At 35.5% G+C, this 72,089-nt stretch overlaps 1 protein-coding gene across 3 annotated transcripts; it reads right to left on the bottom strand.

Moving 5' to 3' along the window:
* Positions 1-13,821: 13,821 nt before the first annotated feature.
* Positions 13,822-60,057, bottom strand: CRISPLD1 (cysteine rich secretory protein LCCL domain containing 1). 3 transcript variants are annotated; one of them, XM_023184059.3, is made up of 15 exons: positions 59,649-60,057; positions 58,321-58,640; positions 35,488-35,606; positions 35,029-35,161; positions 33,918-34,033; positions 33,101-33,201; positions 31,279-31,419; positions 31,046-31,106; positions 30,871-30,937; positions 30,547-30,677; positions 28,106-28,149; positions 27,940-28,012; positions 22,742-22,817; positions 18,861-18,991; positions 13,822-16,181 (listed from the first exon to the last, which is right to left on the bottom strand). In XM_023184059.3, the coding sequence occupies exons 2-15, from the start codon at positions 58,576-58,578 to the stop codon at positions 16,130-16,132; spliced, it is 1,503 nt and encodes a 500-aa protein (XP_023039827.3). In that variant the 5' UTR covers positions 58,579-58,640; positions 59,649-60,057; the 3' UTR covers positions 13,822-16,129. The 3 variants fall into 3 exon arrangements, with proteins under 3 accessions (XP_023039827.3, XP_023039829.1, XP_023039828.1); XM_023184061.1 differs by lacking the exons at positions 58,321-58,640; positions 59,649-60,057 and adding an exon at positions 45,420-45,671; XM_023184060.1 differs by lacking the exons at positions 33,918-34,033; positions 58,321-58,640; positions 59,649-60,057 and adding an exon at positions 45,420-45,671.
* Between the last annotated feature and the right edge of the window lie 12,032 nt (positions 60,058-72,089).

Here is a 72,089-nt window from a genome sequence, read left to right as displayed (position 1 = left end):
CAAATACAAACTACTTAGTAAGAAATAGCGTCTGAAAAAATTAAAATGACAAAGCAGAGATGGCAGTAGCCACATGGTTGTTGGAAGAGAGCTGGAGTTCAGCCCCAGCCACATGGGTGGCTTTGCTAAGTACCTAAGACTTTCACGCCCACAAGGCTATGCTCTAATAATAAGGCTAAACCCTGGGAATAAGAACAAAAGTAAAATATCTAGCCCAAACAAAGCCTGAAAGCCTTAATAGCACCAAAGTCATACACTGGTTTGACTTTGAAAAGTCAATCTGCTTTCCACAAGAAAATTTAGCCCACCCAGAGGAAGATGACATCATTTAGAATTTCTGTGATTTTTCATCCAATCCAGACACATGAGGCATACAAAAAGAAAGGAAAAAATTGTGACCAAAACTCAAGAGATAAAATAAACAATATAGAGAAATCTATACATTAATTTAATATTTTAAGTACCAGTTAGTTATCAGTCAGGTTGGCAAAAACTAAAGATAAAGAGAAAATTGTAAGAGCAGCCAAAGACAATGATAGTTTGTGTCCAAATAGACAATTTTTCCATGGACAGGGGACTGTTGGGGGAAGATGGTTTTGGGGTGAAATTTCCACCTCAGATCATCAGGCATTAGATTCTCACAAGGAGCTGCGTGAGCAGCTGGGTCCCTCGCATGAGTAGTTCACAACAGGGTTCATGCTCCTATGAGAACTAACGCCACTGCTTATCTCATAAAAAGCGGAGCTCAGGAGGTAATGCTCGCTGGCCCACTGCTCACCTCCTGCAGTGCAGCCCTTTATCTAACAGGCCACAGACGAGTACTGGTCTCATACTTTATACTTATTCTAAAAAGCTTATTGTCGTAGAGAGTTGATGCACCTTAGATTAGGTTGTCTATATATCTAATGAAAAAGATGCTGTCTGTGGGACAGGAAATAATTAAATAAGAAAACGGAGTCTAAAGTGATATTTCAAGAGTTCAAATCCTGACTCCAATATTTATTTTCTGGGTGGATTTGAGGAAGTTACTTAACTCCTCTTACCATCTATAAAATGAACATGATAGTAACAATAGTCTTCGCATTGAGTTGTAGTGTGGATTGTGTGAATTTATGTATGAACTGCCTAGGACGGTGTCTGGCACACATTAAGAACAATATGAAAACAGCTCTAATTAGTATTACTTATAATCACATTTGATACACTTCAGAGTATTTCACACAGACACAGTTGTCTGGCAGCCTTTTAGTATCTTAGTGACAATATATATGTTAGTTAAGATGATTTTTACTTATTAAAAAATAACTTCTGATGAAACAAGCAAATGTTTCTAAATTGATACATTAAGCTATCTGATTAAGTATTTCTTATTAATGAGGTGCACACCATTATATTTAGAGTGCTTATACTCTAATCACTGATTTTTGATACTTTTTGAAGTTTGTGAAGATGTATTAAAATCATTGAGGTATCAGGACTCTAACATTTGATTTTAGGTCTTATTCTTGGCTTTTTCTCAAGAACATATAAAAATATGATTGGAAGTCTAAATACATTACTTTTATTAGTCACAGCTCCAGGTAATTTTGGCAAAAACAGGGCATCTTCAACTTTTTTGATTCTGCAAACCAGAATCAAATATAGATTAGAATGAATGAAAGATAGATTAGATGAACACTAAAAGATTTTTTAAACACTTTCAATCTGTGAAAAATGTAAATTTATACACTTATTGAAACTCACACACAACATATACAGAGATTGTCCAGCTATAGTTCTCAAAATATCTGAACATTTTAGTTTTGTATTGTCAATTAAAACCATATCAAAGTTATGAGATGATTTCTAGCACATCTGTTATGGATAATACTATCATAATTTTTCCTTCTGTCAAACATTATTTCCACAGTGCCAGAGCAATAAGCCAACTAGGAGCAAAAATCCTATTATTAAGCAGCTACAACAGCCTTTAATTCTTTTCTTCCTCTGATATATGATAATTGAAGTCAGTTATTTTAAGACTTCTGGTAGGTGTCTTTAAGTTTAAAACAAAACTTGTTTGTTTTTAATAGCTATAAATAAACACCTCTTAGTTAAGTGCAAATTCATGATTTTGCTTACTTTGATTATTGCATGTATACTTGCAATAGTTTCCATATCCATTAACTAGTGAAAAACTACCTTTACACCAGTACAGTTCATTCAATTCTACATAATAACTTTTCAGGCAATTCTTCAGTTTCCAAAACTGTTAAATGTGTATGTATATATATTTTATATGCTGTTAAAATGGGGATGTTATGAGAGCTTCCAAATTGGGTGTTTATCAGATGCTTTATATGCAGAATTTACAAAACATGTGTCTGTGAACAATTTCCACTACACTTATAATGTAGATAAAGATATAAGATCAAGTCAGAGTAAGGAAGAGTCAGAAGATTTAGTGAAGGGATGCCATTAGAGAGAGTGTGGTCATACTGGGAGTTTCCGCCACTTTGCAGCTGTAAGTGAAGAGATAAAGCCCCAAATTCCCAGAATGTGTCAGTGTAAGGGATGTGTGGCCTTGCAGGAAATATCTAAATTCTTTCCCCCTTAGATATAAAATTATCTCAAGGGCTGGGAGAGTACTTGTAGAAAGATTCCTGATTCTGAGATGAAAAACGAGTCCTCATCTTATTCTAATATGTACATATTTATACGCATTTATAAAATAGACCCCAAGGAAAGAAAAAGTATAGAATACACAAAAAAGAATGACCCCAATGGGGTTGGAAACAACTGCTCGAAAGTAGGATAAGAAGTAAGTTGAAAGACCAGAAGATGACCATGGTTGTAAAGTTGGGTAGCCACCAATTATTGGTGTTTGCACATGAGAGAGAAAGGAAAAGTCTTACCTTTGGATGAACATTGACTAACATTTAGGTAATTTCTAAACACCTTCTATTGTTTTAAAATTAAGTCCTTGTTTACAACTTAAAATAATCATTGACTATTTATTTCTGAAGACTGAGCAGAAAAATCATGAACTCTTCCCAAGTGTCTATCCACAGGCAGGGGAAATTACCCCACTGAACACATTTTAAAGAAATGGTCATAGAACAAAAGTTATGTTTCAGTTATATAGCATCTTGTTCTGGTTTAACATGGTTAGAGATTTTCTTTTTTTTTTTTTTTTTTTTTTTTTTTTTTTTTTTTTTTTGAGACGGAGTCTTGCTCTGTCACCCAGGCTGGAGTGCAGTGGTATGATCTCTGTTCATTGCAAGCTCCACCTCCCTAGTTCACGCCATTCTCCTGCCTCAGCCTCCTGAGTAGCTGGGACTACAGGCGCCCACCACCACACTCAGTTAATTTTTTTTTGGTTTCACTGTGTTAGCCAGGATGGTCTCGATCTCCTGACCACGTGATCTGCCTACCTCAGCCTCCCAAAGTGCTGGGATTACAGGTGTGAGTCACTGTGCCTGGCCCTGTTTCTTTTCATAGCTTGGCATTTATTTATTTTTTGTTAAGTGCTGGGTATTTTGCATTAAAATGATAAAAGTTGTTGATGTTGTTACTTCCTTTCAGAAATGATTCACCATATCCTCTGGCAATGAGCGGAAAGGCAGATCATTTCAAACCAGTCAGGGACTGTCTCCATCAGCCTCATACCACCTCTGGTTTATCTCCACTCCTAAGATGGAGCATTTTTAGCATCTCAAATTTTCCTAGGGCCCTCATTATTGGCAAGTCTTGACTCCCGTTATCTATCCCTGTGATATTGCCAAAAGTTTTTTTTTCTAGTTATTCCATGTTTGATTTTTTAGCATCTTGTCTTTCAGAGAATAATCAGCAAATTCCCTGACCTCAAGGGGAACATTATTCAGGGCTTACTACTACTTTGTGCCTTTCTTCTTTGCCAGACATGACACCTTAGATTTTGGCTGCTTTTGTATCCATAAACCCGAAATTTTCTCTTCAATAAGTAAAAAAATGCATTGTTAGTTTATGTCTCTCAACAGTCGCTCTCTGCCCAGCTGTCCAGCTTTGTATTCAACACGAAAGTTGGGACTTGTCCTGTGGGAAAGAGGAATATGTGTAAAGTTGGTCTTACTTGAGTAATCTTTCTTTTCCCATGAAGTCTGGTCTTTTGTATCTTAGCTGTCTTAGCAGTTCTAATCTGTCTTCAAACGGATTGGTTGTGAAAAATGTTATCTGACTATTCTAATTCTTGGTAAGCATTATTTCACTATTATAGTCAGAAGAGAAAGTTCTACACTGAGTCTTGAAGGACAAATTGGGGTTGGCAAGTTGTAAAAAGCATATAGTATTGCAGGCAATAAACTACTATTATAAAAGCATGAAGTGAATAGCAACTATGCTGTGTCTTCTGGACATAGAATTCTAACAACAGATATAGCACAAGATGGAAGATGGATGAATTTAGAGAGATATTCTGGGTCCAGGTAAGCAAAGACTTTATCTTTCCAAGTAACTTAGATTTTTATCCTACAGATATTGGGGTGCCATTAATGAATTTTGACATATAAATTATATAAGATATATATTGTAAAAAATAACTCCTATGATATTGGAAAGAATGAATTTGAAAGTGGCAAGACTAGCAAGAAGATCACTTAGGTTGGTGTTGCTATAATTCAAACAAGAAAGCCTGAGGATTTAAAGTAAGATAGCAGCAGTGATAGCAGAGAGGAGCATAACATAGAGTCAGTGTAATTTTCTGTGGATGAAACATAATAAAGGAAAAGACTGATTCAGAAATAGCTGAAGTTTTTGGCTGAAGGAAAGTATTACCATTCAGCTGTATATGGAATACAAACAACACAGATTTGTTACGGAAGAATGTATTTGATTTGTTGACTTTAAGATGCCTCAACTATGTGAAGATATACAGTAGTTGCTTATACTTATGTGCCTGAATATTATTGCAGAGACCTTGGCCAGAAACAGATTAGGATGTCATTGTGGGTTAGGTAGTAGTCATGAGAGTGGATAGGATCTCCTAGGAAACACTTGGTCCTTGTTTTTCACTGGCAATCTTGCTTAGTTACAGCTTATCAGTCCTTCCCAATGAAATCAAGATAAAACCCAGGAAGAGTGCTTCTGGAAGTCTTCTAGAAGTTGTTATAAATTTGTTTGGACTGCAACACATTTTAAGGTTTGCCAAAGTTATTTGCTGAGACCAGCTCAGTCGGGGAGACCCTAACCCAGCAGTGCTAGAGGAAATAAAGACATACACACGGAAATATAGTGTGTGGAGTGTGAAATCAGGGGACTCACAGCCTTCAGAGCTGAGAGCCCTGAACAGAGATTTACTCACATATTTATTGACAGCAAGCCAGTGATAAACATTGTTTCTATAGATTGTAGATTAACTAAAAGTATTCCTTACAGGAAACAAAGGGATGGGCCAAAGCAAAGGGATGGGCTCTGGCTAGTTATCTGCAGCAGGAACATGTCCTTAAGGTTCAGATTGCTCATCCTATTGTTTGTGGTTTAGGAACGCCTTCGTTCCAGTAAACCCACAACCTTCAGCATGGGCATCATGGCCATCATGAACATGTCACAGGGCTGCAGAGATTTTGTTTATGGCCAGTTTTGGGGCCAGTTTATGGGCAGATTTGGGGACCTATCTCCAGTATGTCCCCCTTCTTGTTTTTGCAGGGCAATAAAAGCAAAGGCAGGTTTATCACAGTGAGCTACTTCTCACAGGAGTTGGGATCTGCATCTGCAGACTCTACAGAGACAAACAACATGGATTAATAACACAATCATCATTGAAATCACAGAGCCTCCAAGTGTTTTTATCTATGTTAATGGGTTACTAGCTGCTAATCCATCTGAAGCTCCTTCAAGCACTCCAGTTCCTGGCATTAAGGTCAGGTGTGTCTGGGATGCTTTAAATATTTGTTCTCTTAATTTTTCAACATCCAAAGACAAGTTTGTAGAGTGTCCTTCTAGATGCTTATGTATTCTTTCCCAAATTTTGATCTTCTTAAGAGCCATTAATAGTTTCCACAAATTCTTATGTTTAGTTCCTAGAGCAGGCCATATGATTTGAGGTTGAGGTGTCACTATACGCCATGTTTCCAGATAATAAGAACTCTTGCCATATTTCTTACTATTTCTACCATCTGACCATTTTGTTTAGACCAGCTGAACATAGTGTGGCCATGGCATGCCGATTGAGAGTTGCAATTCAAGCTAAACAATAATGATTCCATAGGAATTGTTCCACAGCACCTCTGCCTGTTCTGCAGTGTAATCTTCCCAAATAAATACATTCATTATTTCTGGCCAGGTCCAATTCTGTTTCCAAATAGATTTTTCAGGAAGGTATGCCTCAATTAAGGGAGCAGATTTATGATGGTAAATACTGAGATCAGAAAGCATGTGTAACTGTGTCATACAGTGATTACACCCAGGAATTATTGCCAGCCAAGATTGATAAATATGCCCAACAAATATAATTGTTCTCTGTGTCAGCCCTTGTTGAAAGAATACTCATGACAATGGTGATCACTGCTATCATAGGTATCACTAAATTACTCATTATGACTCATTGTCCTGCTTTCCTCAGGTTTTCTTCTTCCATCTGTGACAGCTTCTTAATCTGTCCCCAGGTAGGTGGCTATGGTCGATGGGTGTTGCCCTTGACAGTTGGGGTTCTCCTCAGCATCAGTCTCGACATGGCTGCAACCGGGGGTCCTTGGGATCCTCCTGGAATCTCTTCCTCAGCATCGGGCTCATGACAAGGTTTCAGGTGTCTTGATGGTATCCAAATCGGCTGATGATTCTGGCCTGGAGAAACACAAGCATAACTTCACCCCAAGTTATTATTTTACCTATTTCCCAACTATTTGTTATTGGATCTCTACAGCAAACCAGTTGTTCTGCTTCTGTCTTTGCAGCTGGTTTCTGTAGATGCTGTTCAGCTGCTGATAGCATCTGACCTTTAGGCAGGCTCAAAAAATTTAAAGTGGATAATGCTAGATTCAATTGCATATGGGGTGTTCTGTAGTCCCTGTTTCCCCCTTTCTGCTTTTGCAATTGTCATTTTAGAGAGAGATTCATTCATTCTACAATGGCTTGTCTTTGAGAATTATATGGGATGTCAGTAATGTGTTTAATATTCCATACAGAGAAAAATGTGGCTAGAGTTTGGCTACTATAGCCTGGGGCATTGTCAGTTTTAATAGAAGCTGGAATGCCCATCACCACAAAACACTGCAAAAGGTGACATTTAACACAGGCAGAAGACTCTCCTGATTGGCATGTAGCCCAGAAAAAGTGAGAAAAGGTGTCCACACATACATGTACATAAGCTGGTCTCCCAAATGAGGAAACATACGTGGCATCTATTTGCCAAAGAGAATTAGGTTCCAATCCTCGAGGATTAACTCCTCCTGTAAAAGATGAGGAATGTACCATTTGGCAAGTTGGTCATCACTGGATAACAGCTTTAGCTTCTTTCCAGGTAATGCTGTATCTGCATTTGAGACCAGAGGCATTAACATGGGTTAAATTGTGAAAGCATCTAGCATTAGATATTGCAGTAGCAACTAGGCGATCAGCCATTTGATTCCCTTCAGTTAAAGATTCTGAAGAGGTGTATGAGCCCTAATGTGAGTGATGTAAAAAGGGTACATTCTACTCCTTACTGCTGTTTGCAATTGGGTAAATAAAGTCATCAGTTGTTCATCTGTGTGAAATCATAACTGAGCATTTTTAACTAACTGTGTGGAAGGAACCACATATGAAGAATCAGAAATCACATTAACAGGCATATTAAAAGCAGTCAATACCTCAACTACAGTTACAAGCTCCACTTTCTGAGCTGAAATAGAGGGTATCTGAAAAACTTTACCTTTCAAGCCAGAATAAGAAGCTTTACCATCACTAGACTCATTTGTAAAAATATTCTCAGCATCTTTAACTGGTTTAAATTTAGAGATTTTAGGGAGAATCCAATTAGTTAATTTCAAAATTGAAACAGTTCCATTTTAAGAAAATGATTATTGAGAATACCCACAAAGTCAGCTAAATGGGTTTGCCAAGTAAGACTATTTATAAAAGCTTGCTATATTTATGCCTTCGTGATAAGGACAATGATTTTTCCAGGATCATACCCATGTAATTTAACAATCCGAGTTCTCCCATTACCTATCACAGTAGAGATTGGATCCAAATAAGGAGTCAAAGTCCGTGAATTAGTATGCAGAAGAAAAAAGCTGCTCTACAAGATCTTTCTCTTGAACAATAATACCAGTAGGTGAATACTGAGTTGGAAAAATTAGAAAATCTAAAGCCTTTTTTGGATTTATTCTACTTATTTGAGCTTTATGGACTTGCTTCTCAATTAGCTGTAGCTCTACCTTAGCCTCCTTTGTTAATTGAAGAGGGCTAGTGAGACTAGGATCTCCTCTAAGGATAGAAAATAGATTACTCATGGCATAGGTAGGAATGCCTAGAGCAGGTCATGTCCAATTAACGTCCTCTAGTAATTTTTGAAAGTCATTCAATGTTTTCACTTGATCCCTACATATGGCTACTTTCTGTGGCACAATGGTAGTGTCATTTACTAAGGTTCCCAAGTAGGAGTAAGGAGTAGTAGTCTGAATTTTGTCAGGAGCTATAATTAAACCAGTGCGAAAAATCAAATTTTGCAGATGATCATAACATTGGAGTAATATTTCTCGAGTGGGGGCAGCACAAAGTATATAATCCATATAATGAATGACGTAACACTGTGAAAATTTTTTACGAGTAGGTTCAATTGCTTGCCCTACATAAGTCTGGCAAATTGTTGGACTGTTTAACATGCCTTGTGGCAACACTTTCCAGTGAAAATGCTTAGCAGACTGCACATTGTTTACTGCAGGAATTGTAAATGCAAACCATTCAGTCTTGCTCAGCTAAAGGGATAGTAAAGAAACAGTCTTTTAAATCTTTGACTATTAAAGGCCAATTTACTTGTATTAATGAAGGGATGGAGCAATTTTAGTGTCTGTTAATAGGTGAAAGATAAGACAATTGATGGATATTCATATAATAAAATACTACTCAATCATAAAAAGAAGAAAATTACTACTAAATGTAACAGTATGAACAAATCTCAAAAACATTATGCTGAGCAAGAGAGGCAAGGCAGAAGACAGTAATACTATATATTAATATAAAACTCTAGAAAAGAGAAATCTAATAGTGAATGTGCAACAGTTGTTGCCTGAATCTGAGGTCATTTGGGGAATTGACCAGGAAGAACCAGATAATATGGGGGGGCTATGAACATGTTTTATATCTTAATTATAGTGGTGGCATATACAAATGTATACATTTGCCCATACTCATGCTATGGTTTGAATTGTGTCCCCACTAAATTCATATGTTTAAGTGTCCCAGTACCTCAGAAGGTGACCTCATAGGGAAATAGGGTCATTGCTGATGTAATTAGCTAATATGAGGTCCTGCCGGAGTAGGATGGGTCCCTAATCCTACATGACCAGTATCCTTATAAAAAAAGAGACATTTGGACACAGACCCACACACACGGAGAGTGCTGGGTGAAAATTACATTAATGCCACAAGCCAAGGAATGCATAAAATTGTCAGCAAATCAACTGATGGTAGGAGAGAGGCATGGAACAGAACCTTCCCTAGTACCTTCAGAGAGAGCTTGGCCCTGTCAACACATTCATCTTGAATTTCTAGCCTCCAGAACAGTGAAACAATACATTTCTATTGTTTAAGCCACTTAGTCTGTGGAACGTCATTGAAGCAGCCCCAGGAAACTAATACAAGTCATCAGAATGAATAATTAAAAGCATACATCTTTTGTATTTAAATTATTCCTCAATACATTTGATTTAAAACGATTGAACATGGTTCATGAAAATCTGAAATAAAATCCACACAACCTCTGAGAAAATGTAATATACATATGGAATTATCATTTAGTTAGTGTTCAGCAAGTGCTAGCTAATTTCAGCCATGTTCTATCATTTAATTTAATTCTGTTATCAACCCTGTGAGGAAGTAATTATAATTCCCATATTACATATGAGCAAAATATGCTTAAGCAAAGTTTAATGAAACTTGAATGGCATTAGCCAACTAGAAAGAAGCAAAGTGACTTGGAAACACAACGTTTTCCCCTAGAATTGCATTGTTATATCACAGTTTATGCCTAATTTTACATGATTATTAACGATATCTAATGTTATGTATATGGATATCTATATGCATTTTGCATTTTTGTCTTTAACAAGAAATTTTCTGTTATGTTTTTCACTTCATTGCTTCTCCCCAAATTCCTACATTCTAAGCACAACCACCAAGCATGTCATCATTCTTGCTTCCTGAAGTCCAATGGCTAAGTTTTAACTACTTTAATGTCTTCCAAAATATGGTTTTCTTATTCTTTGATGGTTTCTTTTCTACACTAGTCTGTTCTTGTTTTATGGGTGTATTGTATTCCCTGAGGATATTGATGGTAAGATTTTAAGAGGTACTTTTCTCTGAAACATCTGCTTCTTCTGGTGTCAGTTGATGTGATGCTTGCTTTTCTGTGCTTTTGTCTGACAGTTCATTTTGTCTGTTTTTATATCTGTTTGAAGAACTGGATTGATTAAAGTAGGTATCTCTCATTGTTAACCTGTCACCTGGATAAGAGAGGTCTTATTTAAAGTTGTTTATGTGTATCATGGCATGTTAATTAGTTGGACTCATTTGAGGGTATGTGGGCAGGGTGGGGTTGAAGGGTAGAGTGAAATCCAGGAGTCCACCTGAATGAAAATCAGAAGGCAGATTCTTCAAGCACTTTGCTTTATGGTTGTGCCTAAAGAGAAGACTTCTCCTCAACTGCACCCTTCTCTTGGATGGGCTCTGAGCTAAGGCTCCATGTGTTCTGAATTGTCAATATGATTTCAACTGCCATCTACTTTCAGGATATCCATGCTTTTATGAGCACAATATTTTTATTTGTCTTTATTTCCCTTTTTATGAATTGGTGAAAGGGAAGTAATTCAGTGTATTTTCTTGAAAAAGTAGTTTATTAATTCCAAATCTACAGAACACAAACCTCATCCTTTCCTGGTGTTCCCTGAATCAATGTTCTTTTAAAAATGTGTTGTAGTCTACTTTTAAAGAAAGCTAAATCTCTACTCTTCTTCTACAGATCTTTCTACATCTAACAAATGTATGGCATATTCAAAAATTACAGAATTCTGTATAAGAATATTTCTAAACCTGATGTAAGGAGAGCTAGTGAAATTATTCCCTGTCCCCATGGGAACAGTACTGCTACTGTCCAGCAGTAGCAAGAGATGGGCTTTGGATTTAGAGAGACGGAAACATGAATCACATTTCCCAAACTCAAGACCCTAGACAGTGTAGATTAACCTTTTAGAATCTACATTCTAAGACATAAGAATGGGAAAATAATATTGTCTCACAAGTTTGTTGTGAGAAGCAAATACATTAAATGCATAGCGGTGTTTCTAAAATATTGTTGGTTCTCAATACACGTCATCCTCTCTTCCTGCTCTCAATCATCTTCAATTCATTGCTTTCAGACATATTAATCATGTAAGAATCAAACTCCAGATCCCAGGAATATTAAAGAACTTTATTGTAAAGAGCTATAAAACTCCAAGTTTGTTATTAATACAGAATGTATCTCATACTTTGCTCCTGTGCTCAAAATCTGAATTCCTGAGTGCCTTTTGAGTATACTGGTATGTGTCACATCATAGCGTTATTCATGTTATATCACTGTTAGAGCTCCAACAGTGCCTTTTAACCCTAAAGAGATTCTTTCAAACTCTCTCTGCTCCCCTGTTTACGTGTCCAGACTCAATACAGCATGACTTTGACTTTTTGTTGCTGTTGTTTATAGAGTATTCCTGTCATAAAGTATTTTGCATAGTGTTTATTTATGTAAGAAATTATTCCCCTTCCAAGTTACTTCTACTCATCCTTAAGTTCTTTTGAACTTTGTCAGTTCCTCAGGAGAGTCATCTTTACTCTTCCCCCAAGGTCAAGTCCCACTTTTCAATACTGCCTTGGTACTATACAGACTTTCTTTGTAGTAACAAAGCTCTATAATCTCCATTGTTTCCTGTATTTACTTATGTGATTATCTAATTAATAATGTTTACCTCACTAGAATCTAATTTCCTGAGGGCATTTGTGTTTATAAACATATCTACAGTGATCAGCACAAACCTATAGCAGATTGTAGGAACTCAGTTTTTGGATGAATGAAAGCAGAAAGCTTCAGAAGGGGTTATTTTTCCTGATATTGTCCCTAATCATGCTGCTCTCATATAATTTTGTAAAAAATTCTTACCTGTCTTAGCATAAGGACTCAATCAGGTTAGACTTTTTAAAAGCATTTCTAATTTTTTTTTTTGAGACTAGGTCTTGCTCTGTTGCCCTGGCTGGAGTGCAGTGGTGCAATCACAGCTCACTGTAGCCTCAACTTCCTGAGCTCAGTTGGTCCTCCAACCTCAGCCACCCAAGTAGCTGGGACTAGAAGTAGGCAACACCATGCCTCGCTGATTTTTGTAGAGATGGGGTTTCATCATGCACAGACTGGTCTCAAACTCCTAGGCTTAAGTGATCTACTCACCTCGGCCCCACAAAGTGCTGGACCACAAGCCTGAGCCACCACACCCAGCCTCTAATGATATCTGTAATCTGTTCGTGCCTTTTAATTATGTATCTCTGATTTCTACTTCATCTTCTGTACATGTTTCTTTTTAAAACTGAGCTTATCAGATACAGTCATGTGTAGGCCCTTTGCTTTTCATCTTCATCAGTATGGTGGTAAACATAATTGCCAATTCACTATTGTTAGTAATCATTGGAAAATTAGTTTTCATAACTTAACGGTCCAGTGCAAGGATGTTTGCTTACCAGCATTGTTTCACAATCTGGTAATTCTGTGCAAAGTGACATAAGGATTAGGGGATAAGAGGAAGTAGAGAATATCTAATTGTTAAGAGCAGTGTTCTAACGAGTTTGCCTGCCTTTTTAAAATCTCAAACTGATATAATTTTGACTTAATTACAACAAATTAATAAAAGAGGATCAGATTATTTCACTAAACTATTTCTTCAGCTCCTGAATATTATGGTGCCAGGGTAGAAGTATCACCTCAGATAAGTTTTTTAAATCAACTCTAACAATGTAATTCTTTGTGCAACGAATTAGCTTAAAGTCCAAATCTGAAATTTGGTATGTCTGCAAAAACGATAGCTTTGTTTCTTTGCTTGGCTCACCATGCTATTTAGAAGAGTTTACATTTCTTTAAAAACATTTTAGAATGGCTGGAGAACAGTCAAGATTTTAGAGTACAGTATTGAAAAGTGGACCCTGTAATATGCAAATTATCTAATATTAGTAATTTATTTTCAAAATACTATGCTTGAAATACATAATAACTTTTAATACGTGAAGAGCGTTAAAGTAACACATGGTCTGGTAAACTTTAAATGCTAAAGTAATATTAATACTATTCTATAAGCATTGATCTGTTTTAAATCCACATGTCTATCAATAAATTATTTTCACTAGCTATAGTACTTTATGTTTGTGTTGACATCACATTATAATGAAAAAAATCATTTTCATCAAAAATAAAATTAGGAATTGTTGGAATGCTCACTCAACAATACTGATATACTATTTGTAGAGTCCACGGACGTAAAAATCATTGAGATAATTGTGCTTTTGGGTAGAGAGATGAGTATTACCATTCACAAAGAGCTTATCTTTTAAAGAATATAATCAAACACAAATTAAATAATTAAAATGGCCAAATTAAAAGGATATCATATTAGCATTTAATTCTTACAAGGAGAATCACAGGACAATTCCTGGAGGATTTCATATTTACTTAAGTGCCAAAGGATCAATAGTATATGACAGATGAATAGTTTCCTCAAACTAAACAACAAAAATTATGATTATAATAATAAAAAATGGCATCCAGTGACCACATGTGTTTATTATTCCTTTAAGTACATTACACATAATGTGTCAATTAATTCGTAGAGCAATCTCAAGGAGATATTATTTGTTCCATTTTACAGGTAAGGTAAATTGAAGCTAAATAACTTACCCGAGGCCACGCCTTGTGTCAAAGATAGATAAACAATATGAACAAGACTATGGAAGTTCTCAAATGTTTTTACAAGGGTGTTCGGTTTTTCTTAAGCAATGGAAACTCACGGAAGAGTTAATTTCGAGGGTTCTGGGGCTGGGAAATACAAATGCATTAAAAAGGAATGGAGAAAGACACAAAGAAGAGGCTCCAGCTGAAGACATTACAATACTAAGGGGAATTGATGATGGAGATCTAAACTAAGAGCAAATAGAAGAAAATCTTATACTGACAGAACTGATGGGGCTTCCCTGTTCTGGGAGGAGCAGTAAGGACCAGAAAAAGAGTCTATGTAAAGTCATGCTATTGAAGAAGGTGGTAATGTATCCTTTCAAAAAAATGTTCCCATAAAAATCTGCTTTTAAGTTTTGCAGTCTTTAATGTATACATCATTGTTTTAATTACCAGTATTTGGAACCACTTAGCTATAAGCCAATACTTATTAAATGATCAAAAATGTTGATGTCTTTATAATTTGCACTCCAGAAGCTATTTATGTGAGTCCTTCTTCTTTTACTTTTGTATTATCCACTCTCTTGCTTTCCTTGATCACTGCATGATATTTATCTCTTTTATTCCTCCTAAGCTCCTAATCATTTACCTTCTAAAAGTATTTGAAGTATTTATTGTCCTGTCAATTCTTTTATAATCACTTTGTATCTTTCAGATTTTTTCCTACTTTATACATTCATCTCTCTTTATTCAAAATCTCCCTTGCTATGTTTCTAAATATGTGTTTCTCTTTCACATGCAAATACTGAAATAATTAGGTCGATTTTGTAGACATCTGGTATGAAGTACGTTATCGATACTAACGTCAATAAACCAAATTTAGAAGACTTAACAATAATTTTGTTCATTTATCTTAAAGTGATTTCTAAATCAAAATAAGCATGCAAAAGGAACTGAAAATAAAACTTTGAAACATTATTAATTTTAATATGTTTATGGGAAATAGTAAATCCACCAGCAGAAAAAAAAATTACCAAAACTAACATTTTACAGATTTTAGTTTCAAAGCACAATACATTTTTCATAGAAACAAATATATCACCATTATAGGCACCATGATATGGCAATATTTATACACAAGGTCATTTACCATTTAAAAAAAAAATCAGTGGCAATGGTGATGTAATACATTAGTTCATCTTTGTTCAACTTTTTGCTATTATACTTCCTGGCCTGCAGGAGTATTTGCCAGGATACAAAAGAAAATATGTGATCTCAATTTTAACAGTACATAGAAAGCTCTGGCTGCCCATGCTTAACCCTACATTTACTACCTGAACACTAGGAATGTTTTCATACCACTACTCTGACTTTATTACATTTATTTTTAAGGCCACTCCCAAGGAATCAAACATTTTAACAGATTCATTTGGATATTAAAGGATTATTTTATATAAAATAAGAAGTGCAATATCATAACTTAATATTCTATATGCCTAAATTAACAGAAGAAAAAAAAACTTTAGCTATTAAGTGGAAAATTATTTGAGATTATTTGGAGTTGATAATGGCATAGCATTGAACTGGGGAAAATGTGATAAGGTTTCTTTCAGTTTTATAGTCGATTTTTTTAAATGTACTAGGTGATTTTCTGAGGGCCATTCACATTCAATGTTTAGATTCATTGTATTAGTGGCATATACAAAGCACCATATAATATATGAAATGTAGAACAATCATGACTATGTAATTAACTGTAGAAATAACTGCTAAGAAAATATAGCAATATTTAACACAGGATTTCTAAAACCATTATATTTTCATTACTTTTCCCAAAGCTAATGTCCCATGTTTTATTTTATAGACTTTGTTTATCAAGATTTATATGTATTTGGCACTTTTTTGGGCTGAAAATAGTTGATGTACTCTGTACAGTAATGTTACAGTTTTATACAAAATTCAGAAATACTGCATTTGGAATAGTCTTTACGATCCTCTTCCAAGTATTCCATTTCACACAACAGCAAATACTCTGAATGCCTTTCCTCCTGGAGGATTCTGTAAACTGCAAAAAAAAAAAAAAAAAATACACAAAGTATATTGATATCTCTATACATAATCCTTCTTATAAATCATGCTTTCTTACGACAGTCAAGAAAGCAGCCCTACGGATCCAGATGGTCAACTTTCTTAGCCTACTATAATTTATAGTTATTGGAAAGCTTGAACGAAAGAGCTGAACTCTTGGTTCCATGCTGGGCTGCAAGTACTAAAGACATTTAAGATGTGTAATGGTAATAATAGTAGTCGCTACAGAACTTCATAGATTCTACATTATGTTTTCCTATATTACCTCCTTTCATTCTAATAACAGAGTTTAGCAGCTGTTATTCAATTTTAATGGGAATACTGAGACTCAGATTTACAATTGATATTCATGGTTACAAGCTAAAAATACAGCTGATACTTAGGCAATACTCTAGAATACTAGCTTATTATCATTGTCCAAGTCTGACAAAACTTAAATTACATTGCTATCATACCGATTAATACTCTTAACATCTATAATTTCAAGAAAAATATTAATAAGTATATTTAATGGTCAAATCTGAAAGGACCTAAGAATATCTTCACTGAAATGAAAATACACACACACATACACACACACAGACACACACACACAGACACACACATACACATACACATACAGACACACACACATACACACAGATACAGACACACACAGACACACACACACAGAGCATTCAATCTCATTTTGAAAGTACTTTTAAATAGAAGTTAAAAGTAATGCAGACTCATAAATTTTACTCTTTATTAAATTGTTTATATTTATTTAGCAACATAAATCAAGGTATGTTTTGTTTAAAAATCTAAAAGTTAAAACAGATTGGTAGTACCATTAATCATTATTTATTCAAATCAACTGTAAGCTTTTGAAGTTTTACCTAAAGTTTTATTTCCTTAATAATTACAAAAGACTTTTGGAGATCAATAAAATAAATGCTAAGAAAGAGAGAGTAAAATATCTTTTACATAGTTATTCGTACAAGAAAAAAGGGAGAGAATTTTTGAGTGAGCAAAAATAAGGGTATCACAAGGGTGCACACACAACATATACACACATGTGCATGCATGCATGCCAGGTTTTTCATGCAAGTAGATGGCCAATCCAAACATTTGTACACAGTTAAATACTGGAATAACACATATCTCTGAGCCTACGGACTGAATCTGAGCTTTGAAGTTTACAACTTATATGAATTTGGGCAAATCATTTAATCCCTCGGAGTTTCAGTTAACATATATATATATATATGTATATGTGTATATATGTATATATAAAATGTATGTGTATATATACACATTCACACATACACAGAAACACACATATATACATATACATATGCACCCTCACACATATACACACGTATATACACACACTCATACATATATACAGACACACACACATCTACATCCACACACACGCGCACACACACATTATCTGTATCTATATCTATATCTATATCTATATCTATATCTGTATCTATATCTATATCTATCTATATCTCTGGGTATAGGCCTGACATTTCAAGGCTGTTGAAGCTGAGCTAACATACTTAGAGTGCTCAGGAGCATCTAACATCTAGAATATTCATAGTAGGTATTCAATAATTATTATACCGTTTTATTAGGATATCATCTATCATTTTATAGTTTTAAAATAAATCTAAGAATTATGAGGCATGAATAAAACTATATCACTCAGTTTAGCTGATAAAGTTGCATATCCAATTTTGTAACTCAAAAGATTCATTTTATATATTATTCTGCTTAAAGAGGACATGAGCAGGTTGTAGAGATGTCACTTTCTCAACACTCACCTCTTGATACAGTCTAATATGAAAACAAATAATGCAGATTTGTATTTTTGAGAGGATGACACCCAGATGGTTATGTGGAAGGTAATCTAGATACCCCCTATGACACATCCTTTGGTGTACATATGTGTGCTCTCCATTGGCAATTTTGAAGAACCCAGAAAATACCTAAAAGTTAGGGATTTTTCTATATACAAATAAATAGGACTTTTAATATTACTTTTATAAGTAACAATGATTTAAAAAATCACCATTGCTTCATTCATTTTAATATTTAGGGATACCTGATAAAGCGAGTTACAAGAATTTTCTCACATCACCAAAATATATGACACTAGTGAGTGGGTTAAATAATATGAAAAATGACCTGAAAGAGTTCATTTATATCACACTAGGCATCCAATTTCAAGTCAATTAGAGAGTTTGGTTCTAGGGAAAATCAGACATTGTTTTTGTCAAATACTTTGTCAGATAACTGGATTAGAGGAATATTCTGTGCCTTGCTCACCTAGAAAGAATTAAATATAAAAACTAATCTAGAAAATCCAAAAGAGGATGAAAGAAAGTTCCTAATTATAAGATCAATTAACAAAAGAGTAGTTCTGACTTGTAATCCGATTTTCATGTTGATTTTTATAAGCCTGCAGGAGACAGGCACCTCTGGTACTACAGCTTCTCCCATCCCTGGAAGGCTGACTGGTACACAAGTGTGCAAAGGAACACACTGACTCTGCCACTTAACTTTGAAAAAAACTAAAAATATTAAAGTGGGTCAACTGTGCAGTAATCATGAATAGAGTGATAGATGGTATTTAAAATTATACATACATATGTTTTGTTTGTACCTTTCTGAGAAGATTCCATTCTGAAAAGAAGCAATGTAGGTCTTTCTTTTGTCCACAGGCATTACATCAACATAACCACCGTGATTTCGAACCACTCCAGCATGTACTGCTGCTCTGCAGATACTGGACAGCTGCAAAGGCAAGGAAACAAACCAACTGCCATTATTGGAAATTCCTGTTGAACTTGTCCAGCCTATTCTTCCATTATTAATAGACGGAAGTCACTGACATCCTGATGTCATGGATAGCCAGTGAGCAGCTACAGGATGAGGTTTTATGCATAAAGGAGTGTTTGAAATGTCACAAAGTCAAAGCCAATTCAGAGCAAGCCTGAAGGCCAACCTTAAGGGTGATGCAATGGTAAGACCCCTCCCCAATCTAATCTAGCAAACACCTGTTCTTTCCAAACAGTAGGCTTTAGAGTATCAAAGCAATAAAATGCAAATTAGCTTCTTTTATCTCTTCTAGCACCTGTTTTTCATTCTTCAGTTTTAGCCTTTGTTCTATACTGGGCTCACTCTGACTAAATGCTCACAGGTTAGATTATTCATCCCTCAGGTATGTTCACTTTTGCCTAATACAAACTCCACCATAGTTCTACATATGACTATGGCCCCTGTTCCAAAATACAAGAAATGGGGTAGTTTTTTTCTTAGTAAATAACATAATCTACACAGAGAAGCTTTGCCTAATAACCCTAAAAAGGAAAAAAAATGAAGAATCATCATAGCTTCTACCTAGATTTGTAATGCCTGTCAATTTAGTTTGAATGGTCTGACATGAAATACTAGGAAAGTCCTATGATTACATTGTACTAGTTGTATAAGCTGAATTGAATGGGATTTCTATGGAGAATAAAATTATTGTTTCAGTTCCAATACTTTCAAATTTTTAAAACTACTGAATTCTAAAAGTCAGATCATTTCTTTTGGCCCATTAAAATCTTCAATTTTAACATTTGCTTTAGTCCAAATGTTTTACCAAACTTTGTCAACAACTAAGTACAATCCAAGGAAATCCGACCAAAAAAAATATTTTAACTGTTTCAGTATAAAATAATCCATGTCAAATGCCCATGGGTCTTTTCTGATTCCATTGGTGTGTTCTTTTATCTCTATGCACATGTGAGTGATTTAATATGCTTTTTTAAGTTCACATAAGCATGTATATCTTATATGACCTTGCTTTATTACTGTGCTGTGAACTCTAGAGCATCAGTCAGTATTTATTAGATCAGAGTCTGAATGCCAAGCTGTTTAATCCTTTCCATGCTTTTGCTGTATCGCAAAATACCATGTATCTAAAACTTCCATCCTTATTCAAAGGCATTTTCTTCAACATTTAAAGTCCCACTGAATTACATTTGCATCCAATATGGTTCCTAACAGATGGAATTAAAAATAATTCTGTGCACATTTCAGTATTTGTTCTGTTAAAAGAGTATCAATCGGCATTTTTCCCAAGGCAACAAAAGTGCTTAGATATAACGTTTACTGAGTCCAAGTACTTAATACGTTTTGAGGCTATTGTATTGCCTGCAATTGTGCATTCAGCAGGCATCCCTATTTGAGTTCAAAGGTCAGAAGACATTTTCTTTTCATACTCAGACTTCATAAACACTAATATATGATGAAATTATTTATCTGTAAAAATAGAATTTTTAATGAATGCAGAAATATATAATAAACTATAAATAAAAGTTCAAATAAACAGAATGTACAAGGTCTAACTATAAATGGAAGGAAAGAAAGAGAAAGGAAGGAGGGAGAGAAGGCAGGAAGGAGGGAGGGATTCTGGCTGATTGGTTCTCACATTTTCATACTTTATTTGGAGAGATAATGTATTTTGTCAGGCCAGGGAAGACTGGCAATTAATGATTGGATCTCTGATTTCGTACTTGCCATTTGACAGTAATCTTTGTATTTCCAACTTATTCTTCAAACGACCTATATAATACACACATTACACACCCATTTCACTGAGGGTAGAAAGATAAAATGATCTCAAGATATGAGTTCTAACAAAACCTTAACTCTAGCAAATAGATGGCTTTAAAGGTATAGAAGTATACAGGATATTTTGAAAGATTTTCACTAGACGTGACTAAAATTAAAAGTTCTCCTGCTTAAAGAGAAAATCTGAAAAGTATGATTTCTTTGGAAATCTCTGTTGAGTTCAGATATGCACATTCCTATATATTTGTTAATCTACTTGTTTCAACAAATATTTATGTGCAAGGTACTTGGTTAATATCTGACGTAACTATGTGCTCTAAGCTCTGTTTAGGCAGGACATGCCTGTCTTGTTCACGGCTTGGCAGACATCAAATTCGTGATCAAAAAACAATGAATGAATAACCCAGCTGCTGCCCTTGAGAAACTTACAAACTAATAAAAGAGATAGGGTAATAATCATAATATCAAATACAACAGGCTAAGTGCCAAAAGGAGAAAATGAAGTGATAGGGGTTGAAATAGGGGCAACTTCATACTTGGGTTGGAAGGTCCAGCAACACACCCTCACAGAGAAAGTGGCAATAATTTAGGTTTTGAAGAATGACCACAATTTTAACACAAAATTTTCAAAAATATTGCATTTCAACAGAGGCAAGAATATAAGCACAAATGTGAAGACTAGCACGTTCAAGATACCAGCACGACATTTCAGTGGCACATAAGACTAGTTCAAATCTGGAGCTTGAGGGAGACTCAGAATTGAAGCTGAACTGAAAAAAATCTAGACCTAAGTAAGCTCACCAAGAGAAACAGGTGGTAATATACATATTCAGTCCTCTTTACATCATTAGATTCCATTAATATTCTATTGAGTATGTGCATAAGACATTTCCTAAATTTGCATTTGTAACTCTCTGGCTTAGAAATCTGTAATGGTTTCTAAGCATTTGCCTCATAAAACGTAAACTCATCAGCATGCGCTTTCAGACTTTGTCCGCACACTGATATGAGCTGGATTCCTCTCTCTCTCAGACTAACTTGGTTGAAGCCCCTTTTCGTTCCGATTTTCAGCAGATCAGAGACAAAGCTATCTGCTAGACTGATGTGCAGCTCATTTACTCTTAACTCCATTACTTTGTAAATGTCATTTATCCCACTAGAACATGTTCCGTGATTCTCTTTACCAATGGACACTCCTGGCTCAACAAGCACTTAACAGGCCTGGCATCTTGGAAGGCCAAGGCAGGAGGACTGCTTGAGGCCACACCAGTCTGGGCAACACAGTGAGACCCCATCTCTACAACAACAGAAAAAGAGCCAGGCATGGTGTCATGTATTTGTTGTTCTAGCTACTTGGGAGGCTGAGGCAGGAGGATCACTTGAGCCCAAGTTTGAGGTTAAACTGAGATATGACTATGCCACTGCACTCCAGCCTGGGCCATCACAGCTCATATTCCTTGTCCAACTCCACTAAAGTCATCTCTTAAAACATCCTCTCAATTAGTTCTCTTTTGCATATATTTTAATGTAGCATCTCTATGACTCTATGCTACATTTTAAATGGCTGTTTGGCAGTGAAGATATTATTTAGACTTTTGACGAATTCTTAATTATCCAGTTTAGACTTCAAATACTAAAGAATCAAAAGAAAAACGAAACACATTTTCCTTCCCAACAATGACTATAGACTATTTCATTATGTGTCTTATATAAAACATATGGGGAGAATGTGAAGAAAAATTTTGTCATATCTTACATATGGATATTAATTTTTCAGTGATATGGATGTTTAACTCTTCTGAGAATGCCTATTAACAAAGTCTGTTTCTTTGCTCTGTATATAAATATACATATATACATTTAAATGTGTCTATACATTTATATATATACATGAATGTTGAAAGCTGTATAAATTAGGATACTTACATCAGAATAAATTCGAGTTCCAATTACACGAGCATAATGTGGATTTGCTTGCATACAGTTACGAGGACAGTATACTCTGAAAAAAATAATATATATATATATATATATTAAGTAAGCTGGTTACTTAAGTCTTTCTTAGTAAAACCACAGAAATGCATACACAAAGTAAGCTCAACATTCTAAACTCTACTCATTTTTTTCTCCTGAAATAGGTCAATTGTATAAACCCAGGCAGTAGACACAATTGCTTCTGTTTATCTATTTCTATCTTTTGGCATAAATGTGATTTAAAAAAAATTAGGAAGCTCTCTAATGTGGGGATTTCAAGCCAAAAGAAACACCAGAAAGCATCTCTATGTATCTGAGAAGTTGGTACCCAATATATCTGTAGAATTTAGTAAACCAGTAACTTGGAAAATCTGAATCACTGTCTGCCTCATACATCTCATAGTTTCTCTTCTTTATATTTACATCTTTGGAATCTCATTCAGTTTCATGGTTTTAATTATCATCTTCAAAGGGCTGATTTCCAAATTTACATTTCCAATTGGGACCTCTCAATTCCAAACTTGAATATCCTAGTGCTTGTTCAACATCTCCACTTAGCTATAATAAACATCTCAAGCTTACCACATATGAAACCAAATTCCTAATCTCCTTCTCTAGTTCCCAAATCTGTTCTTTCCATAGGCTTCCCATTGCAATAAATGGTACTTCCATGATTCCAAGTGCTCAGGCCAGAAACCTTTCTATCCTCAATCCCTCTCTTAATCTCACACCTTACATTCAACCCATCAGCAATTTCTATTGGCTGTACATGAAAACATATCCAAGATCAGAGCATCCCCAAGCACTTCAATCATGGTAACTCTGGGCTCTATCATCTACTGTCTAACTGACTGCAATAGGCTCTTCTAGGCTTCTTCTATGGTCTCCCTGCTTCCAATTTGGCCCTCTCCAATCTGTTTTCCATACTTATATCAAAACATAAAAGTCCGGCCAGGTGCCGTGGCTCACGCCTGTATTCCCAGCATGGGTGGATCACCTGAGGTCAGGAGTTCGTGACCAACTTGGCCAACATGGTGAAACCCCATCTCTACTAAAAATACAAAAATTAGCTGGGCATGGTGCTGGGTGCCTGTAATCCCACTTCTCGGGAGGCTGAGGCAGGAGAATTGCTGGAACCTGGGAGGCGGAGGTTGCAGTGATCTGAGATCATGCCACTGCACTCCAGCCTGGGCAATGCAGCAAGACTCTGTCTCAAAACAAAACAAAATGAAACAACAACAAAAAATGTACAATTTCAAACACATCATTCCTCTGCTCCAAATATTTCAGTGGCTTCCTTCACATTCAGAGTAAATGACAGGAGCCTCAGGAAGGTCAATAAGTCCTGCATCTTCTATCCTCACTGCCTTTCCAACTTTGTATCTTACTCCTTTCCCACTTTCTCACGCTGCTCCAGTCACACTGGCCTAATGGTGATTCCTCAAACGCACACAATAGCCTTCTGCCTTAGAGCCTTTGCATTTATCTTCCTCTCTGCATGGAATACTCTTCCTCTAGAAATCCCACTGCCTTACTGATATCTGGTTGGCTTAGCTCACTTAAAGGACGTTTCCCAACACTTTTTTTGTTGTTCAGGCTCTAATACAATATGACCAAAAGCTTTTATTTAAACATACGATCCAATTATCAATATTTAATCAATCACATGATATTTTTAAAAATCTACTCCCAAAGTCCAAGAAACTGTCAAATGGCACTTCACTTTTAATCAAGTGGCTCGTCTGCATTCTCACACACACACACACACACACACCCATCACTAAAAGGAAACACAAACTAAAACTGGAAAAAATACAATTTTAAGTAGTAAATGAGACTCTCAACATAATTACGTGATAATCATTGGTGGATGATAGCATCAACAATTTTCCTAAAAGTATTCTAAATATACTTCAGTTGAAACTACCCTTGCCAATTGAAGCAGATCTTCCTTAAGATAGCTTTTAAGAAATAGTTACAGTTCTTATTTCTAAAATTTGTATAACACTGTATACTCTAGAGTGCATATACTTCACATAACATGGAAACTAGAACCATTTAAATATAAGTAATAAATACATCTGAGTTTCTATAACTTTGAATTAAAGGATTGATTGTCGTAAAAGATGCTATCTGGGGTTTCTGCAGGAGGAAGGGTGTCCCCTTTGACTGGAAACTGATCCCATTGTATTTGAGAACTGCTAGGCATTCACTGCTATCCTTATGGTTGTAAAATCACTTGCTCTGCATGCTCTGCACTCTATCTTGCCCATATTCCGCTGTTGGTTTGCGGAATGCCATAGTCAGTAATCCAAGTTGAGTTAGTTTCCGCTCAGATGAGTTCAGGTAAAACAAAGATTGGGGGAAGTTTTTGCTTGTTTGTATTCCAATCTGTTTTTAACAGCTTTTTACATACTACTGAGAAGGTAGGTACTGGTCCAGCAAACTTTGTTTGTTTGTTTGTTTTTGTTGTTGTTGTTTTTTGTTTGTTTTTACCTACAATTTGCTGGTAAACTTTAAATGAAAATGCTGACATACTTTTACATCTTGAGCAGTCAATAAATTTTAAAGATCTAATTGTTTATAGATATACATAAAACTGGATAACATTTCTTATAATTTTTATAAAACATTAAGTAATAATTACTACAGAGTAACCAAATGGTTACTAAGTAAGTTAGATAGAGTTTATTTTGAATTGTTCTACCCGACATGGAAACTTTCAAGGACATGACTTGCAGGTAAATCTTGTTTCTTCAAGGTCTTCTTGAGCTAATGTAATGTAATTTAATTTATTTCTTGTCATTTTTTTCTCCAGAATAGACTATGCCTCAGCCTACTTAAGTGATATGAAATTCTAAAAGAAATGTACCAACTACATGGTTCCCTAAAAGTTATAACCTGTCATATATATAATATCACTATAACCTAGTTTATGAAACTATTACAAATTTTATATGGGAAAAACAAAAGACAATTTTGTTTCACTGAAATAAAAAAACGGGGAGAAGCTTTTCAGACTACTTAAGGTCAATATTATGTATAAATTGTCATTTCTAAGGATTTATTATATTGGTAACAGTAAAGGCTAAAATTAAATTTAAAAAATTTATATCATTTTCCCTATTTCGATGTTTTGCTTTCTGAAACAAGCCAAGAAATAGGGAGGTTGTTTATTAATGCTTTACTTGATTTATCCCTTTTGCAACAATATTGATATAGCTTGCTTTGTAGTTATAAAATTACCATTTATTGAGCATCTACTATTGAGAACCTTATGTTAGAATGCTGGACAGAGACTATTCTTATTATTTAGTCCTCATAAACCTAGTCACATGGCTGACATAAGGCTAGGCATACTATTGGTACTTTGTAGGTATTTAATAAATATTTATAAATTTAAATTCTAAAGTTCTTGTTTTTTTCACATATTACGATGCTAAAATTTGCCAGCTTCACCTAGCAATACATCTTTCCGTTTTTCTATAAAACTGCAATTTGTAAGTGTAGGGGTCTTGAGAAATCTGAAAAAAACATTTCTGCAAAACTGTCTAAGACTACAGAGCAAACAATGATTTAATCAAATATGTGGGCCTTATAAGAGCATAATTGGTCAAGCTCTATTAATGGGAGATTGTATTTTTATCACAAAAATATTCAGCATATAATTCATTGGTGAACAAATGGCAAAAAGTATAGGATGCACTTCACCCAGTAAGAGGTCCTCAAATTATCCTGCATACTTGGTAATCTGCGGATTTCAGCAAACACAAGCTGAGGACTTCTAAAATTCTCAATTAGAGTGCACCAAGTTAGCTGACCAAAAATATTATAACAGCGGTCCTGCATTAGTAGAGACAAATGATTTGAAAAGAAACAGGCTATGTGTATGTGAGAAAGTCTATTGTTTATATCGCATCTGTAACTTAGAAACTGATAGAAAATGAAGTACTCTGTTATATGAAGATCACAGTCTTCTGTTACAAAGATTCCGTTATGTACCTTGTGAACAGCCAATCCCATTCTTTAAGTGAAATGTTGCTTTCATTTTAAAAGGGTAAGTAATGACGTTTTTCCAAAGTAGATAAACTTCTCCACAAAAATTAAGCTCCTTAAATTTTTAGGTATGTTGTCAAATTACAATTATATCTTGAAATCTCATTACTAGTTTTTAGAAATAGTGTGGATATTTGCATTAATGGAAATAGTGCAGATAGAACTAAGACTGGATATATGGAGACATGATTCATTTTTCCTATCTACTGATTATGGATTAAACCATAATACTTCTAACAGTTTTCATCTTAGCTTGGCCAAGACAAATAAAGCTTTTTTCATGATTTTATAGTACATAAATTCCATTATAATTCTGTAAAAGAGAATATACAAAAAATAAAAGAAAGGCAAAGATGGGCTTTTTAACTTACCAAATGCAATCAGATTGATCTAATTTAAAAAACTGTATAATAATGTTAAAAATATGAGTTATGACACTTTAGTTTCTGTTGTAAGAAACTGTTAGGAACTGAATGATTTTGTCCCTTCAAAGTTCGTATGTTGAAGTCTCAATCCCCAATTTGACTGAACTTGGAGACACAGGGCCTTTATGAAGGTAATTAATGTTAAATGAGGTCATAAGGGGGTGTCCTTATCCAATAGGATTAGTGTCCTTATACGAAGAGATGTAAGAGAGAGAGATCTCTTTCTCCCTCCACCATGTGAGGACACAGAGAAGGTGGCTATCTGTAGACCAGGAAGAGAGCCCTCATCAGGATCCGAATCAGTCAGCACTTTGATCTTGAACTTCTCAACCTCCAGAACTGTGAGAAACAAATTTCTATTGTTTATACCACCCAGTCAATGCTATTTTGTTACAGCAGCCAGAGCAGACTAATAAAGGACTCTCTGTAGCACAGATGAATATACAGATTACATGCATAAACCCTGATATTATGAAATAGCAGAGAATACTTTTGCATTGGGAGAAAGTACACTCGGCCTGCCTGGAGTCCTTGTAGTTTATGATGTTCCATTGCTCCCTCCAGCTTAGCAGTTCAAGATTATACATCTTTTGAATCCCAGAGACACCAGAATTTCAGGCAAAAACAGTTATCGCAGGGCCAAAGTTCCCTATGTGTACACTGGTTTACCTTGGGCAATGTGAAGCAGGCTTATGAAATGGACAGAGCTGTTCCACAGTTGTTTCACAAGTCACAGCCTGAACTGAAGAATTAAAACACAAAACAATGAGTGAATCCTTTGAAAGCAATAACATATTACATAGTACTAAGAAAATAAGATGAAGAATGTGCTAACCTGTTACTTTAGAGACTGTGAAGGAATTAGCAGACTGATATTTGCTGAAGGTAAAAATACAGAAATGTTCATTATTTTCATATAGTCATCATAAGCAGCAGCATCATTTCCGGAATCTTTCAAGTCTATGAACACTTAATTTTCTTTTTAAACACTTATTACACTAGACAAGTAGCAATATAAGAATATATCATCAGTTTTATGCTAAATCCATGTTATCATCAGTTATTAAGCAAATCAATACCATTCTTAAGGTGATCTTTCATTATTAATCTCAAAAACTTATAGATAATAGCATAAAGCTATATCTATTTTGATTCCTATCAAAATTAAAACCCTCAAATACTAATTTCCTGCCTCCACAAGACCAAACTATTTATTCTTTCACAACAGGAAATACAAGACAATGCTGTTAAAAGACTACAAAAAATAAGTACCAAAGGGAGTGTACATTATTCCTTTTTTGTTCCCCCTAGTATCTAGCAAAATGTCTACAGTAAAATGAATTAACTTCTCCTCTTTCCATGCATTGTTAAAATGCTGAAATATAAGATCAGGCACACAATTACACATCAAAATTTTAATTGGTTGATGTATATCCAAATTTTTGGAAAAACATCTATTGCAAAAGGTAAGGCTACTTTAACGTGGTACACTCTCTGAATACATTAGCTCAGAACTGAAGGTGTAAAATTTCAACAACTCTTTATTTCTGTCAGCTTCAAATTCAGTATTTAATATTCCTCATCTATAATGTGTCCAAAAGAAATAACATTCTCTGAGGCATAAAATATACAACCTATTAAATATAGCCTTCAAGTTTCAAGAGAATTTCTATAATAGAGATAATTAAAAATTAAGAGGAAAAAAAGTAAATAACAGGATAAATGTCCTTTAATGGAACACCCACTGCTTGGCTTACTAAAGCTAATAACTACTATTTATTACTTATTGAAAGTAATTAATAAATGTTTGCCAAGTGAATAGGTTAATTAATGAATATTTCTATAGAACTTTTGGCCAAGTGTGGTGGCTCACACCTGTAATCCTGGCACTATGGGAGGTTGAGGCTGATGGATCACTTGAAGTCAGGAGTTTGAGACCAGCCTGGCCAACCTGGTGAATCCCCATCTCTACTAAAAATAACAATTAGTTGGACATGGTTGCGAGTGCCTATAGTCCCAGCTACTTGGGAGGCTGAGGCAGGAAAAGTTGAACTTGTGAGACTCTGTCTTAACAACAACAACAACAAAAATTGCTAAAAAGAGTTATCACTAACAGCTAAAAACCACCCATCAAGCCTTTGAATAAGACTGTATATGCTGGGTGCGTGGGCTTATGCCTGTAATCCCAGCACTTTGGGAGGCTGAGGTGGGTGGATTAACTGCAGTCAGGAGTTCAAGACCAGCCTGGCCAACATGGTGAAACCCTGTTTCTACTAAAAATACAAAAATTAGCCGGGTGTGGTGGTGCGTGCCTATAATCCCAGCTACTTGGGAGGCTGAGGCAGGAGAATCACTTGAGCCCGGGAGGTGGAGGTTGCAGTGACCTGAGATCACGCCACTGCACTCCAGTCTGGGTGACAGAGTGAGACCCTGTCTCAAAAAGCAAAAAAACAAAACAAACAAATGAAAAACAACAATAAAAAAAAGACTACATAGGAGATCATTCCACAAATTTTTAAGTTCCTAATAGTTTTTTATAGTTATTAATTCTAACTTAACCCCACTGTGAAGATTTCATGCAACTGTATTGTATCAAAAGAGACAATGTCAAATTTCCTAAGAAAAGGCATTCTGTATGAAGTGCAGTAATGTTTACTGTTTTACTTAGAGGAAAAAGACACTAAAAAGGTATTTCAAAAGCCTCCATTTTTCTACTTTCTATACAGTACATATAAAATTGCACAGTGTTTTGGAATAAGGTATTTGGTATACCTCATAGGAGAAACATTAATAAAATTAAGTGCTTTGATATTGAGATACTTTTAAATGGACAAAAGAAAGATGACATAGCATAACACATATTTAGAGAACTTTTCAAAATGCTCTTTTCTGTAATGTAATTTATCTTATCAACAAAGTTAATGGTACATGAAATAAGCCATTTTCCCTACATAGGACAAAAGAACATGCAAATTAATTAGCCTTCTCAAGGTATTTTCTGTCAAGCTAAAAAATTATTGCTTTACAAAATTTACACATTTTTAATGCAACTCAAAAATTTGGAGTTTTAGCATGCCCATTACAAGCAAAAGAGTTCAAATTTGTCCTTAGATGCTTTATCTTCTTTCTGTCTAATAAAACTACAAGCTAAATGAGCCTTGAAAATTACCAAATCATTTCTTCTTAAATTATTCAATGCTTTGCTCTTAAAAAAATGTGTTAGCTCATTGTTACAATTTAAAATTATCTGGTCCAAAAGATTATTTGTGTACTTACCCAATTGTCTGAATACCATTTCTATTAGACTTGATGAAATAATGTTTTCTTCCTTGTCTAGTGATATCTACCCAACCACCATCATTGTCTATTATACCATAATGAATTGCAGCTCTACAGATGCTGGATTGCTTGGAAAAAAGTAGGAGATAAAAGGATGTTAAAAATAAGAGTTCTGCATAAGTCCAAACTATTTACCATTTATATGATTTTAAATTAAACATTTCTGAGCAAAATATACTTATGTAAGTTATTTTGCACAATAAAAATCAAATATTATATGGAAGGACCCTATCCTCAAATAATTACATTTATAATACTTACCATTTCATAATGTACACTGCCAATAACTTTAGCTTTACTATCCACACAGCCAGCAGGACATTCATACCTAAATAAAAGTAATTGGGTGCAAAATTTAGTTTCTCTGAATGTCAGTAAAAATACAAATATTTATTATATTCAGTCAATTAACTTTCAAAATAATAACAAATATTACCTATTGCAGGTTGTTCCTTTGCACTGATCTCTTAATCTTACTTCACAAGAAACAATTTGGGCTATAAAGAAAAAAATACCAAAATAACTCATATAATATAAAAGCAGTTGTAATTCATTATATAGCCTAATGACAAAATTTTTGCCATTCTATAAATGTTCAAATTAACAAAATCTTGATGGACATACCATTTAGGTACCTAAGAAATTTTATAAGTAATATAGAGGTCTTACACATTTGCTGTGTGCTTATGACTTCATTTCTGCTACTATCATCTGATCTTGTCTGGACATGGGTGTCATGGACTTGTGACTGTTGGCGTTCTACTTCATTTGTTTCCTCTTCTCGAGGGGTATAATACCTGTCTGACCCTTCTGTTAGAGAAAGCAGATTTAGGAAATATTAACCCTATTTTACATGTGCACAAATTATCAAATAATAATATACTTTGATAATCCTGCTAACATTACGAACTAGAAAAATCAGTATTGCTTTTTGGGCAGGATTTGGCTTCAGGTGGTGATCTTAGGTACTGCATTGGAGTAAATGAAATACACACATAAGCCTTTCAAGTCCTTGATTCATTTATGTTAATGTTTGACTAATATTCAATGAAGCCGCTTCTAAACTTTGCTTATATTTCAACATATCATTGTTTGACTTTCATAATGACACCATGAAATCTACACAGTGATCTAATAAGGTCATGGCTTAGCAAAATCAAATGTGATTTCAATTAAAATCATATTCTTAATATTTTCAGGAGGATCACATTTAGACTTCTCCCAAATGGAAATGTGGCCTAAAGAAGGACTGACATGCCCTTATTATTTATGACAATATCCATCTCCACAGCAAGTTTTCTTCCTTTAGAAGAAAAGTCAATGTGCAGAAACTTAAACTTGACCATGGAGAATACTTTCAAACTTTGAATTTAATGGTTTTATTTTTCCAGATTGGCCTTTATTAAAGGCTTGACAATGGCACATTTTGGAGAAGCGTATTATTTTGATGCATGCCCAAGAACTCAGAACCTAAAAAAAAGTATGAAGTCACAGGAAAGTCAGCTTTAAGTAAAAGATAATGGTCACTAGGGAAGAGGCAGGTAGGTTGGAGGTTTGGACATAGAGAATACGAAAAACACTCACACAAGGAAAAAATGACGCAAATACTTCCAGGAATTTTTAAATGGCTTATACAACACAGGGATATATATGGACACTTCTCTACACATTTTAGTTAATGCATCATTAAGGGAAAAAAAAGAGACACGTGTCATTATGAGCACTGAAAAAGGGCTGTAATTGTTCAAATATTTCCTATTATACTCAGTCTACATCATTCCTCCTTTAGTCATCAGTAAGAAAAAAAGTACAAGGCAGTAAAAAATGTTCACTTGAATGCACAAGTGCATGACTTTTCACAAAGCTTTGTCATAACAGTTTATGTGCTATAAACAGGACACCATATTTACTATTTAAGACATCAAATGCATTTGAGAGTACTACTCAATGTACTACTCAAGTAATATAAAACTAGTTTTACAGTTTTATATAACTATTATACTTTTCTTATTTTAGCATGAGAAATTGAATAGTGTGCAGTGAGAAGTGAAAAATCAATATAATTCATTGAGCATGGTTCAATAAGATACACAAAGGGGTATTTTGTTAAAAATGTTTAAAGCGCTAAAAATAAATTGTGTTAAATTGCTAAATCCTTTAAAAAATATGACAGTTATGGAAATAACTCTAGTCAACCATACATCAAGATGACTTTTAAGAATATAAATATACTTGTCATTCTGGGTTATTTCAAAGTAGAATCAGAAAGTTACCTGAAATAATCATGGAACTTTAAAAATTTCATGTTAGTATAACAAACTTCTTATTAATATACATATTTGTAAAAGATTTCTTCAAAATATTTGAAATAGAGTTCTAGAGACTTTTCATGTAATCATTAAGTGTACTTCTGGCTTTTTTAAACATAAATAATGCAGAAGCTGGATTAAAGTATAAATCAACATGAATACTATAACACAATAGCACTTACCTTTGTAGCACAGATTTTCTCTACAGCCCCCTCCAAAACTAGGTGGGCAAGCAGAACAGGGCCGCCCATGTTTGTAAGGGGCGTGGCCCCACCAGTTTCCCCTTTAAGAGATGATACGCTCTATTAAAAAGTAGTCTAACGGCATAATTTATAAAATATTGTTAAACATCACTATATATGAACATTCTAAGTAATTATTTTGGTGTATAGATTTAACACATTTATATAATTTATTACAGAGCCCTTTTGGTTACTAGGTTTAAATATAAATTACTGCCTCATTTTGAAAATTTCCCAAGTAAATTAAAACACATATTGTTAAAAATTACGAAATCAAACTTTTGCAGAAAGCCAAACTCTGCCATGGAATATTCACTATATTTCATTTGCTTTAATAAAAACCCATTATTAAACTTGAATTTGACCCTAAATATGATTGTGTCACATTGTTAACATAATCCCTTAAATGGTCTTTACACAGATGAAAATACATTTCTCAATTAATGTATAGTTTTAATATCTAATAAATAACAATTATTCATTATTTATGGATAGCATAGTTTAGTGAGTAAAACTGAATACATAAAAATATGCTTCCTATATTCCCAAAGATTATACTTTCATATTTCATATCCCCCTTTATGCATTTATTTTATGCATTAGGCAACTATAATTGTTGCCATATTAAATAAACAGAATTAAAATAATACACTTCATTCAGTGATACACATGGAAAATGGGGAATAATCAGGAACATAAAGGTATTTTCCTTTTGTTAAGAAAAATGTACATTTGAAATAGTGTTTTGTCTACTCACTTTGGGGAGTAATTGCACACCAGGTAGACAGCTTTGGGCCATATCTGCCCCCAGATGTTCATGTTATTACACAAATTAATGGCACAACCAATTCTGCTACTAGTTGCCCACACCACCTATATTAGAAAAATGAAAGGCTCAGAAAAAGCAGGCTGAAATCAAATAGGACAACACTTCTGAGAGAAAAATGCATACAATTTGAATGTGAGAAACCAACGTTTATCATTCAAAATGAACTGAGATCAAATCAAAAAGGGTTTTTTCCCCGAGTCTTTGAGTAATACCTAGTTCAATTTTAAAAAGAGAGCTACAGAAAAATAACTGTGTCTGGTTACAAAATCCAGGCATTTTCAAAAGCAAACTTAGTAAATAATTCAAAAGTTACATCCTCATGAACCTAATGTCATATTAACGTTTCTATGAAGAAACTTTTCTGACAAAGGAAGAGAAAATCACATCCTAAACAGCAAACACTGGAGCAAAAATTTACATGTTCAGATTTCTTATACAACACGATTTTTTCATCATGCCACAGGTTATCAGGTAGTTTGATGCTGGTCAATCTTGTCACATGCAAAAGCATACAGAACAATTAATATGCTTTATATTCACTGATAATAAGTCTGATCAGCAGTGAGCTTTATCTAGTTCAATCTGCCTTTAGTTGTTTGATTTGGAAATTTAGAACATACCAATTGTGAACATGAAATATAAATATATATATATATATACACACACACACACATACATGTTGCACATGTAAATATTGAATGTCATTGGTAAATAAAACTATATTTTTATTCCTTGAGATAAAACTTTGACATTGAAGATGGTAAATTTCTCCCCATATTACTGGGGCCATATTAAAAATGTTTGATATGCAAAATCACTGAAATAATGTCTTTTTGAGTAGATGTTTGGACTTTTTTGTGTGATAATTATTTTTATTGTTTATAGAAATTTGTAAGCCAATTCAACATAATCAATATTCATATAATTTTTTTAATAACCATATTAAATGATATAAGAAAGACAAGTTCACTAGCCTAATTTCTTTCATAGTGACATTAACTCAGTTTGGGGAATTAAGTATAATACCCCCTAAACATACCTGTGTATAATGTGTACATACAGGACCAGAACACCTGAATGGACAATATGGGTCGCATTCATGTTCATATGGGTAGCTAAAGTCTTTCACTTCATCATACCATGCTTGTACATGAAACGTCGGGGGCCTATATCTATTAGAAAGAAAACAGTCACAGAGGGCAAGCAAAGGTGGAGAAAATACAAAACTAAATATTGCAAAATACATTGGTATAATTTGGTAGAAAGATACTTTGGTGTAAATTATTAAACTTAAATATTTATGCCCATTACATTACTAATAAATTGATGATTTAAAGTCTAAAAAATGGCTGATTGTTCTGGTATGATATTTATTTTTTGTTACTTGTTTCATGATGATTTTTCTTTCAAGTCTTTGAAAAACTGCACTGATGAATTAATAAGGATTTCATTTTAAACACTAATGTTTTCAGAAACAAAAAGTTGTGCTTTAAGATACCTTCCCCAGTGTGCTCCCAAATTCTGTCCAATTGATGGAAGCAAGCTTGCAGGTCCATGTTCCCACAAGCAAGTTTCAGCCCAGGATTCTGCAGATCTTTCCAGCTCTACATCCCAAGTCTACAGTTTAAAACAAAAGCAAAATGTGCACATGTAGCATTTGGACACTTCTTCAGAATATAGCGTTGAGCAGTTCTTACATTTTCTCCTTTCTTTCTTTACAGAGTCAACAACATAGTTTGGATTCTCACCAGACTCAAAAGTCATCTAAATTTTTGCGCTGGCCTCCAAATCAATCTCCATGTCTCTATCTCTTAACCCTCCAAATTGTCCCACATGTGTTTAGAATTACTTAAGTGAACACGAATATGCTGAAGTGATTCCTGTGTCTAAACACATAAAACAAATCCCCATACACATAAAGTCCAAGGTCCGGGGTCCAATTCTTACCTATCATAAAGCATACAAGTCCTTGTTCTTGCTGACATTGTTTCCTCTGCCTAAGCATCCTTCTCCCAGTTATTTGTCAGACAGGTCCCACTCTTTCTTCACAATCCAGCTTCATAAAATACTTTTTCTGTGACATCATATCAATGTTCTTAGATGTAAGCTGCCCCTTTGGGACTCTTAAGGCTTTGCTACATTTCTTTGTTTAGCACTTATTACATTGTAATATTAGTATTTGCTTACATATCTCTCTTTCATGAGACTGTAAATTGAACAGGGCAGTGCTGCTGGTATCCTTGGTCTATTTTCTAGTGTCTATCATCTGGACAAGGTAATTAATAAATGCTTCTTAAATACATGAATAGCAAATCTAATTCTCATAAAAATATATACATAAAATTAAAATTTAATAACTAATTCATTTTTAAAAATAATTTTAAAAGAAATAATTCAAATCACTAAATTATTTTAGTGAAATGATTACTGAAATAATTTTGCAAGTTCTGGGTTTAGTATTCAACTTATTAATTTGAAAAATATGCAGTATAGTATGTGTGGTGGTAAAAACATAGAGTTAGGTAGACCCGGGTTCAATCTTAGCACGACAATTACAGGACTCTGGGCATGTTATGAAGATGGGAAAACAAATCTGGGAACGGAAACTGAGGACACAACTTAAGTGACAGTGATGAAGCTGGAAAAGAGTAGACAGTGAAAAGATGTTTAGGAATTTAAATTCCTAGAACTTGATAAATGGCTGGAGTAGGCAGTAAGGGAAAGAAAAGGTGAACACTGACGATACTACCAAATTGGAAGAAAGGAAATAGGAAGAGAGAAATAGATGGTTGTAATAGAAGTGTGTGTCTAGGTATTTCCATGCATATTTCAAGGGTGATGTATGAGGGCACATATGCCAAGTAGAGAGTAGAACTATATGACTGGGGATCCAGAGGAAAAAATGTGCTCTGAAGATATGAATCATGAAGTTATTCAACCAGAGATAAATTTATTTGGGAATATGATATAGAATGAGAAGAGGAATAAAAAGAAAATTCTGGGGTTATCAAAATCTAAAGGGAAAAAACTCCAACAAGATAACAAAAGAAGTCAGGCAAGACAGAATAAAAGAGGTCAAAGAAAAACTAATTAATATGAAATTATAGAAGTAATGAGAGAGAAAAGATATTTTGGGAGTAGAGAATGGGTAACAAGTTTGAATGACACAGAAAACCAAAATTTCCTGAGTACTAATTCATGACTAAAAGCAACTTCAGATTAATGATGGGTGAAGAAATCAGAACACAGAGCATTAATAAGTGAAGAGAAAGTACGGAAAACAAATGTGAGTTACTTTCTCAATACTTTAGATAGGAAGAGAGATGTGGCAGAAGCTATAGATGAGATGCCAGAGTCTAGGGAGAACTTGTTCACTTGCTTTGATTTTTAAAGGATACAGGAAATCTAATCACATCAATACGCCAAAAGGAAAACACCCTAGGGACAAAGAGGCATGGAAAAAGAAATGTATGTTTGAGTAGAAGAAGATTCCTAATTCATTCATATAATTTTTCATAGGTGAACATCCCTCCCCATTCCATTGTGGTACTGAAATACGGATCAAATCACAAAGGAAAATTTATACAAAATTAGAATAAGTTTATCATTAGTGTATCTTAATTTTCTAGCAAAATACAAAAATAGTGTATTTATATGCAACTAAAAATATAAGAGCAGCAAGAGTTGTTGCTTTTCATAAAAGTTTTAATTTTACTTTCAGTTAGTGTCAAATATTTGAGATGACTGGTTTTAAGATATGGACATCAGAAACAAATGCTGTAAACAAATATTATCAGGTAAGCACTTTATTTGCCAATTATGGGCATATTATTAAAACTTTACCATTTAACTTTGACCTAATTTTATAATTATACATAATGTTTATTATACAAAAGTATAATTCAAGTTGTGGTCACTATTTGTCCAAAGAAGAATTAGGTAAGAAACAATGAATTTGGCTGAAGTACCAGAAAATGGGCAAAATGTTGATTTCCTTTTGTATCTAGAAAGTTGGAGAAGTAATTGTCTCTCAAAAGCAAGCAGGTTTCCAGGTGGCGTTCCCTAAAGACACAGGTTGTCTTTAAGGGACAAATTATTATCTGCAATCCAGGAAATTAGATTCTTGCAGAGTTCTCTAGTTATACACACGATATAACTATACTTACCTGTAGGTTTTTTTTTTTTTTTTTTTTTAATATATCAATCTCATATTCAAAGAGTAGCCAGAAAATAGGAAAAAAAGAAACAGTTCCTAGAAGGCTAAAAATAATTGCTTTGAAACTATTGTGATGGTTTTAAAATGCCCTTTCCACCAAAGGTGGAGTTGAATTCCCCACTCTCCCCTTGAATTTAAGCTAAATAGTGACTCACTTCTAGTAAACACAAAGAGGCTGGGAGACTTTGGGTAGCTGGGTTAGGAAAGAAGGCTTCTGTTTTTTGTTTGCTTTTCCTGTTAAGACACATCATGATAGACCTAAGCCAATAAATTAGGAGTCCAGTTACCATGAGTAGATAGCTGGAAAGAAAATACGGAGAGACCACAGAGAGAGATGCAGACGATACTCCAGAGATGTGAGTTTTTCCAGCCAAGGCATGTGACCTGTGAGTTTGCGAGCCCTCAGATGATGGCAACCTAAGTCAGGGCAATCGTCACACACCTCAAGTGAGGACCATTCAGCTGAGCTCTTAAAAGAATCCTTATGGCCTCTACTCAAGTTCAGTTTACTCTTGTTTCACATATGATTCTACAATCTTAGGTAGGTGTCAGTTTTCCCTATGAAATTGAAAATGGATCATTTTTAGAAAAGATATACAACTAGTTCTACACTAGTTTAATACACTACAGTGTATCTAAGTGTTTCAAGTTTGCTTATATTTCTGTTGTATAGAAATCAGAATAAAACGTAAAACATATCATTCAAATACTTTGAGCTAATTGTTCTTATTTGTAAATTTGTTAGCTGAAATAGAAGGTAACTCAGATCACTTTGAGGACTAAAATTCAAGGTTGAATATATACAATGCATAAGCTGTATTTAAGGTATGACTTATGATTTTATTTAATCCATTAAAAATAGTGGGAAAAGCATACTGAATACACTATAATATTGCTAAAATAAGGGCATACTTTTTTTTTTTTTTTTTTTTTGAGACGGAGTCTCGCTCTGTCGCCCACGCTGGAGTGCAAGCTCCGCCTCCCGGGTTTACGCCATTCTCCTGCCTCAGCCTCCCGAGTAGCTGGGACTACAGGCACCCGCCGCCTCGCCCGGCTAGTTTTTTTTTTTTTTTTTTTTTTTGTATTTTTTAGTAGAGACGGGGTTTCACCGTGTTAGCCAGGATGGTCTCAATCTCCTGACCTCGTGATCCGCCCGTCTCGGCCTCCCAAAGTGCTGGGATTACAGGCTTGAGCCACCGCGCCCGGCCAGGCATACATTTTTAATATAAGTGCTGAAGCAGAGGGGCATGCAACCAAAATTTAGTTCTTTATCAATATTAATGTTAATTAGTGATTAAAAGTAATTATTCATAGAATCGAATAAAGCATAGCTGTTTAGGTCAAGTTCAATAATACAAATCAAGTCTTAAAAACTTATTGAAAGAAATTCTACCATGACTTAACAATAAGCATGGTACATATTTTTTAAAGCTACAACATATTTCATGTTTTAAAACTGCCAATAAGTTATACCCACCCCATTAAATGTAGGTTAGTCTCTATACATTTCTATTTAAAATCAGGTTTGCAAATTAAATCAAGATAGCCTAAAGAGCTTCTTTTTTTCTTCTTCTAAACTATTCACCCAGCACTAATTTAAAGTCAAACCACACTACAATTACCATTTCTCTATAAAATGAGTAGTTGGGTACCCATTTCTATACACTTGAGGTGTGCAAAAATGAAAACAACTCTTTCCCAACTACATCTGAAAGTTGTTCCTTCTTAGAGCATTGCAAAGGCAGTTATGCTGGAAGTCCAGATCTAGGCTGGAGGCTCTAAAGTCTTACCTTTCCACTAGTGAAAGCTGAAAATAATGATAGAATTATTTTTAAAACTGTCTCTTAGCATTTGCAATAAGTTTTGAACAATAAATTCCCCAAACATCCTTCTTTTGAGACACATAAGTGTACATGCTTAACTCAGAAAAGCACTCCAATATCTCTAATCCTACCTATCCCAGTTCTGCACAGTCAAGGGCTGACAGAAGTAATGATAGAATTATGCTTCAGTTTCCAATGGTGCTGAAAATACCCCTTCTTTAGTGCTGTGTGTTCTGGACCTATATAAGTCAAGGGCATGCGTGATCAATTTTCTTCTTCTTTTATTATACAGACAGAGACAAAAGTTTGCATTGTTCAAATAACTCAAACCATAAAATACATGGAACACCCTAGAAGAGTTCTCTTTCCCATTAAAATTGTTTATTTCCAAACTTGTATCTTTGATTACATCAAGTTTGGTTTCTATTTCCTTATCTCTAACATTACGGAGCTGAAATAAGTCTTTCCAAATTCTTTCGTACTTAAATGGAAAAGACTTAGCTTTCCAATTCCATTGTCTGTACTTCATGGTCTACATGACACCCTGTATTGCTTGTAGTGTCCCTTAAGAATTAGCTGTAAAATACTATTTCTGGTGACAAAGGCATCTGATGACAATTAAGATGACAATGAAGAGCCTCTCTATTACCTAAGAAGCAAAGGCTGTTTTCAAACAGCCGTTTGAGAAGCGGTTTTGTGATAACCAAGGAGATTTCAGATTTTCTAATTACGAGCCCATGACAGCAGAGCTCAATTGTTTCCAAGTATTTGTTTTAATATTGTTCATAACAGATAAATGCAACAGAGAACCTTCAATAAAACTTTCCATTTAGTTGAATAAGAAGATAATCTTAATGAAAATTTAAAACCAGGCCTTTCTTCAGTTTAGTACTGAAAATATGATGGTAAAATATTTGAAATAAAGCACAGACTTCTAAATATAATTTTTTGCACAGCTATCAGGAATACCAGAATTTTTCAAGCAGCTCATGAATTCAGAAGTGATTTGAGAAAATCAAAGGCATACAGAATTATCTTTTTAAAAATACTGCTTTAAAATGTAAGTCTTGCTATGCTACCACTTCTGAAATAAAACAGGTTTGTAAATCACCCATCTTAATTCAATCCCTCCCCAAATCTTTTGTTTTCCTTTTTAAATCAGAAACTACAATCCAAGAATCTGATAGAGTAAGTTGTCAATGTGATCCTAACTACAGCAATAACCTGACTTCCAAGATATCCCAATAGTTTGTTATTCTATGAAAATAACACATTGGACAGTTCAGAATATATCAGATTCAAACTCCAAATATAATGATGACTCATTATAACATCTGTAAAGCTACATAATTTTCTCCCAAACAGACATCAATGAAATAAATAAGTAAATAAATCTGTGCGGAAAGAGTGTGAGATGCTTTTGTGACTAAATCATCTGGTATTAAATGCACTATGGCAAGCAGCTGTATTACATTCCTTACAATTCAATTACTTCAGGTATTTTAAGTGTGCTTCACCCATTCTGAATAGACTTTGTAGTTACAGGGAAAATGCACGAGGCTCAGATTTCAAAGGAAACACTTATGTTACAGGGCACAGTGACTTTGCCAACTACTGAGAAAGAAGTATTACCTTAAGGCAATGCACAAATTAGGGTCTCTTGCAAATTGAGAGATGTAAGGCATGTGTGGCAGTGTTTCACTTAAAATCTAAAACAAAGGCTTAAAACCTTAAAAAAAAATAGCACCCACCCTAAGAATTTAGAAAACTCCTCTATATTTTATTAAAATTAAAATATCTTTTGTAATGGAAACGTAATATGCAGATATACACACAAGATTATTTCAATTAAACTCACTGTATCAATATATACAGATATCATATTGAACATTACATCAGATGCATGACATAGGGCTTACTGTCTTTGTGGGACAGCAAAGCCATTAATTTTCTACAGAATTACAATCCTTACATTTTCTATAGAATTTCTACTGATTAAGCTCATCTCATCTCACTGTCAAGGTCCCCCTCCCCAAGTTTGACCATACCTTACCTACCTCGCTTATCAAGAAAATCCTTTAGTAATTGCAAATGTCTCATATAATTGATGGTACTTTAAGTCTTGATCTATACATATTCTTTACTTCTTGATCTTTAAGTCTGCATCTATAGACATTAGGCCATTTTATAAGAATAAACATCTGTGTTCAGTTTATTCATAACCCAGTAAATTTTATATAGATGCAGGATTGATCTAAAAGTCAAGTCTATAAAAATGCATGATAGGAAAACTCATTAAAAAATCCCTCTGCAGTATCTACTTATGAATTAATTAGTTTATGTTTCATATTCAAATATCAAAATAACCATAACTTAGGTTTTGAAAGTAAATAAAAAATAATTGCTTTTGTGTATTTATGTAGGGACACCAAATTTTCAAAATGAAATTAAAAAAAGATCTAACAAGTGAAAAACTTCTTGGACAAAAGAAGAAAGTTTATGGAGACATAGAAACTGAAATCTACAATTTGACATCCAAACTTCAATTTAAACCAAAGATGACTAATATAAGAAACATTCAAATGTATATTTATATACTTTTAATGAAACGGCTATGTTACATTGCTTGGTGTCTCTATATTGCTATATTAAGAATTCTGTGATAAGTTTCCACTAATAATTCTTGCCTCAAGAATGATAAATTGCTGTGCCTGCAAATAGGCAGTGAGAGCTACAAACAACATACAGTTTCCTGTTTTCCATGAATGCCATGAAGCTCAAAGCTGGTTTAGGAACCATAGCATCCTCAATCAGATTTTTAGACATTCCTCAGGAATATGACTATAGCATTATTTTCCTCAATATTAAAACAATGACTAAAAGGATGATTTTTTAAAGAATGGTTTTCAAAAGTCCTTATTTAAAACTCTGAGAAAGAAGATGGTGCTAAATATTCATTTACCTCAGACAGTCAGCTCAGCCCCTTACTGCCAAGTTCTATATCTTCACAAGATAGCTCCACATACTGAATTACCTCAGGCTCTCCTGCCCCCTGGCTTCTCGTTAGATTTGGCCAACAAAACACACAAACAGGAATTCCGAGGGTGGGAGGTGAATTTCAGAATGCGTTGCCCCTCTGAGTCCTATAGGCCTCACCGCAATGGTGACCAGGTCCTCTCACATGACCCTGCTTCTAGGCATCTGTCTTCACCAGCCTGTGTCAGGACCACAAAAGCCTGGGCACCCTGCCACACCCCATGGCTTGCCTTAATCCTGCCCACAACTCTGCATATAGGCCCTTCATTATTATTATTATTATTTTTACTGTCGAACCCTAGTTATTGTGGCATTTGTTTCCTGTTGAGAAACAAGTATTTGAAAATAAAAATCTTTCACAGATTTTTGATTAGCAAATTGCCTAACAACCTGTTACCTGACACATACTAGATCTTAATGAATGCTCTCTTCTTCCCCTGTTCCTATGAGAATCTGTTTGATTTGCTGTAATTAACATAGCCCGTCTCTTCACATTTGGAACATTACTGGTATTTGTATGAGTAAGAGAGAAATTAAAATTCAAAATTTTGAATGATTGAAAAATAAGATAATCACTGCTATCTAAAGCTCCGAGAGAGTAAACAATCCTATAATTCACGTTTAAGACAACATGAATTACAAAACAAAAGTTGGAGTAAGTTACTCCTAGCTTTGCTGCAAATTCTTAAGAATTAGCTAATTTAAGACCTTAGTTAAAAAGAAATCTTTCTGAGATTCATTTCCAACTGAAGTCTCCAAGTACCCCTGAAGTTCACGTGACACTAACATACATACATTATATATAAAAAACATTTTTTAGGTCAAGAAAGGTCAAGAAACTCAAAGTTTGGAAATAATTTGTAATAAATGTTTCACTTTAAAAGGTCAGACTAATATTGTCATATTACCTCAAATAAAATGCTTCATCATAAGAAGCAGATAAGACAATGGAACAGTGCTATGCTGCTCAAGTCTGCCATGATTCACACTTGACAGAACAAGGTTGTTTCCACCATTTGGGAAAGTCTGACCAAGCCTAAATATCTCCATAATTGAGGCTTAGATCAGTTCACACAGATTGTGACAGCCATTTCCTCCCCATTGAATCAGCTGGACACATATTTTCACAACAATCCCTTACTGATGAGGGTCTCACCATATTCCCTTCCACACAAAGATGGTAACCTCTACCAAATACTATTTCAAAACATACCTCTTCTAAGAAGCTTTACTCATCACTGCTTTATTCTGAAATTCTGCATGATTTATATGCAGTGTAAAATATATTAATTTGTACTTCTTCCCATACTGTGACTTCCATCTTGAAAACAATTCATCAAGAGTTTTGGCATTCTGATCACTGTATCTCCTGGAAGATCCTATCCTGAACTTCAGAGGGCTTCTGACCACCCCCAAATCATGAGACAGAGATGTCAGAAACCCAGTGCAACTCAGAAAGTCACTGAAATCCAGTGATCATTTAGCCACCTGTCATGTTTACTAAATGAGTTTGCACTAACCCAAAATGAATGAGTTTGCCCTAAGCAAAAAACTATTCTACTTAAAAACATAAAATTGTTTTATATAAAATTGTTTTATATAAAATTATTTTTTGCATAAATTCATGTTTAAAATATATAAAATTGTTTTATATAACTTTAATTTTTATTATGTTTTACATAATTTTACATTTTTCAATAGAGTACATCAGGATATGTAAAACGATATTTACATATCATGTCAAGCTTGCAATGATATGTAATTATGTAAAACATTTTAGAGAAAAGCTTTCACTAAAAAGAATGTTTTTGCAATTTTCTAATAAAACTATTTTGTCAAGACAGAATTAAATCCTTTTCATTCTGTCCACTTTAAATTGTTGTTGAAAATCTCATCATCTTTTCATTTTTTTCATTCATCCCATTTTGTTTTCCTTCCGGCTAACACAAACTGAGCTTACGGCATGTGTCAGCCACACAACTGGGGAATGCAAAGATTACCATGGCACAGTCCCTTCCTACAAAGGAATGTGAGGCTAGAGAAAGAGACAAGGATGTAAACACTGCAAGCAGAGGCATGTAAAGGAGGCTATGGAAGCCAGGGAACTGGGTCTGGGAGGCACCTAGTTCTGTATGGAGGGTTTAGACAAAAGCAGGTTAGGCTCTAAGTGAATCATAAAGGAAGTAGAAATTCATTGCAAAGAAAACAAGGAGGGCGATAGGCATTCTCACATCTGCAAAGGGGAGCAGGCTTGGCAAGATCTGTTCAGCATCAAAAATCTCAAGGCATATGGAATAACATGGTAGATGTTCATGTGAAATAGCACTGCTTTGTATTTGTTCAGGTTGTACTCACTTATTCACAGTACCCTTGATTTAGCAGACCTCTTGGCCTTTTCTTTCCACACAGGAGTTCCCATGTTCTTATTCCATCTTCATTCAAGAGCTGCCCCTCCCTCAACACTTTTTTTCATTTTGATTTTCCTTCTCTGGACAACATCTGATCTCATTCATTATTTCAGATATGGATTTAACATGTCTTGAGCAAGTATAAGATATAGTTTTATGTTTTATTACCAGCAGCCCCTTTACCAGATTGTCCAGCATTTTGGTGGTTACTTTGTATTGTTTGACTTGCAACAACATACAGGGGACATTCTAGAAACACTAAGTCCCATGTTCACTCCTGGTCTTGCCTAATAGCTCATTATCCTTTTATCTAGTTGCTGCCCTCCAACCCCTCATACTTACCCAACTGAAATTCTACTTCGTCCCTTCTTACTCATATGGTCTTTAAGGTTTATTCTGTCAGTGGCTGTATTTCACTTTTCACTATCCAGCAGAATTGTGCCATTAACTAACTTTGAGATTCATTTCCCATTTCTCCTCCAATTAGACTGACTTCAATATTAGGCCTTAGAGGAGAGAATCTTATTGTTCAAACTTCTCCAACATTATGCATTATAAGTACTTTGTAAAAAAAAAAAAAAAAGAAAGAAAGAAATTCAATTTTCCTGCCTTAACAGTTACAGTCACTACCTTACATAAAAAAAAAAAAAAAAAAAGGGGAGGAGGATGTGATAGTTGAGGAGGGAGAAAATAAAGAACCTGTATTTTACAATTATTCATGTCCCAATTTAAACCTCACTTCCTCCAGGAAGGATAAAGCCTTCTACTTAAAATGAGGTTGCTAGAACAGCAGCTACCACATCACCTGGGGGTTTGTTAGAAATGCAGAATATTGGGGTACCCAGACCTATTGAATCGAAATATATATTTTAACAAGATTCTCAGGGGATTCATATGCATATTAAAGTTTGAGTACTATTAGACAAAAGCACCCCTTATTTCTACCCCCCAAAATCATACCTACTTGCTTTGCCATGACAAAAATATGCTTTCTATCTTTAATATTCTGCTATTTTCAAAACATGTTTTGGCTTAAAACTTAAAATATAAAGCATGCATGGATTACTAAATAGACTGTGTCCTTTTTCAAATGTTTGCCTTTGAGGTTTATGAGCTGCCAATATAGAAAATCTGCTGTCTTTTTCCCAATAAGCATGTATGTGTAAGTAGTTGACTTAATCACACCTTACTGATTCTGTTAACAAGTCAAAAGAAGAAAACAGTAAGCTTCGCCAGATCAGTTTCAGCTTCTTATTTTTAGCCAGTTTAATAACCTGGTAATCCAAGTAACATATTTGGGTCAACAGTTCCATAATTTTCATAATTTAGATTCCTGTACAACCATATGTATTTAACATTCAATTGCAATATGAACCCCAAATAAGCTATCTGGTATGTATCTGTACTAGATCCATATTATCTAATATCTGAGTACTTAAAAAATTAACCCATTACTAACATGTCTTTGATTATCTCTTTCTAATCTCTAGATGTTGCCTAGTCACATGTCTCCAAAGGGCAAGCAGGTGACACCACGTAAAGTGGCTGGATAGAGTGGTGTGACCAATGGCAAATCAGAGAAGAAATTATTATTTTAAATCTCTGATTCTTGTCAATACCTTGAAATAATAAACTTCTTCGCTGCTATTAAATCTCTGAACTTTACTTTTTTTTTTTTTTGAGATGGAGTCTCTCTGTCACCCAGGCTGGAGTGCAGTGGCACGATCTCGGCTCACTAAAATCTCCGTCTCCCAGGTTCAAGCGATTCTCCTGCCTCAGCCTTCCAAGTAGCTGAGACTACAGGCGTGCATCATCACACTTGGCTAATTTTTCTATTTTTAATAGAGATGGCATTTCACCATGTTGGTCTGACTGGTCTCGAACTCCTGACCTCAGATGATCCGATGATCCACCCACCTCAGCAACCAAAGTGCTGGGATTACAGGCATGAGCCACCGCGCTGGCTCCATCTCAAAAAAAAAAAAAAAAAAATTCAAAATAAAACAAATTTTTATTCACCTAAAAGGCCAAAAAGGATTCTGGGACCAGGCACAGTGGCTCTCGCCTATAATCCCTGCACTTCAGGAGGCCGAGGCAGGAAGATGACTTGAGCCCAGGAGTTCAAGACCAGCCTGGGAAACACGGCAAGACCAATCTCTACAAAAAATCTAAAAATTAGCTGGGTGTGGTGGTATGTGCCCGTAGTTTCAGCTACTCAGGAGGCTGAGGTGGAGGACTGCTTGGGCCCAGGAGTTTGATGCTGCAGTGAGTCATGACTATGCCACTGCACTACATACAGCCTGGGTGACAGAGCAAGACCCTGTCTCAAAAAAAAAAAGATTCTGGTCCATGCTTTTATGTCTACCTTATTTTCTAATACTTACCCTGTTATGGAATAAAATTAAGTCTCATAGTCCTTCTTTGTTAAATTCCAACCTTATTCCTGACTTGAAGACTTTGTGGCTAGTATTTCTCCTGCCTAGAATGATGGGTCTCTGTATCTTTCCTTAGCTGACTCCTTGTAATTCACCAATTCAGAAACGCCTTCTCCAACTACCCAATAGGATTAGCTCCACCTCCCTCATTCTCTATCACCTCACTCTGCTTATTTTCATTAACTTGTCAAACGCTTTATAAACTAATGCATTCCTCAGCAGTAAGAACAGTGTCTGTCACATAAGTGCTCAATCAATATTTGTTGATTTCAATGCCTTTTTAAACGTAAATTTATCAATAATAACAAATCACTTTAATCAATTATAAAAGCCTTACAAGCAGCTTTTTAAAATTATGAAGGCAACAAATATTTAGGAAAATAAGATCATGGTTAGACATAAATACTGTAATATCTTCACCAGATAATTCATTACCACTTGAATTTTCACATTTTTCTTCCTGTAAACTAAATATCATACCTATATATGTATTATATATGCATACATGTATAAACATCCTCCATGATGTATGTGCATGTATAAATATAACATATGTGTATTTATGCATATATAAATAAAGCAATGACTTATAGCCATTTTTATAAAGACTTGGCTTCGAGTTAGTAAAAATCATTAAAAATATGAGAATTTAAATTTTAAAGCCATGTGCAATGATTTGGTGTATAAATTCCTGTAAGGAATACGTGAGAGAGCATAGCCTGAACAATAGCAAAGAGAGAATTTTCCTGAACTAAAGGTAACTCTTAAGTGTGACTATATGATTATTATATTTCCATAGTTAAATAAAGGCATTCAGGAAAGTGCAAAAATTATGCAAATAAATTACATTTTCCTATTTATTGTCATAAAATTTGAGATACGTTCCCAGATTGAATTATCTATTCTAAAACTAAGTTGAAAACTTTAGGCTGGAAGAGAGTTAAGACTGGGTATCAGCTGGGCTTGGTGACACATTGCTATAGTCTCAGCTACTCAGGAGACTGAAGTGGAAGGATAGCTTGAGCCCTGGAGGTCAAGGCTGCAGTGTGCTGTGATTGTGCCTACAGCACTCCAGCCTAGGGGACAGAGACCCTGACTCAAAACAAAAGACTGTGGGTATCACCTGACCCATAGGAGATATTGCATGTTTGATAAATAAGTAATGAATAATATTTCTGATCCCATTCTTGAACCAGTCTTGAACCACTATGACTTCATCCAAACTGTATTATCAGATTTCAGTAGCCTCTATATTGTCAAATATGTTATAAAATTGTCATATCTGCATTTTACTTGAGCTTTATAAGCAGCATTTGACAGAGCTGATCACCCTTTCTGTTTTTCTTCATTTGAATTCCAGGCCATCATGTTCTTCTGGTTTTCTTCCTAATTCTCAATTTTCTTTGTGTTTTTCCTTCTCATCTTCCCTACCTCTACACTTTAAAGTGTGTCAAGAACTCATGTCTTGAACATCTGTATCTATACTCATTCCCTTGATGATCTCATCTCTCCTCATGAGTTTAAATACCATCTAAATGATGGTGAGTCCTAATTTCATGTTCAAGATTGGCCTCCATATATTAACTGTTTTGTATCTAATGGCATACTCGACACATTCATTTGGATATCTAAGCTAAATCTCAATTTGAATATGTCTCAAACTGAGCCCCAACTTTCTCTACCTAAAACTGGTCTATCCATATTCTTCCCCATCTTAGAAAAAATAACAACTACAATGCTTCCAAGATCTAATGGCACAAACTGTACAGCTATACCCCATATGCCAAATCAGTCTGCCAAAATGAAATAAAATCCCAAAGACATTCCCATGATAGTGCAATTAATAGTGATTCCTGGGCAGAAACTAGACAATTTCCTGTTCTACTTCTCATGCAAAAGTTCTCATCTTCTGTTTTTATGGAGGGAGGAAGGAGAATGAGTTTTAAGAGGGAAGGCAGACTAGGTGAGGAAACAGCAGGCGTATCTGTCCCAGGAAGGGAGGAGACAGAGGTTGGGTTCCGCCTCCTCTAATCTCTTGAAATTGTGTGGGTAAAATGAGTAACCAGTGATTTCTGGAATCTCTGCAACCATTCCAGAAGTCCTTGCAAGTTGAAGGATCCAGAATCTTCTCCACTGATATTCAAACCAGAGGGGAAACTGCCATCAGTTTTCAAAACACGGCAGCCAAGGCTTGGATGGATTTAGATCTTGCATCAAATGCAGGAAATCCCAGCCTACTGGCTGGCTGGCCAGCCAAGTCAATTTCATTCAATTTCATTAATCTTGGAAAATCTTGAATTTTCCAAGATTAATTTTATGATCACATAGGGATTTATATTCATACTCTTTCCATTTCTTACTACCTTCATGGCTGTCACCCCACTCCTAGCCACCATCAACTATTGTACAATTACTGCAATTGCCTTGTCTTCCTGTTCACAGCTATGCTCCTCTTTGCACTGCCTAAAGTATGTTCTCAACAAACCCAGAATGATTCTGATTAAATGTAAGGAAGGTCATGCTATTCATATGTCGAAATGCCTCAAATGGCTTCTTATCACTCAGCTAAAAGAAACAGTTCTTACGATGATCTGCATCTCTTCCCCAATTAAATCTGTAACCTCATCTCCTACCACACTTCTCATACTCCCTCTGTCTGCCACATGGGCACCCTGGCTGTCTGGAGACTTGCATCTATTCCATGCAAGGAAGAATGTTTGTTCTGTTTATACTAGGACCCTAGATAGTGCCTGGGATTTAGTAAACTCCCAATACTTGCTGAATAAAGGAATGAATAAAAGTACAATTCCAAAATGTTGTGGCATATCTCAGGCTCTGGATGTTCCATTCTCCTATTGAAACTACTTTTCTTCTCTTGTCTTTCTAAACCCATAGATATGTTGCTAATATTTAAGGGAGAATAGAACTGGGTTGTAATGTCACTTTTCTTTCTGTAGGTATTGTCATCTATGGTGCAATCTTCAAAAAGAAAAATACACTCACTTTAAAGTTCAAAGTCTTAAAAATATTCAAAATAAGGTTTTGTAAACTTTAAAATTCTGTAGAAAATGATACTTAAAACAACTTTATTGTATCTCAATACTACTATTAAAGCAAAAACACTTTAGGAAAATTAAATAAGCTATTTTAAATTCAGAATAAGGGAACTTTAGTAATTTTAAGTAATAATGATATTCTTTAAGTAAACAGAAATTTCATATACCTTTAGGTGTATGTAGATACCGTATGTCAAAGATATAAAAATATTTCTTTTTTGAAAATGACCAGTCAAGCAACAGTATACAGAGAGAAAACTATTATTTTAGGATTCAAGAATTGTAGTAACCTTAACTGCCATTAAACCTTAATTGCAATAAAATATTTATTGCAATGAATTCCTGGCACTTGTACCAAGATTAGGACACAAGCTATGGGTAAGTAAGTCATAAGGCCATCATTTCTTTATCTGCATTTATTCTGGACATATATCGCTGATAGCAAATATGTTAGAAAATGTGAATTTATGAGAGTAAATGAAGCAATTCACAAGCTAAAGATCACTTTTGCATATTCCAGATTAGCATTACCTTGTTCAACAAACTAGGTTGTCCCATGTCCAGTTTCTGGAGTTATCTTCTGTACTGAAGCACAGAAGGAAAAAAACAAAACATAATTTCTAATTTTAAGCATGGCCTTAGAAAGAACATAAGTAACCAATTGAAACCAAGACATTGTTTGCATCAACATACACCCAGGACTGAAAGTACCACCAGTTATTTGGCCCTTGGGTTCTGGTTCACTAGCGAAAGGAGAAGTATTCAGATGTGTTTCATTTTACAGTTAGAAAAGTGTCATTCATGTGAAGGTTCTGCCCATAGCCTCTCCAATACATGAGGGGAGAGGAGGCATGCATAGCAATCAACTCCCCAGCACAGTGTCTGCCAACACTTCTCAAAAAACAGGGAAACAGCAATAACAGCAAGAAACAGTTTACATAGTTGACCCATGTGTCCTTTTTAGGTCACCTGCCCTCCCTGGTTGCTAAAAGTACAGTCTACACTTAGGTACACTTTGTATAGTAAGTAACAAACTATTTTGAACTTCATCTATAATACTTTACAGACTATGTTAAAAATATGCAATAAGGGGTAAAGACTCATTAATCTGTTTTATTATTTAAATTCCACAACATTTCAACACATTTACTAACAGTTTAGTAGCTCTATGTTATACAACCGTTTTTAGCAGCTCATGAAAATTTGAAAAACTAGGGAAAAAATCCTGAATTATTTGAAGCATTTATACCTTTTTCTCAAGTGTTTCCAATTTCCCACATCGATATCTCTGGTTTTGGTGATATTCTACCTTCCAGAACTTTTATTATTTTAATTTCTCTGTCTTACCTGTCCTCCATATTTGTTTCATATAATCTTACCTATTCATCCATCCATCGCCTCATTCAACAAGTGTTTATTGAGCAACAATATTCTATCAACAAATGTTTACTGAGTAGTCCTTCTATTCACCAAGCTTAGTTATAAAGATAAATAATGTATGATACTTATCCTTCTAGTAATTCAGTCTTAGAAAGGAAAACAAGTATGATATTTCACTGCAAAAAAAAAATAGGCTTTAATACTATAAATAGGCTTAAATAAATAGGAATGCAGCAGTGGAATGGCGAGACCAGAGAGAGCTTTATAGGAAAGACAAAGTTTAAGCTGTTTTGAGGGAAAAGTAAGAGTTTGTAGTCGCGCCCGGTGGCTCATACTTGTCCAGCACTTTGGGAGGTTGAGGCGGGTGGATCACCTGAGGTCACGAGTTCAAGACCAGCCTAGCCAACATAGTGAAACCCCATCTTTACTAAAAATACAAAAATTAGCCAGGCGAAGTGACACACGCCTGCAATCCCAGCTACTCAGGAGGCTGAGGCAGGAGAATCTCTTGAGCCTGGGAGGCAGACATGCAATAAGCCAAGACAGTGCCACTGCACTCCAGCCCAGCACGAGGGCATGAGGAGGTATGCCCATCTTCAAGAACACTGAGTAATTAAATGGGAACACAGTTTCAAATAAACAGAAGGGAGTTGACCGCTCTGGGGCAGATTGGACAACATGCTTCCGTTTATAAGCTAATCATGGTGGGCTTTAAATTGTGAGCAGCCAGAAGTCAACAGAACTGTTGTGCAACTAAGCAACCAGCACAGCCTGGTTTGAAGGAAAAGTCACCTTTACCAATGGTGAGGACAGTGAGCTAAATTAGAAATAAAGTAGGTACAAAGACTGGCATGGTGGCTCATGCCTGTAATGCCAGCACTGTTGGAGGCCAAGGTGGGCAGATCACTTCTGACTAGGAGTTTGAGACCAGCCTGCCCAATATGGTTAAACTCCATCTCTATTAAAAATATAAAAATTAGCTGGGAATGGTGATGTGCACCTGTAATCTTAGCTACCTGGGAGGCTGAAGCAGGAGAATCGCTTACACTTTGGAGGCGGAGGTTGCACTGAGCTGAGATTGTGCCACTGCCCTTCAGTCTGGCAGACAGAGCGAGATTTAGTCTCAAAAAAAAAAAAGAAAGGAGGAACAGAACAGACTGGTATAGTCTGCTGGGTGGGAAGCTGTGGTAACAGTGTAGGTATGAAAAGAGCAAAGATTAGAATGAAATAGAAGAGAGGGATTTAAAAGACATTTGAGACAGAATCTACACAATTTGGCAAGTAATGGTGTATTGATGTTTGTGTGTGTATGATATATGGAAATGTGTGGTAAAAAGTTAAGGATGTGACCAATTTTCTGCGGCTTTTTTTTTTTTTTGTATGTTTATTAGAAAGTACTGAGAAGATGTTAGTAATATTCATCATCAACAAAGAGGCTGGCAGGTGAGGGTGGAGGAAAAGGATAAGGCAGGTTTTATTTTTGTTTTGTTTTGTTTTTTGACACTTGCAGTGTGCAGTATTATGTCTGTGTAGTAATATTACATGGAGATGGTCCAACAGGCAGTAGGAAATACAAAAATGAAGCTCAAATGAAGCTCAAAGACAGCGCTGTCAGCTGGAGATACAGAATATGGAGCCACAAATACAGGATATTTAAAGTCAAAGGAGTACAGAAGTCCCTGTAGAAAGGGAAAAGGACAGAAGTGAAAACTTGGGAAACAAACTTTTCAGAGATGTTTAGGAAACAAGAGCATGGGAACATGGAAGAACCAAGCAATGCAGTCTTAAAACACAAAATGCAAATGCTTGAAGAAAGCAACGCTGTTCCACAGTAGCAAATGTCTTATCTCATTACAACCTGTCAGGTTTGTATTCTTTTTTTTTTTTTTTAATAGACTTAAGGAGTGTAAGTGCAGTTTTGTTACATTGATATATTGTGTAGTGATGAAGTCTGCACTTTTAGTGTAACTACCACCCAAATAGTGTACAATATACACATTACATGATTACATATGTTATATAATGTAACATACACATTACATAATTTCTCATCTCTTGCCACCCTTCCCACCTTTCCAAGTCTCCGGCGTTTATTAATTCACTTCCTATATCCATGTGCACATAGTATTTAAACTCCCACATGTAAGTGAGAACATACGGGATTCGACTTTCTGTTTCTGAGTTATTTCACTTAAGATAATGATCTCCAGTCCCATTCACATTGCTGCAAAAGACATGATTTCATTCTTTTTTATGGCTGAGTGATATTGCATGATTTATGAATTAAATATTTACATGTAAGACCTGAAACTATAAAAACTATACAAGAAAACCCAGGGAAAACTCTTCTAGACATTGGCCTAGGCAAATAATTTATGACAAACACCTCAAAAGCAAATGCAACTAACACAAAAATAGACCAATGGTGCTTAAAGTAAAAAGCTTCTGCACAGCAAGAAATAACCACAGAGTAAACAGACAACCTATAGAATGGAAGAGAATATTTGTAAACTGTGCGTCTGACAAAGGACTGGTATCTGGAATCTATAAGGAACTCAACTCAATGAGAAAAAAACAACCCCACTAAAAAGTGTGCAAAGGACATGAACAGACATTTTTCCAAAAAAAAAGAAAAGCAAAACATAAAAATGGCCAATAAACATATAAAGTTTATATCCTTTCATTTATTTTGCCAATGAGAAGAACAACGCCTAGAATGCTTGCTGACTATCAGGGTTCACGTGCCAATAAGCAGCAGAAGCAAAATGTGAACCTGCTGAAATCTAGGTCCAATGCCAATACTTTTTCCTCCAAAACCCACTGCCACCTCAGCAACAGTATCATTGAATGACCTAAAAGTTCTAGTTTCTCCATTTACCCCAAATTAAATGTAGGTAATCTCCTTCCTTAGGATTACTGGTTTCTATCACTAATAACTTATTTCTCCCCATCCTGACTCTGCCACAAGGTCTGTGCTTTCATCAACTAATCTGCTTCCAGTTCCCTACAACCAGCCTGCCAATTCCTGCCACCCTGCATTTTTCTCTTCCTCTTCCTCTAATTGACACATACCCCCAACTCTTTCCTACGATTCACGTTTCTGACCACCTTCAGAAACAATATATACCTCATCTCATCCACTGATTAGCACTCAAAATTAGAAATGTTCCATTTGTTCTGTGCTCCTCTGGCATTACTCACAGACGTGAACAAAGAATTCTTTGTCCTTGCTTACAAGCAAATTTTCAAATGAGTCTATTTCTTTATTCTCAATCAACACCTAAAGCTCTTTAAAAGAAAATAAACTTTCCAGACTCAAGTTTTTTGTTTGTTTGTTTGCTTGCTTGTTTGTTTTAAGGCACTGTCTCACTCTGTCACCCAGGCTGGAGTGCGGTGGCATGATCTCAGCTCACTACAATGTTCCCCTCCCGGGTTCAAGCGTTTCCGGCACCTCAACCTCTCAAGTAGCTGGAATTACCGGTGCATGCCACCATGCTTGGCTACTTTTTTGTATTTTTAGTAGAGATGGGGTTTCACCATGTTGGCCAGGCTGGTCTAGAACTCCTGACCTCAGGTGATCCTCCCACCTCCACCCTCAAGTGTTGGAATTACAGGCGTGAACCACTGCCTCCAGCCCAGACTCCATTTTTAACCCTAAAAGTTAAATGAGTAAAAGAGTAGGGGTAGAAATGTAACATTAATAATGTCTGGATACGGCCTGGCTCCCACAGGTTTAAGGACAAAGAGTTAACTAAAATATGCACCAAGTATAAATAAGGTAACTGGTTATTCAAACATTTAACATGAAATGACAGACACATAGGGTATAAGGGCCCAAAACCAGTAGTACTTATCATAGGGCATTGCAGATTTTACAGGAAATAGCCCTTTAGCCAGTTTAAAGGGTTGTTTTCTCAGAATAAATACATTTTAAATAATGATTTGAATAAATTGGATTTTCATAAGAATGATCTACATCTCATTTGCATTGTTATAAAATGCCTAAATCAACAGTATTTCAAATAAAATAGTATTTTAGACTTCACCTTAAATGTGTACTCTAGAAAATGTGTATTACAGTTGGGCAATGCACTTCTCTGCAGACCAGTTAATGGCCAAGACACAGTTCCAGTGCTAATAGTATCTAAGGGCAACACAACATAAACCCTGGCTGGTTTCTGAATCTACATTTCAAGGACAGACTGAAACCAGTGAAACTAAAAAGAAACTCACATAAACATCCAAGACCAGATATCATACAACAGGCAGTTATTATTATTATTATTTTTTTTGGAAGCCAGACATGAGAACGACACAGAACTGTTCTTCCATGATTTCCATATCACTTAAAACACACACAAATATTCTCAGATTGCATTTTGTGGGTTTGAACTCCCAAGTTCTTCTTTAAGTAAAAAGCAGCTGAATACCTATTCACATGGAATAAGCATTCAGTAGCCTAGTTGGAAAGGCTCCAGAACTGGCCACTCTGTTTGAAGTCTCACGGATGAAGAAATAATAGAATTTTTCACTTTAGACAAACACTATACAAGAAGCAGAAATATGAGACATGACAGATGTCATGTCCTGCACAGTATTTTGAGAAGAGCTGGCGATTTCCTTAGATATTATATTTAAACCATATAAGGAAACATAAAGTTAGTTATACATGTCTTGGTAACATTTACTGAGAGCTTGAAGTATGTTTGATAATGAGCTAAACTGTGTCCAAGTTATCTCCTTTTATCTTCACAATAATCCTTTGAGGTGAGTATATAATGCTAGACACCAGGAAATTGAAGTAGAGAGAAATTAGCAAATGCCCAATGTCACATAGCTAGAGGGTGTCAGTGCCAGAAGTTTAATCCAGACAGCCTCATTCCTGAGTCTCAATTTTTAATCCCTGATTAGTTCTCTTGAGTGCCACCTACTTTCTTTAGGGTAAAATAATTTTTTTCTGGTAAAAGTTAAAATAGTGTAATGCCATACTTTATAATGGGCAATAGGAACTCAGAACTTCCATGCTTCATGAAAATTATCCAAATAAAGAATATCCACCAAAACTAAGGTAAATGCAGAAAAAACCTAATGTATGAAAATTAACTGCAATGAAAATGCCATTTCCAACGTTTGTTAAGTAAGTTTTGCCATCACCAACAACTATTTGTTATCAGGCTTTGCTAGTGCATTCCTCATTCATGGAAGGAATATAATCACTGATTTTTGAAGTTTTCTAAATGTTTAGGGTATGAAATGGCAGTATACTCATAAGTTACATGCTAGTAGTCTTAAAGAAGCAATTCTGTCCCTTAAAGTTACAAATTTACTCAGAGTAAACATAAGGTTGTTAAGGATAAGTTGTATGTTTTAAATTAATCCTTTGCCCAGGCTTATTTTCATGCTTCAAGTTCACAAATAATAAATCCAAGAGGAGAAAAAAACCATTGCCAAAGCACTGTTTAACATAAAGCAACCATAAAAATGTATCTTTTACAATGTCATTTACATGTTTATAAGAAACAAAGACCCATTAGAAACTATATATACCAGCAATCCAGAAAGTTTCTTCCAATTATTAGTCCATTTTCAGATCCACCATTTTCAGATAAAAAGGTTCTATCAGGAATTAGGAAGTAAATTTTCAGTTAAGTCAATTAACAGCAAATATACCAGCTGTTTTCCATTTTCACTATATTACTCTTCCTGGTAAGAGTAGAATTTACAGCACTTAGTAGGAACATTGCATCTAAAGGCATTTAGTCCTACTCTGAAATGTCAAGAGCTCTTAGAAACAAGAGGAACATTATTCATAAATGAATACGTAGAGGAAAATGCCCTCAAAGAAAATCTTTTCTTAAAACATATAAAATCTTCATATAAAACAAATGATTAAAGAGTAAAGAACAGCATGAGGACTGCTGACTGAAAGCATGAATAAACATTTCTTTTGTACATACCACTTGAAAAACGTCCTTACCATATACTCCATATTAGAAGCTGTTGGATACACCTGACTTCGTAATTTATTATGAAGGTCCAAAATACTCTGCATGTCATTGTCTGTGATGGCCCTTTTCCCTCGTTGTTTGGCTGTCCACCACTCACCATCCTCATCCATGTACTTTTCCAAAAGTTTCTCCAATAAAGTGGCATTAGGAACCACCATGGCTGGAATTGCTCTAGCCATGAATAGCACTGTGGTTACTCTGAGCCACTCCCGCGCGGTACACTTCATAATGAATGATCTCAGGATTTCCCCAGGAAAATCTCCAAGACAGGCTCTTCCACTCCTTTTGGCTATAACGACATGTCATGTGATTAAGATGAAAATACCGGCAGATATGAATTTTCTAATAACACGAGCAAAACAATAGTTACAAAGGAAGTGTGTCAGTTTGATCTATCTATTTAACAACAGAAAATGGACACCCACATTTTGAAATAACTTATCTCCAACCCATTTTTTTTTTCTTTCAGAGGACTTTTCACAATGCAGTTTCCACAAAATAGAAAACTGTATTATCCAAGATAATATCCCTGAGGCCAAAAGTAAAAGGCAAAAGTAGCCTAGAAGAGTCAAAGTTTGAAAATACTATGTGAATTGCAAGACTTTAAGTGGCTATACATGACATATATTCTGCAAAAGATGTTATATCTACCTAGAACGTTTGATTTCAATCTAGAGGTTCATGTTTCTCTGTGAAGAGTTTTAAGGTGTTAATATTTTATTTGGAATTATTCCAGTGGCCCATCTCTGTTGCACAGACACTCAAAACGTCCACAGCATTCTAAAATTGAGAGTGAATGCTTCAAAGAAATACAAAAGGCTATTCATATATGCACCCAAGAGTACATCTAGGGGGCCCCGTGAACTACTGCAAATGAACGGTTTGGGTCCCTGGGGTAAGTTTCTTCTTATTCAGGCTCAGGTCAAGAACTCAGTATTTCCTGGAAAGTTTGTGACTAATCTGTGGCCTGCACCCGAATAAGTCAGCAGCTCCCCGGCAACTTGAGAGCTTTTCCTCTCAAGTGTGAAGGCACACACTGTTCTCTGAATTCAAATGGAAAGCGCGCGACAGAGAAAGGAGGTGAAACCTACACAGTCACTTACAAGAACTGGAGCTCCCGCTAATCTCTATCGTCGCTGCTTTCCGAGTAGCCCACCCACCCCTCGAGCCTAACCACTCTGTACCAGTAGGCTTTTTTTTTTTTTTTTTTTTTTTTAGTGCAGTTTAAGAAGGAAAAGGGAGATAGGAAAGGGTGGCAGCTTGACGACCCAGCGATGCGTTTTAGAATCGCCCTTACCTCTCCAGTGTGAAGTTTCCTGGCAGAGCTGAGCCAAATCGGAAGGCCGGCCTCTGCAGCCGCCCAGAGCCTTCACACCGGACCGCAGACCGAGAGCCCCGCTCGGGAAGGGGCCGAGCACCGCGCGTCCGGGGGGCGACGTGGGCTCTGACTGCAGGAATACGCGAGCCTCCGCCTCTGCGGCTCCCTCAACCTGGAAGAAGTGGCAGGCAAAGCGTCCAAAATTAGACCTGCAGTTGGGGTGACAAGGGAGCTGCTTCGTTAGTTTGCCAGGGTGGGCGCCCCAGAGTCTCTGAGCATTATCTGCAGGAGCGACGGGCGGGTACACGAGCAAGGCTCGGCGGCGGAGGCTGGAGGCGACCTCTTGCTCTTGCTGGGTGCAGCCGGTGCGCGCAGAACCAGGCGCCGAGCGCTTTCGTGGCTCCCTCGCGCTCCAGAGCATTTATTGCGGCCCCAGCGCAGGCACGTGACTTCAGCGCCCCTCCTCGCCCACCCCCACCTCCAGCCAGCCTTGGCCAGAGGCCCGCCAGAGCCGCGAGAAGCAGCCCGCCCTGCTTCTCTGGGACGCAGCGAAGCCAGGGCGCTCGGCCTTTGTAGGCGTGCGTTGGGCTCCCGATACCCGAGCCCGGAAGGTCTGGTCCCCCCGTGGGAGATGTGTGCAAGGAAGGCCCCAAACCCCGTCAACCCTGCCAGCTCCCCTGCATTCAGGGATCCTCCTCCCACTCAGTTCCTTTCTGCTGATATGCTGAAATGCCTTTCAGGGTCCTTACAGAGGAGGGGGCTGCCCCAGAGAGCATGGAGTGGATGGGGGATGGGGTTAACACCTTCAATCTTGCAGGCACAAAGGGGGGAAATAGGGGACGAAATGGAGAAAGAGTCTTTTCCTTTTATTTTTCCCAGGGGTCCGCATCCTTAATGAGGACCGGGGGGGAAGATGTTCAATAGAATTTGGGGTCAATATGTGACTCAGAATGGCCTGACAGTTGAGACACCCTCTTTATTCATAAAATATGAGGCATTGTCTTCTCAAGGTGGCCATAGCACTTTTTTTCTGATAATGTATACATTTAAGGAGTTGATATAAAGGATGCCATTAGTTAATTTATCAGGGATTGTTGACAGGAATTGAAACACCAGAATAGATAGTGAAAAGAAAGGCCGTTCCTTTGTTCATGTTGTAATCTGGAGTAAGAAAGTTGCCAATTTTAAATTCACAACAGCTTACCCTACCGAGTGTGGGGCTGTTTTTTATTTTTATTTTTAATTATTTAATCCATCTATGTTTGCTTCCCTAATGTGGTGAATCATAATCTCAATTTTCCTTCTTTCTAAATGCTAGAGTATCTAGCATATGATCAAATAAAGTACAACATTTGTGGTCATAACTCAAATCATCCCAAGCTGTTGCCTGTCTCTTTCCACCATTCAACTACACCGTATCTATCAAACCTACAAACTCAAACGTAAGCTTCAGCTGAAGGTGAGACCTTGCTTCCTGTCACAAAGACAAGGGAAGCATCACTCATTAGAAAGATGCAGAAGGTGAAAAGTTTTGATGCACATAAGACTTTCATAGAAGTGTAATTTTGCAATTTTATAGCAGTTTTAAGTACAAAAAAGTCTTAACTTTGTATTTTTCTAATAGCTATTCATAATTTCCATGCACAGGGTTGAGAAAACTGGCTTTCCCTCCTAGAAACTGATAGAAAACCTCCCCAGTTTAGACTAAAATTACTATCATTTGTTACAGCAGATGAAAACTGTTTTTATACTACAATCTTCATGTGGCATTGAAAAGTATACTGAATGTTGAATAAAGAGCCATTGAAAGTAATAGTATTACTTGAAACATTTGCAACGATAATTCAAGTTAGGAGGAAGGGAATTAAATTGATAGGGAAGTGAAGTTAAATGAATTTGTGACTCTCGAATATATCAGTTATAAACATTCTTACACGATGTATGAATCCAACACCCTAAAGGCTTCCATTAAAGAAAATAAAAATTGTTTTAAGACTTTAATTCCAAATCTTTCTCTAAACAAGGAGAAAAAATTATCCTTTGACTCAGCATTTCTTTTGGCTTCCAGTTTGGGTACTGCAGGTGATTTAAACATTCATCATGTTAACTTTAGCATTTCAATAATACATCTTGTCATTCCTGATTGAGTATATATGTCGGAAATGCCATTTTGAACAGTAAAATCAAACACAATATTCTTGAATACTCAAAGATGATACTGTTCACATTTTTTATTTGTTGAGAAATCTGTGTGTAGACATAAGAAAATGTCTTCTTCACACAGAATTCATGTAAAAGTGGCACTTTGGTTTGTGGCTAAGGCTGTTACTTGTAAAGCCCTGGTTGTTTTTAGCATTACTACTTTCTTGTGGCAAACACTGGTGGTTGCCTAACCAACAACCAGCCTTCCACCCCTTTCTTCCTTCCAAGCCCATAGCCTCCAAATTACTGGGGGTATCCACCCTCTCATATGCTGTCAAACTGGCATCTTCAGGAGGCGAATGTTGATTAGTCAAAGCCAGTCATCACAAGCTATCCCTGCCACCAGTGACTGATTTAGCTTGGGCATGTCATGCAACCCTAGCTGTTGAAAGAAAGACTTGGGGGTAAGGAGGAGGGTTGGCAAAGGTTTTCTTCTGTCATAAAAAAAAAAAGATGCAAAAAGAGAAAATGTCTCTTTAGGTACCAATGTGTAAGTCTGTGAAACTGAAAGATGCAGCTCTTACTTTGCAATGAAGACAGACAAGCCTGAGGGCAGAAACCCATTACCCTGGCCAAACAGAAAGACAACTGTACCTGACTCCCCTGCCATTGACCAATCACCACAACACCTATCTTCCATTTCTCTTGCTAAAATAAATAATGAATGTTTAAATCACAGTGACTTGGGTATTCGGTTGTGTGCACCACAAAGCGTTCTAACAGATACATTTCTACAAAGAGATACATTTTTCTGTCAATATCGTATTTTCTCCATGTGGCTATTATTTTCTGCTTATGTGCATAGTTATCTTTAAATCTATTCTTATGTGTTTTCCTACCCCTGAACTTGCAAAAGTGGGTATATAGAGACATTTTGTTCACTGTATAATTTCATGTCTCTATGTCTGTTCTATCACCACTTTTTTCGTTAAGTACATCCTCTATTGGGGAGGTGTAAGAATAGAATTCCTGTTGCATTAGGAGATAGAATCAGTGTAGGGCAATGTTTTAAAACATGGAATTTAAATTAAGCTGCCTAAATTAGATTCATGAAGTGCCATTAGTCATTGGACTTTGTAAAGCCCTGGATCCTTTCTCTTTAAAGGGAAATAACAGTAGCTATCTCATCTGTTACTTTTGTATTAAGGTGAGTTAATGCATGAAAGCACTTAAAACATAACAGTAAGTGGAAAGTGCTTGAATAGGATAAATGTTATTTAAGTCCAGAAACTGGCCCTAGAAGACCCAAATACGGAATCAAGGTTGTGGAGTGTCCCATCTCAGGAAGGAATGCTGAAAAATTGATTTGCATCCTTATTGCCTCTGGCCAGACCTCCAGATGGCCCCATTATTCAAGAAAACCATCGCAACCACAGATGCTGACCTGCATCCGGTACCCCTCACAAGGTTTGCCCAACCTAGCCTGCATAACTTCTTACACATGATGTCAATTCTCTTGATCTGCCTGATTAAAAAAATCCATACCAGCTTTTTCAGGGAGTCAGCTGGAGGATTCTTTTGCTTCTGCTGTCTCCCTTACACTCAAGCACAAGCCCCAAATAAAAGCCTTGTCTGGGAAATCTGTTTGGCCCGTATTAACTTTCATTACATTGGAAGCCAGAGTTTGTGGTCTATAATAATCCCATTGTCTGGCTTCTTTTTTTGTCTGTTTTCTTTTATTTCAATATGTTTGTGAAATCTATTCCTGTTGTTGTATGTAGCTGTATATACAAAACTATATGGCCAATTAAAAAAAAAAAACTTTGGCAAGGTGTGGTGGTTCATAACTGTAATCTCAGCACTTTAGGAGGTTGAGGCGGGTGGATAATTTGAGGTCAGGAGTTCGTGACCCACCTGGCCAACATGGTGAAACTTCATCTCTACTAAAAATAAAAAATAAAAATTAAAAATTAAAAAAAGAGCCAGGCGTGGTGGTGAGCTCCTGTAATCCCAGCTACTTGGGAGGCTGAGGCAGGAGAATCACTTGAACCTGAGAGGTACAGGTTGCAGTGAGCTGAGATTGTGCCACTGCACTCCAACCTGGGTGATAGAGGAAGACTCCGTCTCAAAAAATAAAACAAAATAAAATAAAAAATAAATAAAAACAACTTTAAATTTCATTTTTATGTTTTTTTTTTTTTTTCACTACCCTTGCTTTGTTCTATGCAGCTGGAAAAAAGGCCGGTAATTTATATGTGTACTTCTGTGCTTTTTCTTTGTTGAACATACTACAATTTATTTCTCCGTTCTGTTGTTGAATATTAGAATTGCTTTCACTTTAGGACTATTAAAAATAGTACTGCTAAGAACAATCTCATACATGTCTTTTTGTGCACATATTTATACTTTTTGAAAAATTGGCTATGTAGTTTAGAGTAGAACTACTGGGACCTCAGGTATGCTTCTGTACAACTCAAGTAGATAAACTAGGTTGTATACCTTCTTATTATTAATTTGTAAGTTTTTTTTGTTTTGTTTTTGGTATATGTCCTTTTTAGACATAAAGTATATCATACATTTATTATTCCTCTCCTTGCTTTGCCTTTTCAGTTTCTTAATCCTATCTGTTGATGAACAGAATGTCCTAATTTTAATGAAGTCCAGTTTATCAGTCTTTTCCTTTATGGCTAGTGCTCTGTAGGACCTTTAGAGAAATATTTGTTTATCCTGGAATCATGAAGAAAAGTCTCCTGTGTTATCTATCTTCTAGCATTATTATTTTACATTTTACAGTTAGATCTTTGATCTGTCTGAAATAGGTTTTTGTGTCATAATGTGAAGAAGGAATAATTTAAGATTACAATGATTATATGTAAAGCTTACATTTCTTGTCATCACTATTAAAAAAATTCATGAATTTGTTCTGGAGAACATTCAAGTTCCAGAAATAAGAGACAGAAAAAAATGCCATCATTCTTTAAATCTAGAATTATTATGATGTTTCAACTGGATTATTTAAAAATATAACTGCTGAAACATGGATGAAACTGGAGGCCATTATCCTAAGTGAAATAGCTCAGAGACGGAAAGTCAAATATTACATGTCCTCACTTATAAGACGGAGATAAGCAGTGGGGACACATGGACATACGGAGTGGAATAAGAGACACTGGAGACTCAGAAAGGTGGGAGGGTGAGAGGAGGGTCAGGAATGGAAAATTACCTATTGGGTACAATGTTCACTATCCGGATGACTTCACCACTACACAATATATCCATGTAACAAAACTACACTCGTGTCCCCTAAATCTATAAAATTTTTAAAAAGAAAAAAGTGTATTACTGCTGAGGCCTATATTAATGCCATAATCCGAAAACTCCTTATTTCTTGATTGTGGAAAGTAATAATTTTAAGCTTATTTTTACATTTGCACACCCACTTTGTCATCTGTTCTTTGAAGTTTGACTGATCTTCAATCACTAAAAGTAATAATTCATTTTTAATTTTCTTCTGCAGTTTTACTGTCCTCTGTGCATCTGAAAGAAATGTCAATAATTTCTCTATGTGTTTCTGTGCTTTTCTTGATACTGTTTTCACAGCTTGAAATCTCTTCCATGTATTTTTTCTGAGTATGCACACCCTTACCATTCCCATTGCAAAGATGTTAATTGTTCTAGTCAGCCATTTTTTTTTTTTTTCTGGTACTTCTCATTTCTCTAAATCTAATCACTTTCTATTCTGTAAATTGTAGCTATTCATATACTTGTTGTTTTCTCCCACGATGCTAAAATCTCCTTGCGAAAAGAGATTATGATGACATGATCTTTGTATTTCTTGTCATGTGTGTTTAATGAACAAATAAATTTGGAATTTTGGAATATTTGTTATTTCTTAGAAAAGTACACACATGTCCCCGGCATAATTGCTCCCTACAATATCTGCAGAGCCACTACCATGAACGGCTTTTCAGTAAGCAGTTAAAAAGTACTGCCCCAGCCATTCACTGAGATTCAAATGTATATATGTAAATTTTTTTTTAAAGAAGGAGAGAGAGAAATGCAATCCATTTCTAGACCATTCACCCTTTTCAATATACTCTTCCTAACATCCACAGGAAAATGTTTTCTAGAGAGAGGACTCAAATATTCATTAAGAATTGTATTTCAGAATGATGCTGTTTAACTGATGTTCTACTATGTATGTTTTGTCAATTCCTGGTTTATATTTCCAGAAATCTCTTTATCCTTTATAAGAAAATCCGTCGTATTCAGAGTGTTAGCATCTGAGTGTCGTAAGAATGTCGTAAGTCAGAGCAGGAGCCATAGATGTAAAACTAAAAAGAGCACTTCACTAATATAAAACTGTTTGTCTAGATTGAAGCACTGTATTTTAATTTCTTTATATCACACAATATCCAGAATAGTGGATAATACTAAAAAGCTTTAAAATTGAAGAAGTATTTCTGAAGTACATTCAGGGTGGCATGAGAAATCTAGCTGCAGCTTCATCTTTTGCTGATTTCTTATTTCTCTATACCTGTAGAAGTGCTTCTCAATGTGCCTGGCTTCGAGGTTGTCTTTCAGGTTTACCAGGAGGGGCAGTTGAAAGGCAAGCATTGTAAAAGGAAAAGTATTCACCCTTTTATCTACAGAATTAACGTCAGAGACAGGCTTTTCATCCTAATATAAGGAGGATGAAAGCTTTCTCAATTGTTGTTAGCCCATGAGGAACTAGTTAGCAAAAACTTTGCAGTCCACTTTTAATGGTAATTTAAAAAGTCATATTTTACAGAGGTGAAACAATTAAAATCCCTGGGTTCAGCAAATGCATACAAATAAATACATTAAAAATAGTATGTGTGTGCCAATGTATGTAGCGTTTCAATGTTAAATACATTATTTCACTAGACAGTGAAGGAGAGATTTAAAAAATTAATTAGATAAGTTGCAGGGAAAACACGGGAAAATACAGAAGAAAATATACAACTTTTTATTTGTAATGTCACATCTAACTATCCTCCTGAGAATAAGCCCGAGAATTAACACAGATTTAGAAATGCTTTCGGTTTAAAAAAAAATGGAATAAGATAAAATAAAAATTAAAAGTTTTGTTAAATAATGACTTTATAAACAATAAACCGAGCACAAAGATAGAATATATGCTTAAATAACCAGTTTTCACATACAGATCTAAAACATTCATAACCTCTATTATGTGTAATTGCATTGTTCACAGAAGGTGCCTTTTGCTTTTGCTTCCATCTTGCTTCATGCTGTGTTCGTAACTCAGGTACCCATGCTTGGCACCTCCCTGCCTCTAAATATTTTTGTCCTTGTGTCATTTGACCAAATTATTCCCCAAATTATAACTTCTCTCAATTGCTGCCTCTCTCTCTCTTCTTCCTTTCAAGTTTCATCCCAAATCCTAAATCTTCCAATAACTTCTAATCATCCTCATATAGAAGTATTCTAACCACAACATAAAATCTACACATCCTTAAATACTCAAAGAAAGCAAAGTTCAACAGAAAGAACATGTCTTTTAGACTTAAAAAAATCCTCTTCTCTAAGTGGAAGTTTTAATGACACCTGTGATCCAGATTAGGATCAGTAAAACATATACTATTTTATTTAAAATATTTTTTAGCTATCTAAAGTCATAATAAACAACATTAAATTTAATATGTACTTGCTAGAATTTAGGTGCAAAAAATGCAATTAGTCAAGGAAGTGGCTTTGTTTTTTTTTTTTTTTTTTTTTTTTTAAAGCACCATTTATTGATAACTAAGTATATTCCATGTAGTGATAAATCAAATTATTTGCCTACAAATCTTCTTTCTCCTGCCACTGACTTTGGGCTGGGCCATGTGACTTGCCTTGCTAAATAGAATGTGGGTGGGAGTGACAGAGTGCCTATATCAAGCTAAGATTTGGGGGCATGGCGATTTCTGCCTGCCCTCTTTGAACTTCTACCTCCTGCCATCAGAACAGCATACCCAGGTAGCTGTTGCTCTTTGGTTTAAGTATGTCTGAATTGACCTAAACCCTGGAGTCTAATCTAGTCCTGCTGAGGCCAGCCAAGACCACAGCCAATCTGCCAGATATACAAATACCAAGTAAATGTTTCTATAAGCCCCCGATATTTTTTGTTAATGTATTACTGGGTTTCTTTCATTATTGATTCCTGTATTTTTACTCTCCTCTCACTGACTAGATCAGATAAACAGTAAGTAAATTGCAGTGACAAAGTGATAATTGTTTAAGATTTGCTTCTGTCTAAAAGGTAAATTACTCCTTTTTTATTGATACACACACAATAATTGTACATATTTATGGGATACATGAGATATTTTGTTTGATAAATTCATATAATGTGTAATACCCAGAGTATCTAGAGCTGTCAGTTGCACAAACAGACATGAATGCCCAACAGATGTTTCTGTAAGTCCTTAGAGAAACATTAAGCTTATGTTGTTGTTGTTGTTTATTTTTTTGAGATGGAGTCTCACTCTGTCATCCAGGCTGTAGTGCAGTGATGTGATCTCGGCTCACTCCAACCTCTGCCTCCCAGGTTCCAGTGATTCTGCTGCCTCAGCCTCCCGAGTAGCTGGGATTACAGGAGCTCACCACCACACCTGGCTAGTTTTTCAATTTTTAGTAGAGATGGGGTTTCACCATGTTGGCCAGACTGGTCTTGAACTCCTGACCTCAGGTGATCCACCTGCCTTAGCCTCCCCAAGTGCTGGGATTACAGCTGTGAGCCACCTCACCAGGCCGAAACATTAATATTTTAATGTCTGTTGAACAAAACTATCACATCGAAAGACTGATAAATACTTTCATATTTAATGTACCAATCTTATAAAAACTGTGTGAAATAAATATTATTGAGGTTCACAGAGATTGTGACCTGAACAGAATTTATTTTTGTTTGCTCATTTAATTTTTAAGTTTGAGGATATATGCGCAGGTTTATTATACAGGTAAACTTGTGTCATGAGAGTTTATTGTACAGATTATTTCATTACCCAGGAATTAAGGCTAGTACCCATTAGTTATTTTTCCTGATTCTCTCCCTCCTCCCATCCTCCATGCTCCTACTGGATCCAGTGTCTGTTGTTTTCCTCTATGTGTCCATGTTTTCTCATCAATTAGCTCCCACTTATAAATGAGAACATGCAGTATTTGATTTTCTGTTCCTGTGTTAGTTTGCTAAGGATAATGGCCTCCAGCTCCAACCATGTTCCTGCAAAGGACATGCCCTTGCTCTTTTTTATGGCTGCATAGTATTCCATAGTGTATATGTACCACATTTTCTTTATTCAGTCTACCATTGATGGGCATTTAGGTTGATTCCATGTCTTTGCTATTGTGAATAGTCTGAACACAGTTTGATGATAAACCTTTTCCTCAAAGCCCCTGTGCTTGCCACATCCTCCCTCTTCTTGCTACCAAGCCTGTCTCACCTTCGGTCCTTTGTTTTTCAGGAACAAGTATATTTTGAAAATATAAAAATGATCTTGGAAGCAGGGAACAGTAAATAAGAAATAGCAAACTAAAGCAAACTAATAGAGAAGATGCAGGCCGAGTAGTCTGTTTTAAAGTTTCTAAATCTTACTAATGGCTAATACCCTCATTAGTGACTTAACTTTGGACAACTTTTATTGTCATAAAATCATAAGCTAACATCATATTTTAAGAAATAAGCCACATGATTTTTTGAAAAAAGGCCTTGAAAGAGTGGTTCAAACTAAGTGGGATTCTTGAGTTTGGAAGGATCTGGTGGTATAAAAAGGCACATACACTTGACTGAAGACGAACAATACAAAGCATATAGTCTCAAATCCAAGGTAAGACATATTTCTTGATAATAGAAAAGGAAAAATGAAGTACAAAGCCTTTCTGCCACGAACAATATTATATAAAGGAATTCATGTTCGAAAACGTAGGGTCACGCTTGTGCCAGGAAGGAAGAAGTAGGTGTGTGTGTTTTGAGAAGTGAAGAGTGGCTTATAGCCAGATGGCAGACAGAATGGGTGAAGAAAGAATCAGAAGAATTCAAGACACATTTCTTGGTTTGCCAAAGCAGCAGTCTATCCACGTTTATTCAAAATTTAATACTTTAAATTGAGGTGAAATGGTAACTTTAATTATACATTTGGAACATTTGAAAATTAAGATTGCCTGTAGTTATAAAAAGAACATCTGGAAAGGAGCATGTAAGAAAAACCATTACTTCTGCAAATCCCATAAGAAAGATTTGATTTCTATTTTAAATTAATAGCTTACCTGTTAGTAACAATTCAACTCACAGACCGTCTATTAATAAGATGAAGTGCTGGTCCCACATATTGAAAAAATTGCCTTTATCAGACCAGTTTTCCTATTCCACTTCTGGTTTCTCACCATTTGTTTAACGTCTGCCCTTGGCTCACTTTGTTAAACCAAGGGATAGGAATAGAATTAAAGAAATGCAAACATGAAGGAAAAGAATATAAAGTCATATAATAAACTCTTTCTTTTACTGTTACCCCTTTTACTATTCTATCCACAATCCCCCTCTCTTACTATCTTAAAAGACAAATTTTTGTTTGTGATGGTCCACTTTACTTTTAATACTAACAAGTTTATATCTTAAAAATCTATTTAACTAAAAATCTTTTGCTGAAAAAGGGTTTTTAGCTATTTAATTTGGTAAAATATACCTTGCTACTGATCTTCAGTTTGTGGCATAACCCTGGCGTCACTGTACTACTGTGGCTGTCTAAGGGAGAATATAATGTCCTTAGACAGAGGCAGCTCTGTCTTGGTATTTCATGAATACTCAGTCATTATGTCTTACTGATTCATAAGTCTACATGACTTTGGTTGCTTTTCATTGGTAATCAGCACCATGAAAATACCTGCAGAGCGTTTCAACAAACCTCTAGAAATGTATTTTATTCATCAATTTAGTTTTCACTTACTCATCTATTTTACAAAAACATGGCAAAAGCCTTTGGATGATTATAAAAAGGAGCAACTTTGAATTATTATTAGTACAATTATAGATAAAAGGTGTAGTAAAAGAAAATTTTCTTCACTCATGTTTGTGGAAAAGTAAGCAAGCACAAGTAAAAAAATTCACCACTACATTCATGTATAAAATTCACTAAGCCAAATTATTGGCAAAATATTGTCAATTTTTAAAATTAAAACTGCCCTAATTTTAAGAGGTTTCTGTCAAGAAAGTGTCATAATTCACTTTGACTCGCTCTGTTCTCAAATGTAAGGATCATGTCTTTCATAACTATGAGAGAATAGTGAAAGCCAAAGGTTGGTCTAGTCTTGAAGTTTAACCACAGGAGATAATGTCTGAAAAAATAAAATGTGCTCAAGATATCAATTTCATTATTACATGAATTTAATTATAACAAACCTGAAGGCCATCATGCCTGCTAAGGACAACTACCAACACTGGTTCCATATTCTGAAGAATTATTTCCACCTATTTTGCCAGCTTCACCAACACTATTTTCTTTCTATTTCATTGCTATTTCAAGATTTCCAGTACAAGAAATAACCTTTGTTTCTGGACTCAAGTCTGATAGAATCATAGTTTAACCAATATAACTTAATGAATTCAAGAGAATGGAGGACTCAAAACTCATGGATATTGTCTATGTCCTTTTCTATGTTTTTATAGCTAAATTATTCCTTTTCTAAATAGAAAAATAAGTTTACAAATAAAATTCAGCCAATTAACTTTGTATTTATTGCATCTAAAAGTTGAGTATTTAGAACTCTAATGAAAGAACCTTCCACTTGATTGGGCTTCCAATGGAATTGTTAACACTACTTTGGATGAAATTTGTGGATTAGTTCCTGAAGCTGCCTGAGGTGGGGTTCTCAGGAGTCTTGACAGAGTGATGGTCTTTTGACCACTATCAAGACCAACTACTTCCCCTGTCACAGATACTAATAGAATAAAGGGAAAGAAGGAAAAAATCACCAGGGAAATGCAGCTTTTGATGAGATGAATGATTCAACTGTCTGATTATAAAACTGGGCCCAATGGCTTCCACCCCATTGCTCTATCTAGATAGAAGATTTCCACATATATTTTAATTGTTTTTTATTGATTCTAGTTTATGGAGGTAAAATTTTTATAATGTATGATCTGATTTCAATTCTTTCCATATATCAAAGTCATATTCTTTACAACCTCTGAGGCCAAAACAGGACAAAGTCCTTCTAGAAAGACACCAACTCTCATCAATTCTATGATTGACCTGGACA

Source organism: Piliocolobus tephrosceles, chromosome 7 (genome assembly GCF_002776525.5).
Source record: "Piliocolobus tephrosceles isolate RC106 chromosome 7, ASM277652v3, whole genome shotgun sequence".
NCBI classification, from domain to species: domain Eukaryota; kingdom Metazoa; phylum Chordata; class Mammalia; order Primates; family Cercopithecidae; genus Piliocolobus; species Piliocolobus tephrosceles.
Note: the sequence above shows the minus strand (reverse complement) of the source record. Positions and strands in the feature narration are given on the sequence as shown.

Bases quoted from the DNA above. Each gene is read 5' to 3' on its own strand.
- CRISPLD1 (XM_023184059.3), bottom strand. From the start codon at position 58,578: ATGAAGTGTACCGCGCGGGAGTGGCTCAGAGTAACCACAGTGCTATTC. The intron at 35,607-58,320 runs GTAAGGACGTTT...TTTAAACTGTAG, and splicing joins CTTCTAATATGGAGTATATG to ACTTGGGATGTAGAGCTGGA. The intron at 28,150-30,546 runs GTAAGTACACAA...TTTTACCTTCAG, and splicing joins AATGGTATTCAGACAATTGG to CAAATATCAGTCTGCTAATT.